Source organism: Oryzias latipes, chromosome 18, assembly GCF_053564925.1.
Source record: "Oryzias latipes strain Hd-rR chromosome 18, Olatipes_Hd-rR_3.1".
NCBI lineage: Eukaryota > Metazoa > Chordata > Actinopteri > Beloniformes > Adrianichthyidae > Oryzias > Oryzias latipes.
In genome coordinates this window covers 35,112,662-35,175,000 of record NC_136254.1, presented here as the reverse complement: position 1 = coordinate 35,175,000, position 62,339 = coordinate 35,112,662, and the positions used below count along the sequence as shown (strand labels likewise).

At 44.9% G+C, this 62,339-nt stretch overlaps 3 protein-coding genes and 1 non-coding gene across 12 annotated transcripts; 2 read left to right on the top strand and 2 right to left on the bottom strand.

Moving 5' to 3' along the window:
* Positions 1–1,723: 1,723 nt before the first annotated feature.
* On the bottom strand, positions 1,724–9,470 carry LOC101161702 (uncharacterized). 5 transcript variants are annotated; one of them, XR_013651299.1, is made up of 4 exons: positions 9,273–9,470; positions 9,126–9,161; positions 7,723–7,987; positions 1,724–2,743 (listed from the first exon to the last, which is right to left on the bottom strand). It is a non-coding gene; the product is annotated as an uncharacterized LOC101161702 (transcript). The 5 variants fall into 5 exon arrangements; XR_013651300.1 differs by lacking the exon at positions 9,126–9,161 and adding an exon at positions 6,160–6,215; XR_013651298.1 differs by lacking the exon at positions 9,126–9,161 and having other exon boundaries at positions 1,724–2,186; positions 2,348–2,743.
* Positions 9,471–12,866: 3,396 nt separating this feature from the next.
* On the top strand, positions 12,867–14,963 carry LOC111946302 (Fc receptor-like B). The gene is made up of 5 exons (XM_023965917.2): positions 12,867–13,713; positions 13,825–13,860; positions 13,960–14,223; positions 14,298–14,543; positions 14,619–14,963. Exons 1-5 carry the CDS (start codon positions 13,665–13,667, stop codon positions 14,849–14,851), a joined length of 828 nt encoding a protein of 275 aa, XP_023821685.1. The 5' UTR covers positions 12,867–13,664; the 3' UTR covers positions 14,852–14,963.
* Positions 14,964–21,750: 6,787 nt separating this feature from the next.
* On the bottom strand, positions 21,751–25,217 carry LOC144981235 (uncharacterized). 2 transcript variants are annotated; one of them, XM_004079588.5, is made up of 3 exons: positions 25,064–25,217; positions 23,265–24,104; positions 21,751–23,103 (listed from the first exon to the last, which is right to left on the bottom strand). In XM_004079588.5, the coding sequence occupies exons 1-3, from the start codon at positions 25,197–25,199 to the stop codon at positions 22,853–22,855; spliced, it is 1,227 nt and encodes a 408-aa protein (XP_004079636.1). In that variant the 5' UTR covers positions 25,200–25,217; the 3' UTR covers positions 21,751–22,852. The 2 variants fall into 2 exon arrangements, with proteins under 2 accessions (XP_004079636.1, XP_020567091.3); XM_020711432.3 differs by having other exon boundaries at positions 23,505–24,104.
* Positions 25,218–26,366: 1,149 nt separating this feature from the next.
* On the top strand, positions 26,367–34,648 carry LOC101162247 (uncharacterized). Of its 4 annotated transcripts, none has more exons than XR_002875254.2 (7): positions 26,367–26,879; positions 27,169–27,271; positions 27,356–27,486; positions 27,869–28,092; positions 28,156–28,250; positions 29,537–30,901; positions 32,947–34,648. XR_002875254.2 is itself a non-coding variant. In XM_020711430.3 (6 exons), the coding sequence occupies exons 1-6, from the start codon at positions 26,642–26,644 to the stop codon at positions 30,516–30,518; spliced, it is 1,773 nt and encodes a 590-aa protein (XP_020567089.1). In that variant the 5' UTR covers positions 26,367–26,641; the 3' UTR covers positions 30,519–32,166. The 4 variants fall into 4 exon arrangements, 2 of the variants coding, with proteins under 2 accessions (XP_020567089.1, XP_078792918.1); XR_002875253.2 differs by having other exon boundaries at positions 29,537–31,105; XM_020711430.3 differs by lacking the exon at positions 32,947–34,648 and having other exon boundaries at positions 29,537–32,166.
* The last annotated feature ends 27,691 nt before the right edge of the window (positions 34,649–62,339 follow it).

Sequence of the window (62,339 nt, the reverse complement as noted above, 5' to 3'; positions counted from 1 at the left end):
GTTTATTTTTAACTTGAACCACGTCTTGCTGACATAGTTGCAGAATCAGCAAACATGAAGGTACACAATGAGGCAGAAGAGGAAGTGGTTTGTTCGTCCACTTCACAGAAGCCGCCTTACGGAGAAACACTGCAGTCTCCAGGAAAAGATGCAGTACATCTCTGAGACACAGAAGAAATATATATTTCCAGGGCTATTCAATGACCTAAAGTCTGAATTTGGTTGAAAGTTTGTTCCAATGTATTCAGAGTTCATTCCTGTCAGAAATATGTTTCACATCAAAACACTAAAGGCTCAAACTCTACTGTGACAAAGACGTAAAAAGGAGGTTTTTCCCTCCAGGCTGCAGCAGTAGAATGTGTCAGCAGAGAAGAGATGATTGTTTTCTCCCTGGAGCTTTGTAGAAGCTGCTGTCTGTTCTCTGGTCCCTAAAGATATTTAGATACTTTTTTCATTAAGAAAGAAAAAAACTAACGAGGGAGGAACAACTGCAGGATGTAGGGGACGAGCCCAGACCGCTGACCAATATCAGCACTTTTATCATAAAATGTTCAGATCAAGATGACTTTAAAACGTTTTCTGTTCATGATTGTTACATCCAGGCTGGCTGCAACGTCAAAGACTCAACCAAGTGCTTGGGGGACAAAACAAACACAGTTTTATTCCCACTAACGTGGAACCGCTGCTGGTGTGGCTGTCAGCCATGGAGAAGGGAGGGGAGGAGCCTAAAAGGCTCTTTTAAACCCTCCCCAATCAGGTGCTTCTGGGGCAGGCTGGGACACCCGGAGATGGAAAAAAACTCTGAAAAGACAAGAAAGATCCCCACATAAGGTGATCAAAAAATCTGGTTCCTGTTTGTGGGCGGAGCCTATCTTTGGTGTTGGGGAGGGACACTCCAGTTGGATCTCTGTCTGCTCCGTCACTGAGCTGCTTTAACAGCAGAGGCTCCTCTTCCTGTTTCAGTCCTGATGGCAGCAGAATTCTGCTCTGGTTCTGCTTCTTCTATTCTATTCTATTTTATTTCTATTGCCCAATATTACAACAAAAGTGGTCTGGATGAGCTTCACAGCAGCAGTTGTGGAATAAACATGAAATCCTAGAATTCAATCAGTAAATTCTAAACAGTCTAAGGTGAAGTGGGCATCCCTGCTCTAAGACCCTCCTTTGGGTTAAAAAAAACAGATTCTGGAGAGAAAGAAAGAAAAAGAGTCTGGATTTCTCCATGTTTGTGGTTCTGGTTCTGTTCACATGTTGAAGGTAAGTTCATGAATGTTCTGTTCTGTAGTTCAACTCTGGAGAAAAGTTTCTGTATTTCCTAAAAAGAGCGGGAAGAAGTGAGCTTATATAACGCCCCCCCCCCACTGAGTTCATTCATTTTATCTGGATTTGAACCCACAACCTGTCAGTCTTGGAGACTATTCACAGGAAGCAGCTGCTCCTCCAGGAAGCTCCTCCTCCTGGAGGCGGAGCCTCAGATGTTCCTCCCAGAAATGCAGACAGAGCTCCTGAGGTTCTCCTCCTCCTGGAGGTTCTAATGTTAGTGTTTGTTCTCTGTCTGCATGGAGAACCTCAGGTCTGACCAACAGAACTCTGAGAGAACATTCTTCTGTCTGGAGAGAACAGCCTTTTTCTAGAAGGTTCTAGACTGAAGAGTCTCTGGATCGTCTGTTAGAACCACATTTCCTGGAAATGTTCTGTGTGTTCTGACTGAGGAGAACAGAGGAACTCTTTAGAACTTTTTATTCAGATGAACAGAAACACTTTACAGACACTTTTCCAGAACATGAAGATCTGCTGCAGTCATGGAACAGTCCCAGCTTCTTCACCAACGGGGATCCTGTTGGAGCAGAACCTCTGCAGAACCCACTAGAACCCCAGCAGGAAGAACGTTCTGAGTCAGGAGGGAAATATTCAGCTTGATGTTCTTAGGTGGTAGAGCGGGTCGTCCAATGATTGAAGGTTGGAGGTTCGATCCCTTCAGACCTTCAAGGATCTGTGTTTGTTGTTGTTTCTCTCCACTTTAAGAATCTGAGTTTAGACGACCAAGTTCAAACTCCTGCTGGTTGTTGGAACCACTGGAACTTTGGTTTGGACCTTTTTCTTCTTGGAGATCCAGAGAACAACAACAAGAAGAACTGACAGAACAATCCTAATGAGAACTCCTGGACTCAGTCCTCCTTCATCTCCTGCAGGAGAGAGAGAGGATGATGAGTGCAGAACAGAATCCTCTCCTCTTCCTCATCAGAGCAGCTGCTTCCTGCAGAGTCTCATCAACAACATCTTCAGAAAACACGTCTGATCTGAGACCTTTACTCTGACATCAAGCAGGAACACAAACACTGCTCACCTGGAGACGGATCACCTGGAGACGGGTCACCTGGAGACGGATCACCTGGAGACGGGTCACCTGGAGGAACCACGGACAGATGGATTGTGGAGATCAGGACCAAAGAATAAAAACTTTCATGTATAAATCTACACTTGTATGTTCCAGTGTCATTCATGGTCAGGTTCTTCAGAACCACAGACAGATCTCCATCCTTCATCTGACTGTCATTCAGAAACACTCGGTTCCTGAAAGATTCATGCTGAGCTGCTGGAGACGGTCGTCCATCTCTGAACACAAACAGAATCTCAGAATCTTCTCTGCTCCACTCTAGAATTGTGGTGTCCTTCTTGTATTCAGGATCTCTACACATCAGAGTGACGTCAACTCCAGGTGTAGCAGTGATGTTCTGTATTCCTGCAGGAGAAGAACACAGAGAACATTCAGCTCCTCTCAGCATCTCAGAGGACTTTGTCTCTATAGTGGATGTGAGGAGATCCAGAACTTTCTGGATCCACAGAACAAAGCTCCAGTCAGACAAACATCTCAGTGATCCATTTTCACAGAACTTCAAACCAAAGAGTCCAGAAGTCTAAAGAATATAGTTCAGACTCTCAGACAATTCCAGGAAAGTCCTCCAGAGTTTCAGATGGAAGATCTAGAAAAGTGGGAGGAGCAGAAACATGAAAGCCCAGAAATTCTGTCCATAGATCTATGAACAGAACCGTTGATGAAGAGCAGCCCTGATGGAGTCCAGCATGGACCAGGAACAGGTCTGACTTACTGCCGTCTATGAGAACCAAGCTCCAGTTCTGGACCCCCCCATTCAGGCAAAGAGGAGAGAACATGATGTCATCGTATTGACAGTAGTCACTCATGATCATAAATAGTTCTATCAGCACACACAGGGGCACAACTACCCAGTTTCATAGGGGTATGCAGCCACGTAACCCCCCCCCCCCCCCCCCCCCACACACACACACACATACACACAAACACATTAAACGCCCCTCCCACCCCTCGTCCAGCTAAAGAAACACCAACACAACACTGGTTTGTGTATGAATGTATGAATCTATTTTAGTCTCATTTGGTTATGGATTTGATCCAGCAGAACATTTTTGTGAACATTTTCAACAATTTTTGCCTCAATGATTCTCCCAAGTTTGTGTTTTTATGGCCATTCAGAAGAATCTTCTGAGTAATGCTCCAGCTCTCTCCTCTGTTCCTCTCTGTTCTTCTCCCTCTTCATCATCAGCTGATCATCTCTCTTTCTCTCTATCATCATCGTCATCATCATCCTCATCTGAACCTCTCTCCTCCTTCTTCTCTGTTGGACTCGTCATGTTTGTCTCCACTTGTTTTTCCAGAATAAGTAAAAAGGTGTTCAGCAGACGTTTGAACCAGAATGAGCATCTAGATTTTCACCTCCAGTCTGAGTTCTTCTCCACTAAATCATACGGCCAAACAACAATTATTTACTCTTTAAGATACATTAAACATCTTGATAATGCATGTTTTTAAATGAAGAATACTATTTAAATGACTGACTTGAACTGTCTTTGTCCTGAACGTCACCATCAGACCAGCATGTTTCTGTCCTGATGCTTTTCTCCATCCTCACGGCTGTTTGATGTTAACTTTGTGTTAGGAAGATGTTCAAAGAATACAGAGACTAAACTATCTGTAAAAATAGACACATTTTTAATTTTAACTTAAATTTGGGATGGATATAAGTTAGTGATGGAATAGAATAGATTTCTTTATTGTTGTCAAAAATCTCTAAATGTTCAACTTAAATCCAAAATGTCGATCAGCCAAAGTGATATGAAAAGCAACAGGCTGTGAACGAAATAGTCACTCAATAAAATAATAATAATAATTCTCCAAACTTTTAACATAAAAAGAACCAAAACACCATCTATCCACCATCACACACACTTCTCCTTTCTGCCCATAGCAGCAGCTTTTATCATCATTTGGTTCTGTTTCAAAGGATAAAAACATTTTCAGTTAAATAAATTATTAACTTCTGTCAGAAACAGAATCTGCACAAAGAAGCTGCTTTCTTTTTCTCATTAAACCTCAGCTGGAAGACACCAGCCTGTTTTAACACGGCTATAACCCGTCTGCTGTGTCTCAACCATTACAGAAACTTTTCTTCATTCCTCTGCATCAGTGCTTCTCAATTCTAGTTTGCAAAGCCCCCCCCAGGAAAAAGAAAATGTTTACAGCCCCCCCCCCCACTCGCCGCAGTGACGATAAATAAGATCATTATCAATAAAAATTGTATAAGTATAACTAAAATTGTATCTATTAACATTAACAGAAAACAGCAAAATAAATCCACTTTCAACAAATATTTATCTTTTTTTAGCCACAGAAACTGTTCTAGTCTGAAACAGAAGAGAAGCTTGTTCTGCCCGCACATTCGTGGGTTCTCTCCATGACCCACCGTCCAAAAACATGCTTCATAGGTAATTGGCAACTCTAAATTGTCCATTGAGTGTGAATGGGTGTGTGATTGTGGCCCTGTGACAGAGTGGTGACCTGTCCAGGGTTTCCCCTGCCTTCACCAACAAGTGGCCAGGATAGGCTCCAGCAGCACTGTGACCCCAAAAGGGAAGGATGAATGAATGAAAAAAATATGAAATTTCAATTGATCTGAAACATTACCCCTGAGTAAAAAATGTATTTAACATTTTAAGTGTGAGGAAAAAGGTGAAATCATTGAGCTGATTGTTTTCTAAATCACATTCATGAATAAAAACAGACAGGAATATTAATCCACAGTGAATCAAGGTAAACATTAAATAACGTATAATATTTTGCTCTCTGCAAAAGTATGTTCTATCAAAATTATACAAATATGAACAAAACAAAGCCTGGAAATAATAATAATAATAATAAATAAATCAAACCATCACATCTATGGCGCGCTCCAGCTCGTCTCCGTGAGAGCGCACTCAAGACCTGAGTGAAGGGGGGGAGGGGGGGCCCAATCAGTTACGATTAGGGATGGGTATCGTTACTACTCTTATCGATACTGCTTATCTATCCGGTATTTTAACGGTACTCTTATCGATACTTTTTTGGGACGAAAAATAAATAAATAACAAATTGAGAACATATAGTGTTTTATTTCCTCATTATGCAACAACATTGTTTTTTCAACAAAACATTTTACTTTATACATGAGAATGTTCCAGATGGGATATTTATTTAATTATTTAATTTCATTATTTTTATTCTTTATAAGTGTGATGTTTCCTTTGATCTTTTGTCCATTTTCCACAACCTTGAACAGACTTTTCTGTCTGTCAAACACCAGAGTTAAGTTAAGTTAAGTGAAATGATGGAAACAAATTCACTTTGATGCAGATTAGTTTCTATTTATTTATCTTTCTTTAAATGCAGTAAACCCAACAAATTGTATTAACTTTGCATATGACGAATATCACTAGCTATTAATTATTATTAAGTTTTAGGAAGCAGCTGTTAGTTTGTTGCGGGTCTGGAAGATAAGCGGTGGGTCTGAGCCTCTCTACCTGTTCTTGTTTGCTCCGCGTGCAGCGCCCCCCCTAGAATTATAGTATTTTGTGACACCTCAAATCAAAAGCAAACAACTAGAAACCCCTCAGTCTTGTTGGAGACAATGTGGGAGTCAGGAAGGGAATCACACACACACTCATATGTTGGTCTTGTCCCAGAATACAATCTTATGGGAAGGCTGTAACAACTGTTCTAAAGAGTGTTCTGGGATATCATCTGCCAAACGAGTTTACAATTCTGTAAGAAATATTGAAGACTGTGTATTGAATGAAGATCTTTACCTGGGAAGGATATTACTCTTGGCAAGCAAGAAAGCAGTGACAAAAGGTGGACCTTCCTGGAAAAGATGACTGGGTGAAAATCATACGGATCATTTACTCCATGGAAAAGTTGACGTTTCAACTAAAACTAAAGTTAGACATTTCCAAGAAAAACGGGGAAAATGGTGCCAATATGTGGAAAAAAAACTAAAATTCTAAGAGGATTGTGGTAAAAAAAAAAAAGAAAAGAAAACAGCCCAATTAATGTGTATAATCTTTGTTTTCTTGTTTATGTTGTAGTTGCTCACCCATGTCTGTAAACAACTGAAAAAACAATCAATAAAAAAATAAAGTTAAAAAAGAAAAAAAATGTGCACAAACAGCTGAGAAATAAAAAAATAAAAAATAGGGACTATAAATAATTTCTATATCGGTTTGGCGCCCCCTATAGGCCGGCGCCCCTATGCGACACATATGCTGCAGACCCACTTTCTGCACCCCTGAATACACACATGACACATTGGTGTCATTAAGTGTAATGTTGTCAAACAGAATCACATAGAGTTGTGTTTGTGCTCATAGAGGCTGGATGACTGAGTTGGCTGGATGCAGGTCCTGCGCAGGAGACCAGGGTTCGATTCCGAGGGACGTGATGATCTTCTTCCAGTGTGGGTCCCTCAACAAAGACCCTTCAGTCTGTCTGACACAGAATCAAATCACCTCTACCATTATAAAATCATTTAAACATGAACTACATTATATTAATGTCAGAAAATACCATCTGGAACGGTGGGTTTATTCTACTGGAACGTAAAAACGAACAAGTGCATCACAAGAGTAAGGATTCATTTTAACAACATGTTGATTCGTATCTCAGTCTTTGGTTGGTGATTCCATTCACCTTCAAGTTTGTTTCACATTGAATGATCCGGATGTCCTTCCTGACACAACCATTTTATCCAGGCTGGGGACGGGTACAGGGAGACCCAGGCTTGGGCTCCGTTGTGGTTACATAGTCAGTAGTAGTGCACAGGATCTTGACCAAGGACCCACCCTGGATGAAGCTCATCGTACCCCTAGAAGCTAACCCTGATCTCCATTGTTCCAGTCCAACAGACAACAGAGCACAAACAAAACTCTAACACAACTCCAGCCACTGATCCACCTCAATGCTGAGTCCTTCTAGAGCCTACAGGTCCAGACATGAGAATAAAGTCCAGAAACACCCAGGATAAACCGCCGTTCTACAGTCTATCACAGCTGCTTTCTGGATCATTCATTCATGCTCATTTATTCTTTACTTTGTTTTTAAACCATCAAGCTTTTACAGACACACATATGAGCCCCAAAGAACCGACCATTCAGGTTTTTCTTTAGCTTCATTTTCATTTCTGACATTTACTTTTGTTTTCAGAAATTGTTTCAATTGTCGCTGAGATCTTTATTTTCCATTGAGTGGTTTGTTGGTGTGATTGGACCTTCAGGGCCACCATACGATTCAAACAGTGATGCCTGCTATACATTTACTTCTATATTCTCACTCTTGACACGTGAAACATGAAAACAAGTTTAATAAAATCTTACCTGGTGTCATGGACCCAGCAGAACCAAACAGAAGGAAGAGAAGAACAGAACAGAGGAACCACATTGTTGGAGATCCAGCTGTGTTTTCCAGGAGAAGGAGCCCGGTCTACTTCGTACTTGGACCACAAATGTTTTCTTCTTCTTCTGTTTCCTCTTGAGGACAATGTTTATCTCCAGTCTCATAGGAAACAGCACCACCTACTGACACTTTATCAACTCCGTATGTTATTAGCAGCTGCAGCAGTCCGTCACTTCTCCTCTTTTCCTGTTGACAACATATGAAAAATAAAATGGATCAAACAGAGAAAACGACTCTAAGCCACGAATCTGTCATTCTATCATCATGTCCCACTGAATAGGGGCTAGGATCATGAAGAGGGGACGATAGATTCTGGTGTGATGGATCCTTCTGCTGTGGTGTCAGAAAGACCAGACAGTGCATCAGACTTTCCCTTCTTGGAGTCTGGGTGATATGTGATCTGACACTACAAGCGTGAGAAGAACATAGAACGACTTGCCCGTCGTGGGTTCAACTTGGCGGATTTAATGTACTTCTGGTTCTTTGGTGGGTTAGGACCAGGAAGGGTTGAGCAGACCCTTTGAGCAAATGCCTCCACACAGCAAAGGCCTTCTTACAGCAGTTCCTGGTCGCCTGGGTGAGTTTTCTGGAGTCGTAGCACACAGCAACACCTTGGCTGGCTGACCATGGAGTTGAGAGAGTACAGCTCCGACCCTGTGATAGAGGCGTCCACCTCCATGAAGAGTTGACTGGCGTTTGGTTTAAGTTGGTGTTTGAATTAGACATAATAAAAATAACAATTTGTTGCTAGAAGGCTGCTCCAGATCCTGCCTCCATGTTCGACCTGACCCGACCCAACCGGGTCCAGAAATTGTTGCTGGAGGGTTTGTCTGGCTAGGAACTCTTGCTGCTATGTATGGCAAAGTATTCTATCACAACAACAGACAGACGGCTGGATCCAAATGCAGAGGGTTTAGTAGCTCAGCTAAAAGTCCACAAAGCTAAATCAGGGTCAGGCAGGCAGGAGTCAATAACAGGCCTGAGATCATCAGAGGACAGACAGGTATTCACGATTCAGGCGAGAGTCGGGGCAGGTGGCAGACAAAAAGAGTCAGAAACAGAAAATCAGATCCAGATACAACGCTCGGTAAGGAAGGCAGAGTGGCACAAACAATACTTTGCAAGTAGACTGACTGATTTGGCAAATGAGAGAACAGCACTCAGAAACTGCTGCACGCTGGGGTTGCTGGGAGATGAAGTACATTTTGTACTCTAGAGACTGTTCCTGCTAGTGACAAGAGGGAGACGGAGCTCTAACTTCTGACACAGACGCTTTCTTGGACACAAAGACAGAGAGTGGGACTGACTGAGGAAGTGGACTAACTTTGGTTGGTTGTGCAGCACAGCAGGGAGCTCAGAGCTGCAGAGAAATGACACTCAGCTTAGTTGGAGCTTTGATGAAGGCTCTGCTGTGGGAAGCAGCATCTGTCAACGTTTCCACACCAACACACATCCAGCAGACGGGACTCACCCAGCAGCATCTGGACAGATGTTCCCTCCATTCTGCAGCTGCAGGACATCAGACCAACAGCAGTTGGACAGACACCAAAGTCTGATTCTTCTGTTAGGATGATCGTCTGTGTGACGGTTCACTTTTCTCTGAAGCATCAACCAGGAAACTCAGACAGGAAGAGACGTGACAAACCACAAGCACAGAGGTCACAGGAGAAAAAAACTTTCAGTGTTCCATCCCCTTTGGTCACTTCCCCTCTTCTGCTTTTTTAAATATAACACCAACACCCTTTCAGCTGTCCTAATAGTAGACAGATCACCACCTCTCTGCTAGAAAATTATTAGCGTTTTTGTCAGATCTGCAGCTTGTTCTCGGGCAACTTGGTCCTAATCCTGATCTTGATTCTGTCCAGACCAGTCCCTGTCAGTTCTCTGAGGAATGTTTCCAGAACCTTGCTGAATTGATGCCACCATGGATTAGGCAGTTCTTTAGGCTAAAGTGGTCCAAACCGGTACTAGCAAGGTGGACCTGATGAAGTGACAGGTGAGTTCATATACAAATGCACAGAGGTCAGGAGTGTGTAGGGAAGAGGCTGTTCTAGAACCTGCTGGTTTTTGTTTGGAGGCTCTTTTAACCCATCCTATCAATCAATCAATTTATTATTTGTATAGCACTTATAAAAGCCAAGGCAACCAAAGTGCTTAACATAAAATCAACTAAAATCACAAACAATACGATGCAATAAAGAAACAATAGGAATAAAACAATAAAATCAATTGAACAATAAAAGCAATAAAACAATAAAAGAATAAGATTAATAGTTATGCTCACTGGAGTTAAAAGCCTGAGTAAAAAGATGTGTTTTTAAAAGAGTCTTAAAATTACTGACAGTTCTGGCAGACCTCACAGAAAAAGGGAGAGCATTCCAGAGTTTAGGACCTGCAACTGAAAAGGCTCTGTCTCCCCGAGTCACAAGCCGAGTCCTGGGAACCGCTAAAAGCATTTGATCTTCAGACCTAAGGACTCGACATGGACGATAGACATGCAAAAGCTCAGAAAGATACTGAGGTGCCAGACCATTCAGACATTTAAAAACCAAAAGCAAAATCTTAAAAGTAATTCTAAAAGACACAGGCAGCCAATGAAGTGAGCGTAATATCGGTGTTATATGCTCACACCGTCTGGTCCCCGTTAACAGGCGGGCCGCTGAATTTTGAACCAGCTGGAGGCGGCGGAGCAGAGACTGATCTATACCACTGTAGAGAGAGTTACAGTAGTCCAGTCTGGAAAAGATCAAAGCATGCATCACTTGTTGCAAAGCGTGAGGAGGAAGATATGGCTTGACTTTGCTAATTAGCCTCAAGTGATAAAAACTAGACTGGACTACAACACTGACCTGCCTGTCAAATTTAAAATGCCTGTCAAGGTTTACCCCAAGATCTCTAATGAATGGAGTATCTGAGGGGTCCAGGGGGCCAACAGCACTACAGCAGCCTGTCAGCAGGTCAGTCTTTCCAAAGACAAACACCTCTGTCTTGTTTTCATTTAGACAGAGGAAGTTAAGCTCCATCCAAGACTTGATGTCTGCTAAGCAGTTCTGCAATCTGTCGAGAACATCCGCTCCTCCAGATTTTAGGGGAATATAGATCTGGATGTCATCTGCGTAGCAGTGGAATGACACGTTATATTTCCTAAAAATGGACCCCAGTGGCAGCAGATAAAGTGAGAATAAAAGTGGGCCTAAAACTGAGCCCTGGGGTACACCATATTTGAGCGGAGCCTCTGAAGAAGAGCACTGTCCTAGTTGGACAGAAAAACTCCTGCCACATAAATATGAACTGAACCAACTGAGTGCTGTGCCCTTCACACCGACAGACTGCTCCAGTCGGGATAATATAAAACACTGTGATCCACTGTGTCGAAGGCTGCAGAGAGATCTAAAAGAATTAAAACACTGGAGGCCCCAGAATCAGCAGCTAGAACCAGGTCGTTACACACCCTGAGGAGAGCCGTTTCAGTGCTGTGGCAGGATTTAAAACCTGACTGAAACTTCTCGAAGATATCATAATTTGTTAGATGGTCCTGCAGTTGTAGATAAACCACCTTCTCTAAAATTTTTGAAAGAATAGATAACCTGGAGATCGGCCTAAAGTTTGATAGAACATTGGGATCCAAGTTGTGCTTTTTCAAAAGGGGGTGTACAACAGCATTTTTAAAAGCAGCTGGCACACAACAAGAGACAAGAGAGGAGTTAAGGAGACCAACTATCCAGGGGCCAATGGTATCAAAGACCTCCTTCAGGAGTCTGGGGGGAATACAGTCACCTGGGCAGGAGGAAGGCCTCAGGTGTTGAACTATCTCAGAAATCTGAGAGACAGTGACAGGCTCAAACTGGTCAAAAATAGCAGGTGGGGGCGTTAAAACAGAGGGGTCAGGGGTACATGGAGAAGGTAAAAACCTGACAGCACTGACTTTGTCAATAAAAAATGTTAAGAACTGTTCACAAAGTAAAACAGAAGGAGTCAGGCAGGATAAATTACCAGGACTTAAAAGAGACTTTAAAGAGTTAAAAAGGACCTTAGGCTTGCTGATGTTCTCAGACACAACATTTGACATAAACTGGGTCTTGGAATTTTTTACAGCAGCCTGATACTCAGTCAAGGAGTTTCTAAAAATCTGTAATGAAACATGAAGCCCGTCTTTTTTCCATTTACGCTCCGCGCGACGGCATGAGCGTCTGAGCGCGCGAGTATGGTCATTAATCCAAGGCTCCGGGGCCGGTTTACTGCGTTTAACCTTATATGGAGCAATGACATCTAAAATGCCCATGCAAACAGAGCTAAAATCCCCCAGGAGTTTATCAACATCTCCATCCTGAACATCCAAGGAGCAAAGCTCAGAGGCTGAGAAAGCCGCTGAAAACTGCAGCGCTGTCTGCGCGTTCATCAGGCGGCGGGGGCGCGCGGGGGCGCGTTCATCAGGCGGCAGCGTTAAGAGATCAAAGTCAAATAAAACGGGCAGATGGTCAGAAAAACGGGCATCAATAATCTCCTTGACATCTCCATGTAGTCCCAGAGTTAAAACCAGATCCAGGATGTGTCCTTTCTCGTGCGTGGAGCTCTTCACTAACTGCTGCAGGTTAAAAGAGCTGATCAAGTCCAGAAAATCTTTTGTTAGTGGCTTGCTCTAGAGGGTAGTGTGGTGAAGAGTCCATGTGCTGGGTGATTGGAGTATCCAGTTGTCCAGAACTTAAGCTGTCCACATGTTCCACCACTGTCCCATTAATGAGGTTGGGTGTGTGTGGGTCAGCGTTTCTCCTGAAGTCCACAATGAGTTCCTTGGTTTTTCTTGGTGTTGAGCAACCAGCAGGTTATTGGGGTCACACACTCAGCCAGACGATCCACCTCCTCCTTGTTGTCTTTGATGAGGCCGGTCACCGTGGTGTCAACTAAGCTTAATGATGTTGGAACCATTAACCGGTTTGCAGTCATGGGTGAGGAGTGAGTACAGGAAGGGACTTGTGGTACGCCGGTGATTGTGGTGATGGTTGATGAACAGTGGTTATCCAGCCGGACATGTTATGGGGAGCTGGTCAGGAAGTCCAGTAACCAGTTGCACATGAGAGAACTAATGCCTAATTCTGACTGTGTTGAATGTTGAACTGAAGTCCAAGAACAGGATTCTGGAAGTTTCTGTTGTCCAGGTGTGAGAGGACAACACCATAGAGACCGCATCCTCTGTGATCCTTTTCTGGAATGTGTAAATTGGTGGGGGTCCCGGGTGGAGGGAAGACAAGACTAGAGGTGTGCTGAGACCAGCATCCTGAAGCACTTTGGGATGTTTGGAATGAGGACTACCAGGAGGTGATCATTGAGACTCGACACATGCTTTCCTCTTTCAGTGTTGATTTTATTTCCTTACATGAACTCTTTTCTTTCTATTTTCTTAAACTATTGTTGCTTTTTTCTTGCATTCCATTCCTTTTTCTTATTCATTTTCTCATTCATTTCATCCTACCAGCAACACTTGTAAACCCAAAACTCTTCAAGGGAAAACTCGTCCCTCTCTGTCCAGTCCAGTCAGTCCAACAGTCTAAACATTGGGACTCATGTTTCTCTTTCAGTTCAGTTCACAAAAGTCTAATGTCTGCACAGAGGACCAATGGGAGCACCAAGAACAGGGACAAGAAGAGACTGAAGATGAGTTTCAAACTCAGTAGAAAAGGAGACGGTCATTTCTGCTTCAACGCCTCTGACAGTATTTTAATAAACACTTGTTGTTTGTGGTTTGTCAGGTCTCTTCCTGTCTGAGTTTCCTGGTTGATGCTTCAGAGAAAAGTGAACCGTCACACAGACGATCATCCTAACAGAAGAATCAGACTTTGGTGTCTGTCCAACTGCTGTTGGTCTGATGTCCTGCAGCTGCAGAATGGAGGGAACATCTGTCCAGATGCTGCTGGGTGAGTCCCGTATGCTGGATGTGTGTTGGTGTGGAAACGTTGACAGATGCTGCTTCCCACAGCAGAGCCTTCATCAAAGCTCCAACTAAGCTGAGTGTCATTTCTCTGCAGCTCTGAGCTCCCTGCTGTGCTGCACAACCAACCAAAGTTAGTCCACTTCCTCAGTCAGTCCCACTCTCTGTCTTTGTGTCCAAGAAAGCCTCTGACAGCAGCAACACTCTGTGTGTCTTTACTTTGTTGTTGCAGTTGGTCTGACTGTGAGTCCCAGCAGATCTCAGTTCTTCAGAGGAGAATCAGTGACTCTGAAGTGTGAGGACCACAGCTCTGCAGGATGGACTCTGAGGAGAAACACCAGCAGAGGAACCAGGACTCAGTGTGGATCTGAGTGGGGATCAGCAGATGGTTTGTCCTGCAGGATCAGCTACATCTATCCATCAGACAGTGGTGTGTACTGGTGTGAGTCCAGAGGGGGAGGAGCCTCCAGCATCAGCGTGAACATCAGTGTCTCTGGTAAGATCAGACTGTGGAGTTAGTGTTGCTGCAGCTGTGTGCAGATGGATGAAATGCTTTGTCTCTGTGTTGAGGTGGATCAGTGATCCTGCAGAGTCCTGTCCTCCCTGTGATGGAGGGTCATGACCTCACTCTGAGCTGTCAATCACAGACCCCTCCCTCCAAGCCCTCAGCTGCTTTCTATAAAGATGGCTCCCTCATCAGGACTGAGCCTACAGGTCACATGACCCTCCAGCATGTTTCCAGGTCTGATGAAGGTCTCTACAAGTGTCACATCAGCGCTCATGGAGAGTCTCCATCCAGCTGGATCTCTGTCTCAGGTGAGGAGCTTCACTGTCATCTCACCATGGATTTCCTCCATGCAGTCACCTGACCAGGTGGGATTCTGTCTGCAGAGAAACCCAGGACCAGAGGAGTCCCGCCCACTAAAGATGTCCCGCCCACCACAGAAACCCCACCCACTGCTGCAGGTTCCCCTTGTCTTGAATTGAGAGTCCTGCTCCACCTGCTGGTGATCAGTCCGTTCTTCATCTCCACTCTCCTTCTGGTGTCTTTATGTCCACAAAGAGCCTCAGGTAACAGAAATCAATCAATCAATATACTTCCACCATCCAGGGAGACTATCTGAGCAGACAGAGCATCTCTGAGGATTTTAGGACCAAGTATAATGACCTCAGTCTTCTCTGGGTTCAGGAGGAGGTCATTAATCATCATCCAGGTCACCAACTACCACAGTACAGAAACACAACTGTACTCTGATCATCTTCTGATCTGTTGTCAAAGTGGTCTTTGAGTCATGGAAACAGAATTCCTGGTTCTAGGACAGAGAACATGCAGAACAGCAGCAGTTCATCAGAAATTCACCTCTGGGATGTGGGCGGGACAGCTGGTGCAGAACTACCCTCCCCTCACTTCCCATCATCAATCTGTTTACTCTCTCTCCCACTAGCTTACAGCCCCCCACGCCCCCCACCCTAACATTAGTGGTGATCAATATAGTAGCCGTCCATCAATACAGTTTAGATCCAGATTCCAGCTCAGACCAGGAAAACAAAGACGTATTTTTCTGACAGCGGATGCATTAGAACGGGGCGGAGCACAAAGACTTTGGCTCCGCCCACTCTAGATTTTATGTATTTATTTATTTTTTGTCTCCTTTTGCTTCGTAACAGTTTGAATAAAGAAATTAATGACATTTTGAGCTCTAGTTTTTATTTATGTCCATGAGAAAAATTGCCTCATGAAGACGTTAAACAGCATTTTCATCAGAGGGTCTTTATGCAGGAAAGGCTCTCTTGTCTCCAGAGGGGGGGGGTCTCCACCATGAACGGTCACCTTATCATGGTGGAGGTGGGTGACAGCTTGAGTGATTCCAGGAGTTAAGGTAAGCTGTCCAGGGCAGGGTCTCCCATGACTGACAGGTCCCAGGTGAAGAGCCAAACAGCGGTTCAGGACCCCTCCCAAAATGACTAACCATAAATACTCAGTGACGTCACCCACATGGCGTCACCAGGGGCCCCACCCTGGAGCCAGGACTGGGGTTGGGGCTTGCAGGTGAGCACCTGGTCCAGCCCTAATAGACGATGTGTGACCCCACCTGCGGGAAAGTCAGAGGGGGGCCGCTGGAATGTGGTCTGGGTGTAAACTGAAGGTAAATGCCCCCAGAGGCCCAAACCCCAGTCATGGAACTCCCTCTCTATGGGGGGAGGAGCCTGATCCGCTGCTGTTCTCAGTAAAAAGAAACTAAAGTCTGATGTTTTATCAGTTAAAATACTTTTCAGTCAGACAACTCATGCAGTACAATGTTTATTTAACATCTTTTAGTTTGATTACATTCTTAGATTGCATTTCTCAATCCTTAAGTTAGCATTTCACATTCCAGAATTAGCATTTCACATTCCTTGAATTTGCCATTTCACAATGCATTTCACATTCCTTTGGCATAAACTCCGTGCAATTCCATGAAGCACATATTTTAAGATATATAAGCTTTAGGGTAAACTACCCACTAATGGAGCTCACAGGTGGAAGCCGGGGAGGAGGGTGGGGCGAAAAACGCGGTGCTGCAGTAAGAGGATGAACAGTATACACACCTGGACTTAAATAGGACGCTGAACAGGTGAGTTAGATTTTGAACCGCCCTAGGGGAGTGGCCTAAGTAATAGCCCGCATGAGAAATACTCTCAGGGTCGCCCATTTGTCAATCGTTGTTTGCATGAAGACAAACCAATAAAGGTTTATTCAGTTATTGAGATGGAATCAGCAAAGTGTTGCTAACTTTACAGAACTGTTTCTGTTGCAGATTTACAGCAACAAAATGCTGAGATCTGTTCATGAAATGGAGATTTAGAGTTTCATCTGTTTTTTTTCATGTTCTCTCTTCTCCTTCTTCTTTTCTTTTCTTCTCTATTGTTTTTTGGCCCGCTCTACGGCTTTTCCTTTACGTGGTCAATGCCTTTTGCAAGTCTGCACATAGGGAGACCAGTTTTATTATTTTAGCGTTCTGTTTTTCATTGTTTTTTAGTTTGTTTGGGAGTGTGTGTTGTTTACTGCAGGGATCAGCTGTTGGCTATGCGCGGCCCTGCACCTTTCTACACCGACAGACCTGAAGTTCCACCTGAAATACGGAGGAAACGGAGAGGCTGCAGAGCAGGACGTAGGCTTCAGGAGAGGAGATGGGGGTACAAATGGGAAAGGTCCGTTCTCTCTCTGACAAAATGGACGAGCTAACAGTGCTGCCCGGTTACAGCAGGAATACAGGGAGTGTAGCCTCATGTGTTTCACTGAGACTCCGTGGTCGGCCTGGATGGATTCAAACTGGTTCGGGCGGACAGGAGTTTGAGAGACAGTGGTAAGAAGAAGGGATGAGGACTGGCGGTGTTTATTAACGAGAGATGGTGGTGCAACCCGGAACACGTCTCTGTGAAGGAACAGCTTAGCTCCTGGTGACAGAGCCAGTCCATGCAGACCCGGCACCCGCAACAGCTGCTTCTCATCAGCGGGGACTTCAACCATGCCTCGCTCTCCTCCATTCTCCCCACTTTCACTCAGTATGTTAAGTGCCACACTAGGGAGAACAAGACGCTGGACTTTATGTATGCTAACGTTAAGGACGCATATGACTCCAACCCCCTCCCCCCACTCGACCGCTCTGATCATAACTTGGTGCATCTGGTTCCTGAATACAAACCCAGAGCAAAAAGAGAGCCACCCCAGAAGAGGAAGTCAGTGAGAGCGTGGACTGATGAGGCCAGGGAGAGACTGAGAGACTGTTTCCAGACCACGGACTGGGAGAAACTCTGCAGCTCTCATGGAGATGACATCACCAGCCTGACCCACTGCATCACCGACTACATCAGCTTCTGTGTGGAGAACACAGAACTGTTTCTCCATCAGCAAGCCCTGGGTGACCCCTGAGCTGAGAGCCCTACTGAAGGAGAAGAGGAGGGCTTTTATTTCAGGGGACAGAGAGGAGCAGAGGAGAGTTCAGCATGAACTCAAATACAAGATCAGACAGGCCAAGAACAGCTACAGGAGGAAGCTGGAGGAGCTGGAGAACAACAACGTTTGAGGAGTGTGGAGAGGACTAAAGGCCATCAGTGGTCACAGTTCCTAAGATGGCGCATGCTAAGGAATAGGGGTGTCACGATTTCGACTTTACATCGAAATCGATCGAAATTAAGTCACAATCTCGAACTTTGAATGAACAAATGGAATCGTCGAGGCTGCCACGCCCCATGTTGCGTCTGGTTACTTGCCAAACGGGAAAAGTGCTGCAAGTCTATTTGTTAATAAAGTTTTTTTTTAAAGTTCTGCGAGTCAACCTCATCTCACAGCCACTCAAAAGATAGCATGAAGCTGCAGATGCAGGAGACCCATGGACAGAACTTTAATCCCCTCCTCTTTCACTGAAGTCGCTGGTGTGGAAGTATTTTGGATTTTCAGTGAGTTTTTAAAAATAAAACAGATTGCAAGCTGCGCTATGTATGTATGTGCGTGTGCCGTATTCTCTCACGGGCAGCACGACTAACATTCAGGGCATCACGCAGGCACAACAAAAACATAGATTTGTCTGTAAACCAACAACTACACACACTACTCTTCCGTCTTCGTTTGGAATTAAACCTCCAAGCAACTCAACTCGTGCAAATGCGATTCCGCGTGCGGTGGGAGTATTCCTAGCCGCGGACACGCGACCTTATTCGTTGGAAAACTCCGGTTTTAGGCATTTAATTAGCGTGTTAGAGCCTCGGTACGCAATCCCCAGTGGAAGGCATCTCTCAGCTACGGTGATTCCCTCCAAGTACAATAATGTAAAAGAGAAAGTTATTGAAGGTCTGAGCAGATGGTAAAAATACATTACAAAAAAATACAATACATCAGTGTGTTACATGTTCATCTGTTCAGAAATAGTTTAAGACAATTGTTCAGAGACTATGGACATGTCTCTGTTTTATTGTTTTTTGTTGTTTTGTTGTGAACTTGAATTTCCTCTTTTGTGAAGAAGACTGCACTTACAAAAGACAAACTGGAAGCCAGTTTATTTTAAAAAAATTAATTGACTAAAGATATAAGTTATTGTTCCATTATGTTGTTAATAAAAGTTTTAAATTTGACAGTGTAGTGTGGTACATTGGAAACACAGGTCAGATATTCTATTGCAGTAAAGTATAGTTTAAAAAATGACAATCTGTGCTTTAAAAAGAATAAATGTAAAAATCGAGAATCGAATCGAATCAAGGATTTGGAGAATCGTGACACCCCCACTAAGGAACCAAACCACTACAGACCAGTAGCCCTGACCTCCCCTTTGATGAAGACCATGGAGAGGTTCATCCTCAGCCACCTCCGCTCAGTGGTCAGCACCGCGGTGGACCCGCTGCAGTTTGCCTACAGGCCGAACATCGGGGTGGATGACGCTGTCATCTACCTGCTGCAGCGGGCGCTGACTCACCTGGAGGACGCCGGAACCGCTGTGAGGGTCATGCTCTTTGACTTCTCCAGCGACTTCAACACCATCCGGCCAGCTCTGCTGAGAGAGAAGCTGGAAGGGGCTGGAGCGGACAGACAACTGACCGCATGGACGACCGACTACCTCACCATCAGACCACAGTATGTGAGGCTACACCACTGTGTGTCGGAGGTGGTGGTCTCCAGCACTGCTGTTCCTGATGGACGGTGCTCTCACCGTTCCTCTTCACCCTTTATACCTCGGACTTTACCTACAACACTGGAAGTTGTCACCTCCAGAAGTTCTCTGACGACTCGGCCAGTAGCCGTGGTTACATGGGCAAAATATCTTGATGGGATCAATGGTCGCGTTAAAATTCACCCGTGCACATGGGCACAGAAAACCTTTTTCTGATTAGAACAAACGTTCACATGGTCACACTTTCGGTCGGAATAAATCATTTGGGCATGCACAGTAGTGTCGAAAAACCAGAAGGAAAGTGTGTCCCGTTATAAACAAACCTGTGCTATCACATATATTTATGCAGCAGCTCTGTAATATACGAGGCGATCTTCCAAACGGGCTTTTATTAATGTTATGAATATTATGAAGTGCCTGTTCGCTCATCATTTTATATTTAATCTGTGTGGTCAGTGCTGTTTTGTGGAAGAACGGAGCTGGAAGAAGAACCCAGTTTTAGGAGAGGCTAACAACACGCGCTACCAAGATTAGCCTTTTGATGGACAAAAATCCAGGACCATGCGGGAAACGCTGCAATCTGCAGCTTGGCTGCACGTAGATGTGTGGGAATGACATCAACCTTTATTTTGTCGGGGCACAACTGGAAACACAATTCCATGTGATTGTTTGAACAGTTTCTAAGGACTGAGAGACATTTCTGCTCTGGAAAGCTCACACACTGCCCCAAAGCCGCTGTAAGCTGGCGGCTCGAGCTCTGCTCGGTTCTCGTGAGTCCGGCAGCTGCTAACCCAGAGCGGCGGTTCGACTCGCAGTTCAAATTCTCACACATAACAAAACAACAAAACGCACATGTAACAAAGCACCCTCCCCTCAAACACATTAATAAATCCAGCTGCTCTGCTCAGAGAGGGTCACTCGGTCCACTGGCACCAGAGCCTGAACGCTGAGCTCGGGTACCGGGTCCAGACGTCAGTGGACACGCATCCCCCCCGCATCTCCCCCGTGAGGGGTGAAAGAGAGGGGCGAGAGCGGAGCAGCGCTTTCACGGGGCGTCTGCAGAGCAGCTGGTCGGTCCCGTATGAGCTCACAAGCTTTCTCTCAGTGAAACACCGTCTATGCATGACGTAACCCAGAGCAGCAGTGGCGGTATAACCGATCGGTATAACCCACCTATCTCCATCGGAAAGAAATTTTGATCCGAATGAGTGATCGGGGCAGAGTATTCCGAACGGCGCGTTTACATGACGCATTTTCTTTCCGATCAGGCGTTCATTCCGATTACTTTTGCCAATGTAAACGCGGCTACTGTTGGCTGTGTGTCGGGGGGGACGAGCTGGAGTACAGGTCAGTCATCAAGGACTTTGTGGACTGGTGTGAGCGTAATCACCTGTGCTTGAACACCAGTAAAACAAAGGAGATGGTGATTGATTTCTGGAGGAGAAAACCACAATACGCACCGGTGAGCCTCCAGGACATTGAGGTAGTGGACAGTTTTAAGTACCTGGGTGTTCACCTCAACCAGAAACTGGACTGGACTCACAACACCGATGCCCTGTATGAGAAGGGCCAAAGTGGCCTCCACCTTCTGAGGAGACTGAGGTCCTTTGGAGTGTGCAGGCCTCTCTTAAAGACTTTCTATGACTCTGTGGTGGCCTCTGTTATCCACTACGCCGTGTTGGGGAGCAGGCAGCACAGACCGGGACAGGAAGAGACTCAACAAGCTGGTCAGGAGGGCCAGTTCTTTCCTGGGGTGTCCACTGGACTCTGTGGAGGAAGTGGGTGAAAGGAGGATGTTGGCCAAGCTAACATCCATCATGGACAACACCTCTCACCCACTACATCAGACAGTGGAGGCACTGAACAGCTCCTTCAGTGGCAGACTGTTACACCCCCCATGCAGGAAGGAACGGTTCTGCAGGTCATTCATCCCAACAGCTGTGAGATTGAACAATGCCACAGTTTAAATATGCATGTACAAACCAGTTATCATACATCCATAGCTCATCTGTATATTCTGTGTTTTTACTTTAATTTTATTACTACGCATAACATACATTATATTGTTATAGTGTACATAAGTATTACTTTTTCTTTTTTTGCACATTGCTGTTGTTCTTCTCTTCTTTTTTTCACTGAACTGCTGTAGCAACTGAATTTCCCCAACGTGGGATCAATAAAGAATATCTCCATCTCTATTATCTGTAATAACCTTGAAATTTATAGTGGTGATCAAATTAATAAAATAAATCTCCATGATCTGGACATCCGTACTGGAACTCCATGACTCAGTGGATCCTGAAAAGATTAGTTTGTGAAAAACACGACTTTAAAGCTGCTCCTTTAGATCTTCAACCCGGTCAAAAAAAACATCCAACTTCTGATCTTCTGGCAGTTTTATTTCCACAAAATAAATATTTCAGTGTGAAAAACAATTTGCACCTTTCAGAAAATACATTTGCATTATGATTTAAATCTTCACAATGGCTTCTGATCACATTTAAGGAGTATGTTCTGTTTCAAAGTCTAATCATTGATGCTCCTCATGATCAATACATGAACAGTAAAAGTGCAGAAACTTCCATGAACCGTTTCTTCTTGTGTTTCCTTTAAACACTTTATATCACAGTAAATAAGGAAACACTTTCCTCACATTTAATGGAACAAACAATCATTTCAGGAACAAAGAAAAAGGCCTTCACAGTGTGAAAAACAGGAAAAACAGAAAGACTGAATCAAAGCTTAGAGTTAAAAAAACAGTTCATTACAGAGATGGGGGGGGGTCTGTGCTACAGAGACGCCATGATTAACTTTAGTTAAAAGTCTGCATCAATAAATCAACAGCTGTGTGCAGTTAACCATGGCGCCGTCTGGGGGCGGAGCTTATCTGGATGATTGGCATCCCTTAATGCTGGCATGTTTCAGTCAAAGAGGAGACTTGGTTTAGAGAGAAGGTTCTGTTGGTTTAGAGAGAAGGTTCTGCTGGTTTGGACCAAAGCACCAATGGAGTCTGTAGGATCCAGAGATTCCTGCAGAGCTTATAGACAGATCTACAACCGTCCAGACTGGAATGGAACAGTTTCAGTCTCCTGTGAGACATTTGTTCTTCCAGAGTCCAGCTGCAGAACCAGCTGGACTCTGGAACCTCTGGGTGGTTCAGACCCAAACCCAGCTGGAAGGCTTTTGGTTCTGGTTTCAGTCTCTGGTGTTCTACCATGAGGAAGACACTGAGGAACATTTTCACACCTTTCTCTCTGGTTTAAACTCTCAACGTTCAAACCTTTGTAGAAAAATACGTCCAGGATCAGAGAATGAAAACAAAGATCTGATCACCATCAAAGATTTACCCACATTTGGCAAAACTGAACTGAAAAAAGGCACCAGACTGCAGAAGTGAACAGAAATATAGACAGACCAGCATCTTCATCCTCGTCTTCTTCATCTTTTCTCAGAGAAGAACCTCTGAACATCCGTCCCACTTCATCCAGATGAGGCTGATCTGTGTTTGTTGTTTCTCTCTGCATCAGAATCTGAGTTTAGACGACCAAATTCAATGTCCTGCTGGTTGTTGGAACCACTGGAACTTTGGTTTGGACCTTTTTTCTTCTTGGAGATCCAGAGAACAACAACAAGAACGACAGCAGCAGCAAGAATGATCAGGCCAAGACGACCACGACTGCCTCCTTTCTTGTCTCCTCCCTCCTCTCTTCCTTCCAGTCCTCCTTGTTCTCCTGCAGGTGAGAGAGAGGATGATGAGTGCAGAACAGAATCCTCTCCTCTTCCTCATCAGAGCAGCTGCTTCCTGCAGAGTCTCATCAACAACATCTGCAGAAAACACGTCTGATCTGAGACCTTTACTCTGACATCAAGCAGGAACACAAACACTGCTCACCTGGAGACGGGCCACCTGGAGACGGGTCACCTGGAGACGGGTCACCCTGAGACGGATCACCTGGAGACGGGTCACCTGGAGACGGGTCACCTGGAGACGGGTCACCTGGAGACGGGTCACCTGGAGACGGGTCACCCTGAGACGGGTCACCTAGAGACGGGTCACTTGGAGACGGGTCACCCTGAGACGGGTCACCTAGAGACGGGTCACCTGGAGACGGATCACCTGGAGACGGGTGACCTGGAGACGGGCCACCTGGAGACGGGCCACCTGGAGACGGATCACCTGGAGACGGGTGACCTGGAGACGGGTGACCTGGAGACGGGCCACCTGGAGACGGGCCACCTGGAGACGGGCCACCTGGAGACGGATCACCTGGAGACGGGTGACCTGGAGACGGGCCACCTGGAGACGGGCCACCTGGAGACGGGCCACCTGGAGACGGGCCACCTGGAGACGGGCCACCTGGAGACGGATCACCTGGAGACGGGCCACCTGGAGGATCCACGGACAGATGGATGATGCAGATCGTCTTCATTTCTCTGTGTGAACCATTGTGTTGTAGAACTCTACACTCATATGTTCCAGTGTCATTCATGGTCACGTTCTTCAGAACCACAGACAGATCTCCATCCTTCATCTGACGGTCCTTCAGAAACACTCGGTTCTTGAAAGATTCATGCTGACCGTCTAGATCAACACCACCACTCCTGTATGTTATCACACGTTCTTCCTCCTCCAGGTCAATTCTGTTCCACTCAAAGGTTGGATTCTTCATGATGTCCGTGTCTCCACATGTCAGAGTGACGTCATCTCCAGGTCCAGCAGTGATGTTCAGACCTGCATCAGAAGAACCAGAGATCAGAGAATTCCAGAGGACTGGTTCTGTCAACTGGACAGGAACTAGAAAACTAGCATTAGCTGCAATAATGCAGCAGTGCATTCTGGGTAGTGAAGCTGTTTGCTGAAGGTCAGAATAGATGAAGATGTTCATCCAGACATGAGGAGAAAATGAGAACACCAACAAAGATGCAGAAAGCTCCAACTGATGGATGAGCAGCTCAGTTCCTGTTCAGACTGCAGTGGATCCTGGGAGATCTGCTCTGGATTTAATCTATTGCTGCGTTTCATACATTAAACAATGGAATAAAACAATAAAAAATGTCCTTTAAGGAAAAGTCACTAAGACTGAGTTTGTGGTTAGTCAGTGGTTTATTATTAGAATGACCTTAAAGGTCAGATTCTGATCTTCAGAGGCACAATTTGCTGTTCAGACTCAAAGTTCTTAAAGTACAGATTTGTTTAAATCTGACAGTAAAATGACCAAATGAGTCTCTGTTCAGCTAAATCTGCTTCAGCAGGAGGATCTATGTAACTCAATGGGGATTTTATTTTGAAATAACTTGGAGGAGCTGCAGTTTAAATTATAATTACATTACTGTAAACATTTAAAAGCTGCATAAATTAATGGATATATGGACTAAAGAGTTTATCATTGTCAACATAGTCCTACTGAACCGACCATTGCAGGGTTTTATTTTGCTTCATTTTCATTTCTGAAAATGACTTTTGTTTGCAGAATTTTTTTTTGTACGATTTGGTTTTGGGAATTTTGTTGTGAATTCTAAAATGTAATGTTTTATTTTGTTAGTATTTCTTACTCAATTGTGATCTTTATTTTGCATTGAGTGATTTGTTGGTGTGATTGGACCTTCGAGGCCACCGTAGGAGTCAGACGTTGATGCTCGACATACATGCTCGACACGTGAAACAACAAAACTAGTAAAGAAAACTCTCACCTGGTGTCATGGACCCAGCAGAACCGAACCGAAGCAGGAAAATAGCAACACCGAGCAGCCACATCGTTGGAAATCCAGCTGCGTTCCCCGGGTGGAGCCGGTCTGGAACGTGTCTGCTCTCACATAGACCACGCATGCGCAGGTTACGTCATTTCCGCTAAATTGGGGTTAGGGCGGTAATTCGGACCCAGAGTAACAAGTGTTCAGATGTTTATAACAAAATAACCTCTTATAATGTTTATATTTAGAAAATATCTATTGTATGCTAAGTTTTATTTTTATATGAAAAACGAAAAAAAGGAAGTGTTGAGAATCAGGACAGACCTGCTAAAGACTACAAAGGACTACAAACTAAAATTCCATCAGATGCCATGCCTTTCCTTTTTTCTGTTGGGAAAACCAAACACCATTATAAGTCCAGTTTTTATCCTCCATAGTTTTTAAATTTCTTTCTGTAAACATGAAATATTTCTTCAGTTTTTCTACGAGGCGTCAGCAAAGACGGTGAGGTGAAACCGTGGGGGGACGACCATTGAACTATTTTAATACGATTAACTGCAAATCAACATTTTTATTGCAGCGGTATTTTCTTTGCTTCACACAAACACATGTAAATACATTTGAACCAAAATGGCCGTGAAGTCCACATTTGAAGAAGTTAAATGAAGAAAAAGTGTCTGAAAAAGAAAAAAATGACTAATGTGAGCTCTGGGTTTATGTGAAATGGTACATTTAATTCACTATGAAAAGCTCACTGAGAACCTCTAAATGTAAATGCTTTGAAAACGAAACACAATCTGTTGTTTTCAGTACAAAATACTCACACACAAACACACACACACACACACATTAAAGGAAATTTCTCTGCTGATCCTGAGTCTTCTGGCTCAAGTATGGAGCCAAAGCAGCTCAGCATCTTCACAGTGAATGTTTGCATCTGTTCAAAGCTGCGGAGGGACCGGAGGGAGCCGTTGGTGTCGACCGGCTGGTCACCCTGCAGGTCACTGAGCTGCAGGCTCGAACCGTGAGTCACATGGTTCTTCTCGGGCGGTCTGATGTCAGACGTGTCCGTGTTTTCACCGCAGGCTAATGAAAAAAAAAAACTGTGTGTGTGCGTGTGTGTTTGTAGGATGGTGTGTCTATAGGTCTTTCCAGGGATCTGTTGTAGCCACTCCTCCAGTTTGGGGGTAACCTCTCCTAGTGCCCCAATTACCACAGGCACCTTTACTTCACTTCCATTCTTTATCCAGTTTCTCATCCTTCCTTCTTCTTTGACGTTGAAAACTTAACTTTGGGTGAGAAAACCACCTGCAGAGTGTTAGAAATGTATCTATTTACTTATTTGTTTGCTGGTTCTTGCTTGTTTACAAGGAAAACAATTATAATGTAAGCAGAGCATATACAACAATTGTTTGATGAATTTTTAACCTGGGAAAACAAAGGAAAGTAAAAAAAAAATAAAGTAAAAAAAGTAAAAATCGAATAGTGTGAATTAGTAGGAACCTTGGATGAGTTTGTGTTTCCACACGGGGACATTTAAAGGTGCACCATGTAAACAAAGCAGATGCTCCGGAGAAGATGCGGTCTGCAGCAGCAGCTCCAGCGGCGGTCGGCGCTGAGGCCTCGGGGAAAGGCTCCAGGGCCGCGGCGCTGCGGGGCTTCGTGGCGGAGAGACTCTCCGCCGCCTCCCGGGAGATCCTAGCGGTCCTGGACGCGGCGGTGGCGGCGTACGAGGAGGAGGCCTCGGGCTTCAGGGAGCAGCTCCGCCGGCAGAGGGAGCAGCTGCTGGAGCTTCAGCTGACGACGAGGCTCTCCGGTCAGTCCGCAGCCCGCTAAATGTCCCGGATGTTCGAGCCGAAGTCCGTAGAAATATACGCCACTTTTTCGTTTATACATCATTATTAAAATATCTGCTTGACCTGTTATTATATTAATATCATTTCATGAATGAAATCTCATCGCTCCTAAGTTCGGCTGAATTAAATCTCACTTAAAGCTTTCTATTACAGTTTAATCAACATTTTATGTCGTTTATTATTACATTTCCGGTTAGAATTTCAAAAATAAAAGCCGTCAAACATATTCTGATAGGCATGTCTCTGCAGATGCGCAGTACAGCCAACAGCGGGGCTCCCCCGAGGAAGAGGAGGGTGAGGATGAAGAGACATCTGAGCATGCGAAGAGCCCGGACTTTCCTGGGCCCTTAAGGTTTTGAATACTTTAACGTTATTAATACACATAAAGGAAACCCCTATTTGATTGATTTCTGTTTGAATAAAGTCAATCTCCCAGCTCCTCAGGTGAGAGGAGGAGGAAGAGGAGGAAGAGGCCCGGCAGACCTCGGCTCTGCAGACATGACAGCAGCATAGACCTCAGCATCAGAGTCCTGGAGGACTCCAGCATCCAGCAGCTCTCCAAACACGGTAAAGACACCATTACACAGGATTTAATAGCTGCCAAAGCCACATAAACTCAACCATAAGTCATCAAAAGAACCACAGAGCAGTGAAATGACCACATATGAAACGGAAACACTTTAAATTTAGAGGAGAATAAATGTTTTGATTTGTGGAGCAGATTTTTGAAAAGAAGCCTCTCAAAGTGGGTCTGAAAGCAGAAATCTGTCATTTATATTTACTAAAATAAACTGAAAGCTTCAGAGATTTCAAAAGAAAAAAATCACGATTCTCCCAGAAGCACTTTAACAAAATAAAAGCCTCAGGTTTGGAACTCCTAAATAAATGATCACAGATAGACATTGTGCTGGTTTTATTTTGAAAGGACAAACGTTTTTCTCCTCCTCAGTAATGAAGAAAAGCCCGGTGGTCCCGCTGAGGTGTCCCCGGACCCTGCAGGAGCAGGACTTCCTGAACCTGCTGCGCTCCTCGGTTCCTCAGCTTTCTGACAAACCTTTTGACCTCCTGACGTCAGACAGGAGGCGGAGACTGAGGCGGCGGACGCCAGCGGACATCCAGCGAGTCTTCAGCTGCGCGGGTCTCAGAGCGTCCACCCTCTACGTCAGACTGAAGGTCCGCCCCTTTTCCTGGTTTCATTTCCCTTTCCTGCTGATGGTAACTTCAGCGTTTTTCCAGACACAGGAGGATCCTCTGCAGCTCCTCCAGGCTCCTCAGACGGAAGTCAGACTTCCTGCCGTTCACGCCGTCCAGGAGGCCGGACGGCACAGCAGGTACGTCTCCGTCCAACCCAGAGCCAAGCTCAGGTCTGCAGACCTCCTGCGGTTCTTCCAGACGTTTGGTGACCCTCCTCTGAAGCTGTGGATCAGTGTCCTGTTTGGGAAATGTTCTGACGGCCCCCAAACAATCCGTCTCAGACCAGGATCCCCAAGCTTTATGGGTGGGGGCTATTTGATGGGGTCTGAGGAGAATGAGGGGCTCCACAGGAGCTGCTTAACCGCAGACTAGTAGAGTAGCAGTAATGATGATTAGCAGCAGGTATTTTAACACTGTGAATTGATTGATCACATATCAATAGTAATTATTTTCTACATTGATTGACAGAACAGTAACAACAAGAAAAAGATTTCTAAACATGAAAGTCTGATTTATTTCTGTTTGTCTTGGAGTCAGGAGGGACACAGGTGATTTAGTGATACAAAAGATCATTTCTAACATTTGTTAAGCCAAAAAAACAGAATCTAAAGTTTGTGAGTTTGTTGAATACTTTTTATCTTAATCTTGTTACGTGTAACAGTAGTCTCTGATCTGTCTGATCTGTTTCTATGTGGGTGGGGCCATACAGAGGCCTGACCGGCTCTTCTGTTCTTCATCAAGATGTGCAGCTTTGGTTGCTTTCTGGGATTTTTCCTGAAAAAGTCTGCCGTGCCATGAGACACTGCAGCTTAAAAAACACAATTATATTAAAAAAAACAAGGTAATGAGGGGGTGTCAGAACTACATTCATTCACAGTGTCCCCTGCTGCAATAAGCCCCGCCCCCTGGTTACAGAGGAGCAGCGGGTCTCGCGTCCTCCGTGATGAAGACGAGAAAAGCCTTTAACAGAAGCTCCTCCCACATGCAGCAGGAGCTGCTGTTAACGTGTTAAAACAAACACGCTGAATTCTGATGATGCACACGCCAAGTGTGCACGAGGAGGGGGAGGGGCTAATCCACCGTACACGTGTGCGTGTGGATCCGTGGTTTGTGGTCCGTTGCTCCTCTAATTTGTTCAAACATGAATGAAACTTCAAAATGATGTCAAATTCCGTTATGATCTGTGATTTGTGAAAGCTCGCATGGCGGGGGCTTTAGGAGATCCTCTGGGCGACCACGCCCCCCCGGCACTGGGTCAGTGACCCCTGGTCCAGACGGATGGAGAGAGGTTAGGAGGTCAAAGGTCAACAAATGTTTGAAGTCAGCTCTATTTAAATGAACACTGCTGTCATTTCCTGAAGTGGTGGTTGATGCTTTTTTCTCTGTTTTTATGACTTTCTTTGTCTTTTTTTCTTTGCACCAGGGATGAAGATGAAGATGAAGATGAAGAGGAGTCCTGTAGGACAGAATCTCAACAGGAAAACATGGTGGAAGCTGGAGGAGGAAATGAGGCAGCAGCTGGAGGACCTGCAGCTGATGATGAAGACCAAGATGATGAAGACGGCCGTTCACAATCAGCTGAGAGCGAAGGTCAGAAGACCGTGATCCAAGCAGGTCTTCAGGATGGACACGAAAGGGGCATCAGCACGGAGTCCTCACCGTCTGATGGAAGCCGCGGCGAGCACGCAGCGTCACGCCCTGAGGAGACTCCTCCCACTTCTGCCTCCGCCGACCTGGAGCTCCATGAGTGTTTCCTCTGCCACCAGCGGTTCCAGCTGGACGAGGAGCTGAAGGCTCACAGCAGGACGCACGCCAAAGGCAAGACCCACATGTGCGGCGTGTGCGGCAAAGTCCTCAGCAACAGCCGCTCCCTGTCCCGCCACAAGAAGACCCACTCCACGGAGAGACCCCACGCCTGCCGGGTCTGTGGGAGGGGCTTCAAACTCCCCACCACGCTGAAGCAGCACGAGAAGATCCACACCCACCGGGAGAGGTCGTTCCTGTGCGACGTCTGCTGCAAGATGTTCCTGACCGGCAAGCAGCTGCAGGTCCACATGAGGACGCACACCAACGAGAAGCCGTACCGCTGCGACCAGTGTGGGAGGGGCTTCACCACCAGGGGGCCCCTGACGGTGCACATGCGCGTCCACACGGGGGAGACGCCGTACCGCTGCCCCTACTGCGGCTGGTCCTTCAAGAGGAAAACCCACCTGGACAACCACCTGGCCGTCCACACGGGCGCCAAGCCGTTCGTCTGCGGGATCTGCGGGAAGACCTGCGCCCGCAAAACCTACCTGACCGTCCACATGAGGACGCACAACGGCGAGAGGCCGTACAAGTGCGGCGCCTGCGGGAAGGGCTTCACGCAGAGCCACAGCCTGAAAACGCACCTGAAGAGTCACTAGGGCGCCGGCCAGACCCGACGGTGTTGATCCGGACAGAGTCGTCTGGAGAAATGTGTCATTTAGAAGGATCTGTACATAAACTCAACTGAAACTGAATTCTGGTTGGACATGTGACATCTGTGTGACTCCGCCCCCTCAAGCACCTGGACAGACCAGGCTTTGACGGACGGCGGTTCAGAAATCTCTGAATCCCATGGATTTGACGTTACTGTAGCGTTAAAGGAATTCTCTGGAAGAAGTGTCCAAGTCTAAACTGTTATCAGGAAGTCCTTTCATTTCTGATAACGGACACCTCAACAGTGATAAATATGCTAAATGTCCTGTTCCTGATCCAAAGCACCATTCCAGAGAAAGGTCACCTCTTCCCGCTTGTTTTTGTCCAGGTGATGAAGCAAAGTTTGTTTCAAAGAAACAAAAGTCCACAAGTCGTTTCCTGGATCACTTTGATTGCAATGAACCCAGAGGTGGATCCAACGTTTAGGGACCCCGGGTCCAAATTTATGTCAGAAAAAGCCAAGAACAGATGGAAAAGTCTCCAAAAGGCATCAGATGACAGACGAGACAGTCTTGTAAAATGTCAAGATCAAGTAAGCTCCATCATTTAGACTTTAAAACTAACAGGAAACGAGAAAATGGCCTGTGGTAACGTTGGTTAATCCTGGTGATATGGACTTCATGGAAGAGTCATGAAACACCGGCGTGTGACGCACAAACACACGGCTAGGCCATGGCGTTCACTGCAGAGAGGGACTCCTACTGTGTACTAGCTTAGTCTGCCACCTGACTCTGGCTCCAGGCTTCTTCTTCCTCAGCTCTATTCCCATGAAAGAATGTCACAGAATTCCAGCCGGGAACTAACTGGAATTCTTCATTTCTCCTTCATGATACATTTTTAAACGTTTGGTATTTCTGTGAATTCACTATGAAATCTGAGACCCTGATTGGTCAAACGTTTGACGTGCGTTCAGTGGCCGCGCGTTTTGTACTTAGAGCTCAGAAAGGGACTCAAAAACGTGCAAAGCGACGCGTGAACATAACCGTTTGGAACATGGAAACACGCATCAACACTTTTCTAAATAGACTTTTACGTTTACCGCGTGTTTCTGAGCCTGAATGTGAACGCAGCGTAAGGCTTTTGTGAGGAAGAAGAACCAAAAGAGTCTTAGCTACAAGAAGTCTTTACAAGCTGTGATACTTGGAAACACGGCAGCTTGAGGTACAGACTCTGCAGGGTGTCCAAACTTTGACACATTCCATCATCTTGTTTTCTTTTATTCTGAACGCCATCATAATGGAAAGGAAGCATTACAGTTTTTTTGACATATTACAAAAATGTCTCCTGTAATCTGATTCCTTTTGGGGATTCTTCCATCTTTCCTTGGCTTCTTCATCCACATTAATCCAACTTTCAACCTTGGGCGCCCAAAACCTTTGATCCTCACTGGATCCACCATAAAGTGGTTCATTATGATGATAAACCTGTGGAATAAAGTTTCTGTTGCTCTGGTTACCAACTGGCTTTTAGGCCAGTTTAATAATCTAGAACAGTCTATGTGACCAACTTCTTCTTTAGGTGTCTGTTATCACTTTTTACATCCTGACATTCACTCAGACTGTGGTAAACACATGAATAAATGGATAGTAAAGAGCTTCATAGAGTCAGTGGGGAGGAGGAGCCTTCAGAGATCCACAGAACCACTGAGAGGAAACAAGTTTAATATGCGACATCCATCATGACTGCAGTGACTTATGGAAACAGTCTGACAGCATGCAAAAACAGTCAAACATTCAAATCATCCAAAGGCGTCACAGTAAATCAAAATGCAACAGCTCCAAGCAAGCAGAGGCTTTCGGAGGCAGTGGGAGTCGGTGCGTCTGATGAGGTAACCACATTTACCGTCTTTGGTGGAAACCAGCCGGTCTGTAGATGGATTTGATGCCTTAGAACTTTGTTCTCCACTTTAGGGGTTCAGTCTTCAGTCGGTCTGGGTTAGAGGTTCTACAGGGATGTAGCTTGGTGGTGTTTGAGCGGGCAGTTGTTCATCGGTTTAAGGGTCTTGGTGGGCATGGTGCCATTGACATACATAAAGATTTTCTGAAGACAAGACGCAGTTGGTGGTACATCTGTTTTTTAATTTTAAAAGTCTTAATATGATAAACTACTATACTTGTAAAAGATTTAGAATGATTATACTATGGGTGTAAAATATAAAAATAGCAGATGATGTCATCAGCTTGTGTCACATGTCAGCAATGGGGGAGTTTCCCTTTGATGGCCCTCGTGACCTGAGTGATTACAAATCGTTCTCAGATGTCAGAGTACTGGATATCAACCATGAATCTACTCCAGTCAAAGTACTTTGCAGTGAAAGTACTTGTAGTCATACAGGTGTAACGCTGTAAATCTCGTTTCTCCTTCTTTCCTTAGACAGAATGTCGGTCTCCGTCAACTCCTCCTCGGACCCTGGAACCGGTCACTGCGTCATCCCTGAAACCCTGTGGATCATGACGAGCCTGGTGGTCATGAACGCCATCCTGACACCTCTGCTGGTTCTCGTCCTCGTCATGGGTTACCGGCGCTGGAGGAAGCGCGCCTCCGCTGGCACTGTCACAGCTTCCAGCCACACCGATGTCCTAACCTACAATGTGGTTTCCATGGACCTTCTCGGGGTCTTTGGATACGTCGTGTACTTTAGTGGGACCTTGACGAAGCAACATGATCTGATAGAAGTGGGGAGAATGGTATTTTGGGTAATCCTACCCGGGCAAACCATGACTCACTTCCTCACCTGTGTGGAACGATACCTGGCGGCGGTCCATCCCATCACCTACATGCACCTGAGGGGGCAGCGTGGCGTCAGAATCAGGAACTGTACCTTGGCTGGCGTCTGGCTGATTTCTCTCACAGTGATGGTTTTGATGAAGAGCTTCGACCTTAGTCTCTACGCCATCAATCTGTTCCTGTTGTCCATCTCCTCTGTGTCTTTCTGTTTCTGCACTGTCTCGGTCCTCTGGGTTCTGATCCGTTCGGGGCCGGGGTTCCATGGCGGGAGCGCCAAGCGCATTGACCAATCGAAGCGGAAGGCCTTCCACACCATGATGGTCATAACAGGAGCTCTGGGATTCAGGTTCCTGGTTGGTCTGATAAGCGCGTTGATTCAAAGGTTCTCGGAGCGGCTCAGTCACCGTTACTGCGTGGTGGCGTGGGTGACCATGTGGTTTTCGGTGCCCAGCAGCCTGCTGCTGCCCCTGCTCTTCCTGCAGAGGGCAGGAGTGCTCCCTGCCTGCAAACTCAAGACAGACGGATCCACAAAAACGTGAAATGACGTGACGTCTGACCGCACGTTCAATCAGAGATCAGGGTTTGATGATTGTAGTGAAAACTCACCGGTATCCATTGAAACACAAACAAAATAAATATCCTTTAAATGCCACAGTTACAGTAAGGTTTAGTGTTTTTTGTGCTTTAATGTCGTCTGGTTGTCTACTGATGAGCTCTTCTATAAGTCAGTTAGACACAGTTACTTATGAAATCTTTTGTCCAACATATCAGTTTGACTGACCCGTCAGAGAAGATTTCTGTTTCGGATCAGAAGAACTGGATCAGAATAGAACAGATTCATATGTCATGATGCAGATGTTTTCAATTATTCTGCTTCATCTGAATAAACTTTGGACAGTTTGAGAATGAAAACTGCATTTCAGCGTTTATTTATTTGACAAATGTCTGTTTGAGCAGAAAACTTTGTTCCACTGCTGGTTCTGACATTGACAGTCTTACAGAACCCACCATCTTAACTGGAGTCTCTGGTTTGGTCATATCTTTGTCCGTAACCCTTGTTCTATCCTAGGCACTTTAACATTGGGAGTTGGGTCATCTAGACCCACTAGACAGTGCTCTGAACCTTTTTTCTTCAATGATTTGTGATCTTCACTGGTGTCCATGGATTACATGAAATCTTTCCACCTTTATCCACCTTTGTCATGGTAGGGAGAACACGACAATGTAAAGGGGGGTCATTGTGACCCCACAAGATGACACAAGGGTTTAAGGGCCTAACAGGGATGTGTGATGCTGTACAGGTAAACATGACAAAGATGGATGAAATAAAACAACATTTTATTAAAAAGTTTTCGTTTTTCTGCCGTTTGTTCTGCATTTAAATAAAACACTATATTCACTCATCTCACACTATTATGAGCTATTGCAGCTCAACTGTGTTCAATAAACTTTGTTCTGCCTTCCTTCTATAATGAATAATAAAGCTTGATGATGATTTTGTTCCCTTCCATCCTGCTTGTTGTGTTTTTGGTCTTTCTTCCAGTGTTCAGTGTTTTTTTAATCTGGATGCAGACCGTCTCTGTTGTTGTCCTGTATTCTTTGGTTCTCCCATGACTTTAGTCACGATCGACACTTGTTTTCTCTTTCAGCCTCACTCAGCACATCTGCAGCTGCTTCCTTTTCTCAAACGTTCATTCTGCTCTATATCACCTTTTCCCAAATCCATTTGATGAGTTTAGCTGCTGCTTGCTTACCAGCAGACAACCTCAAGGTCATTTGAAACCAAAGACCCGGTTCTGAACCAAGCTCGGTTCTGATTGAGTCCTGGAGCTGGGCCTGCAAGATAGTGTCATGTTCCCAGAGTGTAGGAGGTGGAGCCTCATGATGATGATGATGTGCCCCCACAGGTGAATACGGGCTGAGAAAAGGTCAAACCTTTACGGGACATGCAGGCTGACGTGTACAAAGCATCAAGGTGGTAGACCGTCCAGTGAACCTGTAGAGAGAAAATGTTCAGATACATTTTCTCTAAAGGTCATGCTGTGGGTGACAGGTCAGAGTGAACACTTCAACGGCATCTAAGGGCATACAGGGTTGAAGTAGGTAAGACAGACATGTTGCACAGATTTATTTTTTTAAACGTCCAAATCCTGTTTCCTGTACAGGGTGCGGGTTCGTGCAGCGAGCTGTTCTTGCCTTAGTCAAGTGTCTGCATTGACGTACTTGAGCGTTTTTTTAGCAGAGTCAAGTATTTGGATCGACTTACCTGAGCCACTCTTGCCTGATTCAAGAGTCTGCCTTGGCTTACCTGAGCTGTTCTTGCTAGAGTGAATTATCTGCATCGACATACCCGAGTCTTGGCCAAGTGTCTCTACCAACTAACTAGAGCCGATCTTGCCAGAGTCATGTGTTTGCATGGACATAGTCATCCGGAAAGGGTGACGTCAACTGTCCTAAATTGCCTTCTTGACCAAGTTTTTCTTTGTTCCTTGTTTTTTAATGCACTACTGGATCTTTCACAATTAAATAATTTGGGACATTCAGCCCAATTTCTGATAAACTAATTCTGTGTGGCTCTGTGATGGACTGACCAACTGTTCAGAGTGAGTCTCACCTTCTTCCAACAGTACCTGGGATAGGCTCCAGCATCCCTGACACTCCTAAAAGAAATAAAATGGTTTGGAAAAAGGAAGGATGGATGAATAAATGAATTGATGAACTGATAGTAAAATGAGACTAAAATTGGTTTTACAGACAGCCTTTGCCCTCAAGACCAACAACTGGTTCCAATTTAGCAGCAGCCTTCAGGTTGGCAAAGGTATTTCTTCTAGTAAGCCTTTAGGAAATTCCTTCCTTATATGAATTTTATTCATATTCCTCAAATATGTATATGATATGTTTAGTGCAACTGCTTTCCCTTCCAAAGTTTATAGTTATTTATTATAATGAGACATCTGAGGTGCAGTGAGCTTGACATTTCAAACAGAATCTAGTCAAAACATTTCTGTGCTTTGCATCATGCAAACATAAAGGGAATCAATCATTTTGATGGAACACATAAGTCACTGAACAGGCGCACGTTTGAGTTAGACTCCCTCAAACAGATAGTCATGGTTTCCAGAGCGTGAAGAACCACCTGGAGCTAGAACTGACCCGGTGAGTGTCCATGATTCCTGATAAAAGACGTGTTCTAGCTGCTTCAACTGAAAGATATCTCTTACCTGGAGGCGTGGTCTTCAGGGGGATTTGGAAGGTATCTCCAGGTTTGAACATCAAATCATTTTATTTCTGCTATGTTCATCTGTCTGCACATGTTGAACCTTTACTGTCATCATCTCATCTCTGTTTTCTCCTCAGTCATCAATCTAAACCAAGATGTTCTCCAACTCCTCCCTCAACGCTCATGTGGAGCCCTGTTCCTCTCCTGGAATGTTTTATGTCTTTCTGAGTTTTTTGGTTCCATGGCTGCTCCTGGCGCCTCTCTTCATCTTCATCCTCGTCGTGGGTTTCCAGCGATGGAGGAAAGAACGCATGAAATCTTCCTCGGCCTCATGGAGCCACATGGACGTCTTCACCTACAACATAGCTGTTCTTGAGCTTTTTTGGGTTCTGGCCAGTTGTTTGGCTTTTCTTGGCTTTTGCACCAATCAGGGCGGTTTCTTTAGTGCCGCATATGTGGCATTCTATTTTGCTTTACCCGGAGAAACTATATTTCACTTCCTGACGTGTTTTGAACGTTACCTGGCTGTGGTCCATCCCGTCACATACATGCACCTGAGGCAGGCGCGTGGCGTCCGCATCAGAAACATCACCGTCGCTTGTGTTTGGCTGCTTTGCTGCCTCATGTTTTGCACTGTGTGGACTGGGGTCTATGAGGTGATCAACACCTTGTTGGTGTTCCTCACCTGTGTGACCTTCTGCTTCTGCAGCGTCTCCATTCTCTGGATACTCATCCGTCCAGGACCGGGTAGGATTGGGAGGAGTTCAGATCCATCCAAGCAGAGGGCCTTCCACACCATGATGGTGGTAACAGGAGCTCTGTCAGTGAAGTTCCTTTCCACTGTTGTAGTCTTCATAATGCAAAGGTTTGCAGAGAAAAACCTCTTTCACTGTCTGTCTGGTTGGGCTTTGCTGTGGTTGTCTCTGCCCAGCAGTCTGGTGTTGCCTCTGCTCTTCCTGAAGAAAGCAGGAAAGCTACGATTCTGTTCTCTGAAGACGCACAGAGCTGACATGAGGTGAGGTGACATGAGAGATTTTTTCCAATATACAAAAGACTCGGTTTCATAGAACTCCAGACGTTGTGACACAGGCACATAAAGGTCCTAACTGTAGAGTGTTACAACGTCACTACTAAATCCAAGCCCCCGATTGGTCAAAGTTTAACCCGGTTTAACTCTCAATGCGTTCTCAATGGCCACGTGTTTTGTACGTAAAGGCCAAAAATAGACTTAAAAACGCGTGTATCAGTGCGTGAATGAAAGTTTTAAACACAGAAGCTTGAAATGTGCACGTGTGCGTGTTCACATGGTGGTCGCTTGAATGTGGCGAGGCTGGTGTTTACGTAACATTGCAGTTCCCTTGAGGTTCAAATGGCCACTTCAAAGGCTGTCGTGAAAATGGAACGTACCAATGTCGTGTGTCTGCTGAGTGTATCATAAAGCATTCGTAAGATAATAGAAGTACAGGTGAAGCTGCTGGACTGCGCCTTTTGCCACCCTCCATAAGGGCGCAGTCATCAGTAAGGTGCGAGTACCAGACCCTTAAGCCTCATTTTCACCAAGCGCTATCTTCCAGTCCGGTCCGGCTTGGAATGCTCCAGACAATTCAGATGACCTTTTCTACTCACAGTTGGACCGTCACGGCGCATGCCGGGTAAAGGAAACAACAATGGAGGTCATCCAACAGCTCACTGTTCTCCATTTGGCTTTCGGTTCTTCATAGACACAAAGCATTCAATGATGTTTGACAGAAGATAGCAGGCAGCGAAGAGGAATGCAACCGCTTTCTTGGAGCTTTCTTTTGTCTTAATGACCGTCTGCCAATCAATGGGTTTTCACAGTGGTTCCCCTCTAACCGGTCTGTTCCATTTTTCAATGCACCTACAACCAATGGAGGCCCAAAAATGGTACAGTTTGGTCTGGCTTAATGAGTCTGTTTTATAATGCAAATGCTCAAAATACTGGCACCAAATACCGTTCCGCTCAGTGGAAAAGTGGCATTACTGACCCTTTGCCTTAATGGACCACGGTCCATTACCAGCTCAGCTCCCACTGATGGGTTTCATGCTGGTTCAATAAAAAAATAAAAAAATAAGGGTTTATGGTACAAAAAATTTTAAAATGTGTATTTTTTTCTGTCTGTTGATTGTCAAAAAAACTTAAATTTAGTTTGTTTCCAGGGGAAAGAAGGTAAAAAAAGAAATCCATCCTACTCTTTTCCTTCTGCTGCTGTTGTTTGTTTTGAGTTTGAGGTGGAGATTTGACTGGATTCAGATAGATAGACCTTTAATTGTCATTGTCATGCATAAAAATTACAAGTGCCTTCTGGGCAGTGCATTCATTCATACGATACAAATGTAAACAACCTAATAAAATAATAAATAATACATAAACAACATAAAAAGTGCTTCAATATGTGTTTAAACAGGAGAAATAATAATAATAAAAAATAATTCACATAAGAAAGCTCCCAAACTAACATGATTGATAAGATGAGATCCAGGTTTAACATGTTTATAAACCCTGAAGGACAGAAGCCTGTGAGTCCGATGATTTAGAACCTCCAACTGCAGGAAATCAGGCCGGACAGCAGGAGCTAAATCTTTATTGAAACTGAGCCACAACAAAACCTTGTCCTGCTTTAAACAAAGACAGAAACACAAAAGTGACAGAAGCAGAGGAGGATGATTATAGAAGTGTGTGTGTGTGTGGGGGGGGGGGGGGGGGGTAAAACCATGAAGCAGCATAAACAACACGTTTCTGGATGGTTAAACTCATTACAGTGAGGTTCAGACGTAATACAAATCTCAAAGGGCGGGGCCTGTCCACACACACACTCAAATGTTATAAACACACCTGTTGGCTCCAAAAATGTTCTCATGTCAACATGTAAACAATTCAGATAGTGTTCACACATGCATACTTATGCCTTCAAACCAACTAGTGTGAGATATTTCATTCAATCATGCAAAATATTAGTGCAAGGGGTGCAGTTAAAATTGGCGGGTACCATAAATGACCATAAAGTTTCACCTCATGTCAGCTCTGTCTGTCTTCAGAGAACAGAATCGTAGCTTTCCTGCTTTCTTCAGGAAGAGCAGAGGCAACACCAGACTGCTGGGCAGAGACAACCACAGCAAAGCCCAACCAGACAGACAGTGAAAGAGGTTTTTCTCTGCAAACCTTTGCATTATGAAGACTACAACAGTGGAAAGGAACTTCACTGACAGAGCTCCTGTTACCACCATCATGGTGTGGAAGGCCCTCTGCTTGGATGGATCTGAACTCCTCCCAATCCTACCCGGTCCTGGACGGATGAGTATCCAGAGAATGGAGACGCTGCAGAAGCAGAAGGTCACACAGGTGAGGAACACCAACAGGGTGTTGATCACCTCATAGACCCCAGTCCACACAGTGCAAAACATGAGGCAGCAAAGCAGCCAAACACAAGCGACGGTGATGTTTCTGATGCGGACGCCACGCGCCTGCCTCAGGTGCATGTATGTGACGGGATGGACCACGGCCAGGTAACGTTCAAAACACGTCAGGAAATGAAATATAGTTTCTCCGGGTAAGGCAAAATAGAATATCATGAATGATGCTCTGAACAAATCTACCTGATTGGTGCAAAAGCCAAGAAAAGCCAAACAACTGGCCAGAACCCAAAAAAGCTCAAGAACAGCTATGTTGTAGGTGAAGACGTCCATGTGGCTCCATGAGGCCGAGGAAGACTTCATGCGTTCGTTCCTCCATCGCTGGAAACCCACGACGAGGATGAAGATGAAAAGAGGCGCCAGGAGCAGCCATGGAACCAAAAAACTCAAAAAGACATAAAACATTCCAGGAGAGGAACAGGGCTCCACATGAGCGTTGAGGGAGGAGTTGGAGAACATCTTGGTTTAGATTGATGACTGAGGAGAAAACAGAGATGAGATGATGACAGTAAAGGTTCAACATGTGCAGACAGATGAACATAGCAGAAATAAAATGATTTGATGTTCAAACCTGGAGATACTTTCCAAATCCCCCTGAAGACCACGCCTCCAGGTAAGAGATATCTTTCAGTTGAAGCAGCTAGAACACGTCTTTTATCAGGAACCATGGACACTCACCGGGTCAGTTCTAGCTCCAGGTGGTTCTTCACGCTCTGGAAACCATGACTATCTGTTTGAGGGAGTCTAACTTACTGACTTCCATGTTCTATCAAAAAGATTGATTCCTTTATGTTTGCATGATGCAAAGCATGGAAATGTTATGAAAGGTCATAGTGAGTGACCACTGTATTCTGCTAATTTGCTGTGCAACAAATGTAGGATTTTGCCTGTTTTGTGTCTGCGTTTTGAATAGAGAAGCTTGAAATGCACACATGCACACGTTTACACAGACCTTTTATCGGAATCGGTTCCTTAAGCACCACAGTTCTCTTGAGGCTCATACGGCCAACTCAAGGCACCTGATGACAATCTTGTGTGTGTGGTAAGTATTTGTAAGGATAATGGTAGTAGTATGCTTGAGACGTTCAGGTGATGCTTTCATACGGCTGTCTTATGCCACTCTATCATTAGTAAGGTACTGGCTCCTTACTGACGCTTGGCTTCAAGCAGCACGGTCCATTAACGACTCAACTCCCACTGATGGGTTTCGTGCTGAAAGCCCAGAAAAGTCCCGCTCATGTCGAAAGAAATGTTCAACTTCAACACAAAAGAGTTCAATCATAGTTTGTTTTCCCTTGGTTTCCTGTACGCCGTCAAACTTCAGAGACCAGAAATTTGCCTTCTTTGATAAATTATTCAGGGTCCAGACATGCAAACACACCGTCAGCATCCATCAGCCGGACCGACGAGATTCATCCATCACACGTTTGAGTCCCGTCGGAGTGAACATGAGCAGAGATGGCAGACGCTGATCTCAGAGGCGATCCGAAGCAGGAGGTGGGTGATCACGCAGGAATTAAGACCATTGACAGTAAAAAAAAGAGTTTTGAAAGGTTTGTAGGGATTGATGAATTTGATTGGAGCTTCAGGCCTGTTTTTGTTCATTTGCTTTTCTTAATCATCATCTTAAATGAAGGATTCAACCAACATTTCAATTTCAATAGTTCATTTTCTTGAGGGTTCATTTATTATGTTTGTTACTTAAATTATTTCAGATCTTTGGGATCTTTGGATTGATGAGCAAAGAGGCGCCAACAATTTTGCACACATGTATAAAGTATATGTTTACGGAGGATATCGTGAAAAATTCACGCTACCCAAATGTTTTTAAAAATTTAGTAAATGGAACTGAAAAGTCAGAACAAGGAGGCCACTAAAGTAATCTGTAGGAAAAATAGCTTGCAGTGATGGATGTACGAAGGAGGACGATGCATGACGTTATGGCTTGTGATACATCAACCAGTAGCAAAATAAATTGACCAATACTAAGGTGAGCTACTGGCGGGTATGCAGAGAAACGTCCTTGCAAGCTTGCCAGTAAGTGAGGATGTCCTTTGGTGGAGTGTCCATCATGCCAAGGGGGTCTTCCTCACCGTCTATGACCATAGACAGCACAGCTGTTAATCCCAACCTCCACGGTTTATGACCGATGCATAACTGAGGAGGTAGGGAGTGGGGCTGTTACCCCGTGACTTTTTTTGCATTCTCCAGCGGAGCACTGAGTGTTACGGGAACCTTTTATCACAGTTTGTGCTGTTTATGCAAAAGAACACACAGGCTGATGTTGCACTGAGGATTAATTTTTTGATTTACTGTGCAGCATACGCAAAGCTGTTCAGTGCCGAGGTCTGATTGGATGTTTATACTGTCTACACTCATCCTCTGAATGATCGTCAAAAAGTACAGCTGTGAGGGGGGTTGCATGGCCCGCTCTGCTACCCGCCATAGCTGGCTGGCTTTTACACGAAGACTTAACCTGGTGGTTTGTGTGGGACGTTCTGAGCCTCATGGGGGAATAAAACGCCCAAATGGTCAGAGAACGTGAATCGCTTATTGGTGAAAGGATCTCCAGTAGGACATGGATAGGGATGGGTATCGTTAAGGTTTTAACGGTACTACTACTCTTATCGATACTGCTCATCGATCCGGTATTTTAACGGTACTCTTATCGATACTTTTTGAGGACGAAAAATAAACAAATAAATAAATAAATAACATATTAAGAACATAAAGTGTTTTATTTCCTCATTATGCAACAGCATTGTTTTATTTAAGAAAACATTTTACTTTATACATGATACTGTTACAGTACAAACCTGGAATGCACGTGGATGTTTTAGACCAGGGGTCTAACCTGAACCTCTCAAAGAGACATTTGGATCAGTTTAGCAATGAGATGAAAGAACAGGGAGCCACAACACTAGATGTGTTAGAAAAAAGGTTTTTGCCGATATATCACGATAGTACATTTGGCCATACTTGTATTGATTCAAAATGATGTCAGGATATTTATTTCAGTATGTAATTATCTGTATTCTTTATGAGAGTGATGTTTCCTTTGATCTTTTGTCCATTTTCCACAACCTTGAATAGACTTTTCTGTCTGTCAAACACCCAGAGTTAAGATAAGTGAGATGATGGAAACAAATTCACTCTTATGCAGACTCCTGTCTGTTTATTTATTTTTGTTTAAATCCAGGAAACCCAATAGATTATATTAATTTTATAGATGACAACTATTTTTATTAGGAAGCAGCTGTTAGTTTGTTGCGGGGCTGGAATCATAAGCGGTGAGTCTAAGCCCCGCCCCTGCATCATATGGTCATCGTAGCAGCAAGGTGACAGGATAGTGGGGGCGCCCTGGCGCAAATGTAACTCATTTTATGCGGAAATGGGTGGTCTTAGTCCAGGGGATAAAAGGAATTGCGTTCACTTGTGCCCTACGACTCTGCCAGCGTTCACACCTGTAGACACCTGCAGACTCTTCCTTCTACCTGCTCGGTACTACCTGTTAAAGGCACCACGACACTCTGAGAACATGGTAGTTATTTTACAAAAACACAGACAGCCGCAGCATTTTGGACCATTAACTGAAGCTCTTTCCGCCCTCGTATAACTTTGGTAGCGTTCCTGAGCGCGCGCCCCGCATGCTCTCTAAACAACAGACCCCCCCCCGTGCACACAAATAGACAGTAGGACCTATAATATATATATAATCATTAATTAAAAGAAAATTGACTGACTTGTAGAGTTAAATATGGCAGATAAAGTTTATATCTTGTGGGACACAAAAAAAGCGACTTCTCCAGTACCGATTGCAGAACCGGTGAGGTCAGAGGTCAGAGGTCTTGAAGAATGTCGCCCCGGGGCTCATTCAATACCGGGGCACGGTACCCATCTCTAGACATGCATGAAGCCATATGGACAGATCCTCAAAGTTCAGAGGAGATGGTTAACTGCCCTGTGGAACCCCTTCACCAGCCATGAATGCTTTTGACCCACAATATTTCACGACCCGGTAGTTTGACGGAGTCTTTCTGCTCTAAAATGTGAGGGACGTTTTCTGAAACAAACCATAACTCTACCCTTCTCTGTCCGCAGGTCTCCGTCCAAACAGCCAGCATGGCGGCAAACTCCTCAGTTGATTTATCTAATCACTACTGTGTCAACTCCATTGCTGCTTGGTCGTTCAACATGTCATTTCAGGTTCTGAGGTTTCTCCTGTTCCCCGCTCTTTCCATGGTCATTCTCCGGATGAGCTTCCTTCAGTGGCAGCAGCAGCGCTCCTTCAAGTCAGCGAGCCACTCGGATGTCTTCACGTACCACCAGTGCGTCCTGCAGCTGGTCTGGAGTTTGGGAACCGTCTTCTTCTTTGGAGGACTTTTCCTTGAGCTCCCAGATTTAGTGAAATGCGGATATTTCTTGTCCAACTTCGTTGTCATTGGGGAGACCTCCTTCCATGTCCTCACCTGTGTGGATCGCTACCTGGCCGTTGTTCACCCAGCCTCCTACCGGCAGCTGCGACTCACAGACTCCATCAGAAACATCAGCATTCTGTGTGTTTGGTTTCTGTGTCTTCTGTGGAGCTTTCATTTGTTGAGAACTTACCCCCATGTGTCACAAATCCCCTATTTCTGCTTGTTGGGTTCGTCCCTGCTCATCGTCTCCTTCTGCAGTCTGTCTGTACTTCATTCTCTGATGCGTTCAGGGCCAGGGAGCGGGCTGAACACCAAGAGGAGGAGGGGCCAAACAAAGCAAAGGGCGTTCTTCACCATCATGATCATCATGGGGGTGTTGTTCTTCTGGTTTTCAGGGTTCCTCGTTGCCACTGCTCTCAACCAGTCAGTGCTGTATGGTACCATTGCCAGCTGTCTGCTGCACAACTCCGTGCTTTGGTTCAGCTTCCCCAGCAGTCTGGTCCTTCCACTGCTGTATTTGCACAAGAAGGGAAAGCTACCATGTGGGAAACATGGGCGACCATGACAGGCTCCCATTGGCTACAAGCAGGTTGGAGTTCTCTGCTGCTTCTGCCTCCACATCTCCACCTGCATCAGTCCCAAAGGCTCAACGGTGGTGATGAAACAGTCTCATGAGAAAATTGAATATTGAACCAGCTAAACAAAAGTAGTAAAGTAACAGCCTAAAATCTATATCTAAGAACATCTATTAATGAATCCACTGTTCTGGTGATGAAAACATTGATGGTTTATTAAAAATAGACATTTAAGCACAATACCCTAGTGCACTGTAGTGCACTAGGGTATTGTGTCGTAGTATAGTCTATAGCAGTACCGCGGCACACCAGCATCCAAAAATTAAAAAAAAAGGAGAAACTCAGAGTCTGTTTTGATCTACAGCCCCTCCTTCCACAATCTCACATGCATTTTTGAGATAATTGTTACAGAAAAAGCTGGAAACTGCAGCTGTTTTTTTCTAAAAGATTCAATAAAAGTTAAGTTAGAAGATTTAAAAACAGTTTGATGTGTGTTCGTTAGTTTGAAGACGTTTAACAACAGATCTCCTTGTGCCCTGTCACTCTCACAACCCAATGCATCATGGGAGATGTAGTGCATAAAACGGCCGAAGATCGGTTTTCGGAGCTTGATTGTTTTGTTCACTTGTTCCACGGTCTGATACCGGATTCTGTGGATAGCTACACCGCTAAAGACGAGCTTTAGCTGGTATTTCTGTTAGAACTGAGCCACTTTACGAGCTAAATCGGGACAAGGAAGTGAAGACTTTAACCACTTCTGATTGGTCAGACCGATGACATGTGATTAAGCTCCCCAAGAATGATTGGTGGAGACAGTTAAAGGGACGGGACTTTTCCAAAATACTGCCAAAGCTGCAGCTGAATTGCGGTACTGTACCGTCATTCTTATCAAAATGTCTTTAATAAAATAAAATAAACGCAAAGAAAAAGTATTTTTAGAAAAAAGTCAGTGTTTTATCAGGGCCTGTTTGGATGAACACAGAGCTGAAATCCTGCAGATGGGAAATGTTTTTAGATCAGTGAATGAGGGCAATTTCCCACGGCACACTTGACCATCTCCCACGGCACACTAGTGTGCCACGGCACACTGGTTGAAAAACACTGATCTATAGGGCACTATGTTGTGAGTAGTGAAGGAATTCAATAAAGTTCATTGTGTCTACAAAATTAATGTGATTTGTTACATACCTATGTAGGTATGTGACAAAAAACAAACCGTGTCTGAGAAAAAAATAACTTCTATTCCGACATGTGAAAAACTTTGTGTCATAGAATCCCGGCCGAGCACAAATCCCAATGATTAATTTCTCCTTCATGATCAGTTTTCAAATGGTTGGTACTTCTCTGTTTTGAAACGGACGCTTCCCATACGTTACTAACCAATCAGAGTTCCTGATTGGTCAAAGTTTGACTGGTTTAACTCTCAACGTGTGTTCAATGGCCGCACATTTTGTACGTTAAGCCAGAAAATGGACTTAAAAAACATACATAGCGACATGTGAATGCAAGAGATTGAAATGCAGAAGGCCTAAATACAAAAACAAGCACGTTTAGATAGACTTTTCATTGACAGTAGGAACTCAGACTGGTTGGTCGGTTTGAAGGAAGATGAGGTCGTATAGTCTGTAGGTTGAACCTGTGGGGGGCCTGTGGGAAGTGGTCTGGGCAGGAGATGCCCCCAGGGGGGACATACTGGACAACAAACTGGACATTGTGTTTGATGTTATGTCAGGAGGGGCATTTGAACCAACACACACAAACAACAAAGCCCCCAGGATCGTCAAAGGAAGTTCTCAATTCATCTAAAGAAACCTGTCCTTGTTGGAAATAACTGGACTGAACTGGATTATACCTGTTGTAATTATTGAAACTGGTTGTGGCGTTTTTGCTTTTTGTGTGGCACTTAGAGAACACCTCAGTGGTGAAGTAGAGTTTTATAATGTGATGTGATGCCACACCTGTCTGCATGGCTAACCACGGAGGGAAGGGGGGTCCCAATTATTAGCATCTTCATCAACAAACTTTCTCAGAGCTCAGCCTGTTTTCTAACGTTTATCTGCATCTGTTAAGGGGGTGGGAGAGTGAGAGGGGTTAAAGGTTGTGTGTGTGTGTGTTTTTAGTATTGTGATCCTTTTATTATAGTACATTTATTGTGGACATCATTTGGCTTAACATTATGTATAAAACGTACTGTATAAATAAAGATTGAGTTGATTTGAAATAAATCAATTAAAATGATTGGGAAAAACTGAAGCTTGGAGGAAACCACTTTACTGTTTTTGTCTTTGCTTTCATTTCATCATTTCTACATTGATACAAATTTCTCAGATGGTTTTACTTGATTCTTTACTTCCAAATAATTTGATTTCAAACATGTTCACACATGTAACCCTTGTGCTATCTTAGATGACCCCCCCCCCCCCCACCCTTCCATTGACGTGTTCTCCCTACCATGACAAAGGTGGATAAAGGTGGAAAGATTTCATGTAATCCATGGACACCAGTGAAGATCATAAATCATTGAAGAAAGAAAGTTCAGAGCTCTGTCTAGTGGGTCTAGATGACCCAACTCCCAATGTCAAAGTGCCTAGGATAGAACAAGGGTTAAAGATAAAACCATTTCTCTCTACGGGTTCACTGAGCGGTGAGCCTCACAGCAAGAAGGCCCCTGGTCCGAGTCCTGGCTGGGGGAGCTGAACCAGAACTCCAATGGGGGGGGGACCTTTCTGTGTGGAGGTTGCATGTTCTCCCCATCCATGCGTGGGTTTTCTCCGGGGACTCCGGCTTCCTCCAACCGTCCAAAAACATGCTTCATAGGTTCATTGGTTGATCTAAATCAGGAGTGTCAAACTAATTTTCACTGGGGGCCACACCAGTATAGTGTCTGTCCTCAAAGGGCCAGATATAACTTATACATGTAACTAAATGTAATGAAAAATAAATGTAACAACTCCTTAATGTTAAATAACTAATTGTTTATTTATTATAACTTTTTAAAGTGACAATTCCAGTTGCATAGAAAACATGTTTGCTTGTTACTTTAGCATAAATCCTTTTAAGTTTGATTCTGTAAGGTCAGGTTATATGAACAGTGTTTATCTCCTAATGTATAGTTGACCAATCTGGTATTTCAATTCCAATTCCCCCTAGATATGAATAAATACACAACAATTTTTATTTTAAGAAATTAAAAACCGTTATATATCGCAGGTAGAGCTGTGACGATGTCGGATTTTTTATCACCGCGGTGATGAACCACCAGGGGGCGTGGTGTCGCGGATAACCGCAGCCCCCCCCCCCCCCCCCCCCCCCCAAAAAAAAATGAAAACCACAAAATCACGCAGCGGCCGCATCAGAAATAAAAACAATTACAACGTAGTATTCTTTATTAACAAATAACAGTAACTACTAACTACTACCTATCTAACTAAAGAACTAACTATATAGGTGATGTAGATTGACTGTGTGAGCGCGCTGCGTCGTGTGTAGGACTGGGAGGAGGGAGCGCGCACACGTATGTTGGGGGTGCGTGTTGATTCCTCTGCAGTGGACGCTCTCTAGCTGCAGGTGAGCCTTCACCTGTGCTCTCTGGTACAGACATCTTCTCAGAATATTCTATATTGCCCAGAAATAAACAGACTGCAGACACTTTGTCACCTTTCTGGTAGCTGTGAGCCTGACACCCATGAAGAACGCGGGGCAGGAGGCTCCGCCTTTGTTTATACAGACACGTAACTTTGCGCTGCACAAAATAGTTCCCAAACAAAACATGTAGTGATATTCATGGAAATCTAACAGTTCATGTTTGGTGTTACAGAGTGACTGAGAACTGTAATAAACCCCCCCAACACAAAATCCTCTGGCGGGCGGCCGTGTCGCGCACTCAAGAACGCACACAGCTAGTAACGGAAATGAATACAAATGGAAATTAACAATTAGAAAGAAGTAAATTTGTCGTATTTCCTCACAAGACCAAACTTCTGTTGTAGAATGAGGATGTGTGCTTCTGAAAGCGGCGCCCGTGTGTGTAAAGGGAGCCGCGTGGAGCAGAGGCAGTGAGAGCGCGGCGAGGAGAGAGAGTGACAGGCGCGGTGGGAGAGAAGGAGAGAACGGTCTGAAAGAAAGAAGGAAAGTCTGAACACAGGACTAGCAGAAAGAGGAAATAATCAGCAAAGATGAATGTGTTTAATGTGTTTATTATAGCTCCAATCATGCACCATATGCAGAACTTTAAAAAAAAAACACTGCGGGGATGTGGTGATGAGGTCATCATCACAGCCCTACCTGCGAAATGAAATGACATGGCGTGCTACATTTGGCCGGGGGCCTTGAGTTTGACACATGTGCTCTAAATTGTCCACAGGTGTGAATGTGACTGTGCATGGGTGTGTGATTGTGGACACTCTGTCCTGTGACAGACTGGCGACCTGTCCAGGGTGTCCCCCACCTTCTCCCACAAGTGGCTAGGATAGGTTCCAGCAACCCCGTGGACCCGAAAGGGATACAACGGATTAGAAGATGAATGATGACCACCTGTGTGACCCGTACAGGTTTGACTACTGTTCCCCGCAGACAGCCATTATCCTCCTGTAGGGACAGTTGGTGGTAAGACTTTAACCACTAAATGTCCACATTTTCTGAGTCAAAACACGCAGACATGCAGATGGATGAAGTCGACAGCTGAGAAGTCACCGGAAAATGTTTGGAAAAGGTCACGAATAAAATATAATGAAGGTTAAAGCTTGAATCTGATTTGACTAAAAGCCCAAAAGTTCAGTCTGATATTATCAACGTCATTCAAAAAGGTCAAAGTCCCCAAATCTGTGGCTGCATTTCCAGTTTTTGGAAGGTCTGTCAGAGAAGAATTGTTCTTGGATCTTGATTTGGATCTTTGATATTTTAACAAATGTGAAGCTGCAGGATTTTCAGGTTTGAGTCTGATTGATTCAAATATTAAAATCTGTTTTTTGAATTCTATCATCCATCAGCTGTAGAAACAACACTTCCCCTCCATGTCTATCCTGGCTTGACCTTACTCAGGTTGGGGGATGGGCGCTCGCGTGCGGCGTGATGTCGTTCTGAGGACGTCCCGCTCCGTCAGGCGTGTTCACAGAACCTCAAAGTCCTCCGAAGATCCCGTTGTTGACTGTTCTTCTGTCATGATCAGGCATGAACTCAACCGCCGGCACAGAGTCTGGTGTCAGTCCACCTCTAGTGGTGACAAATCACCAAAACAACATTTAGTTTGTTTTTGGTTCATTCTGGATCTGCTGAAGGCTCATTCTTCTTGAAGGTACGTCTCCTTTCCATAGTTGCTTGGTTTTAATTTGAAAAGTAAGATTATGGCAAATATTCTCAATTGTAATCTGTTACAGAGCATATAAGATTACAGGTATAACCCCTTACTGGAAGAATATGGAGCTATGTCATTTTTGTTTATTGTATCATTTTGAGACTTTAGATGAAAGTTTTGACCCAAAGCAGCTTTTTTAATCGTGTGACTGCTGGGATTTATTGCAAAACACCTTCAGCGTTTGTCCACCTGACATGGATGAAGATCCGACAGGAAGGTCAAACCAGATAGAAGAAAGACAGGAGTCCCGGTTGACCACACGGGTCTGGATCTTCTGAGGATCCAAGGGACACTTGGGTTAGCCGAGGGTTTCTCAAAATAACATTTGGGATTTTCTAGTTTTTATGTAATAAAACTAAAGTATCAGATACAGGGAAACGTTTCACAGTAAAAGGTTGAGTAAAATTCTGTTTAAATTAATGAAGTACAGAGCTATATTGTTCATTTACTAAAAATGAAATTATGAAAATAATATTGTTTGTAGGTTTTATCATTTTTTGGACACTAAAACTTTTAGTGATGACATTTTCCTAAAGCAACCCATGATGTTTTGATCTAAACTTACTCTACATGATATAAAAAAGAGGTTTTTAACGAAGCAACGAGGTCATCAGCTGGTCTATTAGTTTATAAAAACCAAAGTTTTTAAATGTATGTAACTCGAATGAAAACTTTTACAAACTAAAGGAACTTTATTTCTACAGTTTTTCCCTCAAATCGATGAAGGGACCAGAATCAGGCGTCATATTTCTGTTCATCTCTCTAAAGGCTCAACAGCGCCATCTGCTGCTCAACAATCATGGATTCTAACTTGGAGGTAAATCGTGTCACATGACCTTTGCTGTGATCACTGACTGCAGATGCTTCCAGTCTCTGTTCTTCATCTCAGGTGGGAACAAACTCCTCGGTGGACGGCCCTGCCTCGTTTAACGTCTCTCTTTGCAGAAGCTCCCTCGCCATCCCCTTCATCTTCGAAGGCTTCCTGTTCACCAACGCAGTGCTCTTCCTCCCTCTGTGCACCCTCGTCATCTTCGTGGGCTGCTTGCGGTGGAGGAAGCGGCGCCGTGCCTCAGTGGAAGCCACACATCCCTCGGATATCTTTACCTACCACATGGTTGCCATGGACACCATGGGGATCCTGGCTGGTGCCTGCTTGTGCATTGACGTAAACGTTGGTGACCTCCTGAACGACATGGTTGTCTTCTGGGTTTTGTTTTACATCATTTCCTACGTTAAGATTCAGTTCCTCATGTTTACCTGTGTTGAGTTCTACCTGGCTGTGGTCCACCCGATCCTCTACCTGAGTCTGAAGAGTCCGTCTGGGGTCAGGATCAGGAACGCCGGTGTGGCCTGGGTTTGGTTCCTGTGTGCTTTATGTGGAATCATCAGTTTGTGTAGCCTGCCCGTGATCCAGAATCTGTTCTTCTTCCTGGTTGGGTTTGTTTTAGCTGTTGTGCTGTTTTGCTGCATTTCCGTTCTCTGGACCCTTAGGCGCCTGGCTCCAGGCCAGAAGGTCAAAGACAGGGCGGACCCTTCAAAGAGGAGGGCGTTCCTCAACATTGTCACCATACTGGTGGTGATCTGGTTGTGCCTGGTTGGACTGTTGATTTTTCAGGTTCTTGATGCTTCCTTCAACGTGTACAGTCTGTGCGTGTCAACGGGGTTCATGTACTGGTTCACGCTGCCCAGCGGTTTGGTGCTGCCGCTGCTCTTCTTGCAGCGAGCCAAAGAGTTGCCGACTCTGAGTTTTGGGAGGAGGTGGGTCCGGTTCGCTGGCGCCAAAGAGTGAAGCTGTGTTTGTGTCATGGATTCTCTTCTCTTCTAAATGACCTTTCAACTGTTGTACAATGGTTGATTGGACCTCTGGATCGGCCCTCAGCCAGATCCATAATCCAGAGTCCTGGAAATTTCCCAGAAGTCCCTGCTAAAAATCAGTGTGCGATGATGCATACTTGATTTACAAATATAAACCGTATTGTATTGTTTTGTGTTTTTACTTCGGCAAATGAGTGATACCATATTAAGCACAAAAAAAGTAGAAACCATGTGTAATAGAATTACGTTGAACTTCAGGGCACTAAAGTGAGCCTGCCACTACTTCCCATTATCCCTTTGCTTATGTGCTCTCCTGCTAGCTTACAGCCCCTCATATCCCCAACCTAACATCACCAAAGACACAAAAATGGCGGGTAACATCGAAGGCATCCAGCCGTGCAGTCCAGGTTTTCCAAACCTGTTTTGTTTTCCTGGTTGTCAATCATTATTTGTTTGTTTGGATCGAGCCTGAATGCGGTCGCTGCAACAAACCAATTTCCCAAGCTGGGATCAATGAAGTATATTTATCTTTAGATCCAGATTTCAGCTCACACGAGGAAAACTAAGTCTGAAACCCGATAGAAGCCACAAAGTTCTACTTGCAACTTTAGAAAAATAAGACACTTATTTTTCCACAAGAAGATTTGTATTTCTGATCCAGTTACTGTTATAATGACTGCAAATAAATTGTGTTTTTGGCATAGAGAAAGCATATAAGCAAAGAGAAAACAGTTTTTTTTAAATATAAGACAGCTTATAACGTTTGACAGAGGTTCCTAATTTCAAAATAAAAGACACTTTGTACTGCATAGGGTCGTCTAAAAGCAGCAAGTATAGTAGTAGAAACCTAAGCAACAGACAGGTGAGCCTGTAAAGCTCACTATATCAAAGACTTGACCAAAATGTAAGTTTTTTGGAATTAAGATGTATTTTAAAGCCTTTGATGAAATCTACAATAAAGATTTTCGCATTATCATGTTTTATAATGAGAGACAGTATTAGCTATCATACGTTGGGTTATTTGGTAGGTTTTCCTCTGCCGGCCATCAAATATGACACTAATGATTCTACAGAGTTACAGTCCAACAGGAGACAAAAGAAATATTGCCTTATGAATAAAAAAACATTGGACTGATTTTACTTCATAAAAACGCAGTTCAAACAACTAATCAGGGAATCTAAATGGAGGAGTTGACCTCACTAAAATGTTCAAGACAAAAACAAAAGTCCATCTTGGCTCATTAGAATGTGTCTGGTTCCTGTTCAATCCTGGGTCAACGACAGCAGACAGCTTCAGAACCCTCAGCAGGTTCTGTTTGCTGATGATTGTGTGAGGAAGCTGCAGCTTGACTAGAACTTCAGGTTTAGGTTTTTTCTTTTTTTTTTTCTTTTTGTTTTAACTTGTCCTGTCCAACAGCTGGGCAGACAGATGAGAGCTGAGGGCCTCTTGTGTTGGACATGTTTTACTTTAACAACAGGGGTTATTAATCTTCATACAAACCAAAGGTATGTCTGAATAAACCCCTTTTGTAATTGAGGCCAAACTTTATTCATTTCAATCATGTTTGAAAATCTTTGGTGTTGGACCGGACGGAAAAGGAAAGAAGAGAAGAAGAGAGAGGGACGTTAGAGAGAGGGGGGGTAGGAGGGTGATAATAGGATGGGGGGATAAGACCATGAAGCAGCATAAAGCAGCAACTTTACTGGTTGTTTATCATTAAGGTAAGGTTCAAATGTAGTACAAAAGGGGCGGGGCCTGTCCACACACACTCAAATGTCATCAACACACCTGCTAGCTGCAAAAGTGTCCACATGTCGACATGTACACAAAACAGATAGTGTTCACACGCATACTTATGCCTTAAAACCAACTAGTGTGAAATATTTCAGTCATTCAGTCATGCAAACTGTTAGTGCAAAGGTGAGCTAACACCTGTGCTCAGGTGAGTGTTTATGTTCTTCTAAAATGGATGGTGGAATGTGAAAAGAAGGAGGAGGAGCGCCCAGCCACCCCCACACCCATACCCCCGCCGCAGCAGCAGCGGCAGCCGGAACCCCCCAATGCCACACGGCAGCAGGCAGGGAACAACCGCCCCCCGGGCGACCCAATCCGCCACCCAGGCCAGGGCCGGCAGGACCGCCGCGAGGCCCCCAGAGCCAGAGAGCAGGGAGGCACGGGGGGAAAAAGAGCGCCGCCCCAGCCCAGCCAGGAAAGCAGCCCCCCGCCGCCCCGGAAGAGCCCAACGCAGGGCCCCACCCGAGAAGGATACCCACAGCCCCAGACGAGCACCCCATCACCACCCAGGAGTTCTGGGCATCCCCCCGCCCCCACCCCAGGTACGAGCCAGGACCCCCCAAGGGAGACCCGCTCCACACTCCAGGCAGCCACCCACCCGGCCCACGGTTGGTCCAGGGAGGAGCAAGGCAGGGGCCAGCCGCCCCCGGCCAGGAGGGGGACACCCCGGGGAAAAAAGGGGGCCCACAAGGGGTGTTGTAAACATGGCCCGACCAGGCTCGGCCACTGTTGGAAATTTGGCGAGGCCCAGCACCCAGGGGCCAGGACCAGAACCCACCCCCCAGGGACACAGACACCCCCCCCCCTGTGCGGAGAGAGGACCGCCGGGCCCAGGAAATAGGCACCCAGGGGACACGGTCGCCGCGCCAAGGGCCCCGTACCTCCCACCAGGGAAGGGGTAGGGGACAGATGGTCCTAGGTCCCACCTTCCTTGCAAAATGTGTGTGCGTGTATGTGTGTTTGAGAGGGTGTGTGTGTGCATGTGTGTGTGTTTTATGTTGGAATGTATATTTTGAGGGGGGAAGGGTGTGTGTACTAAGGGGGGTGCAGTTAAAATTGTCGGGTAGGGCGCTGAGGGGACATCTGATTACTCACAGTGATGTCCCCTCACCCTCCCCACCAAGGGGCCCTAAATGTCTGAGGTGCGGTTACAATTGGCGGGTAGGGTGCTAGGAGCACATCTGCTGCTTGCTGGCAGTGATGTCCAAGCACCCCCCCTACCAAGGGCCCTACATGTCTAAGGTGCAAATAAAACCGAAAGAGGGGGGGCCCACTCCATACGGCAAGCGGAGCAAGTCCAGGCCCCCACCCCCAAGCGCCAGCCCTAGAAGGTTCAGGTTCAGGTTTGAGTAGATGAAGACATTTTTACAAAACCAGTCAGAGCAGGAAGAACAGCAGACAAATGTCTCAGCTTAAAAAGAACAATAACGTATAAGAAAATATTACTTTATGTAGAATGAACATTATTATTTTTATACAGGCACCTATGAGCTGCAACCAAACAGAGAAGTAAAAACTCTGTTATAAATCAATTTGCACCTTCAATCTGCCGCATTTAAGACTAAACTAAATGTGTAAAGGTCAAATAGCCTTTTTCTTTTCAGTGTTTTAGCAAGATTTGGCTTTGGTGAAACATTTCGCAAATGGGTTCAGTTTAAAAAAGTCTCTGCAGAAAGTATTTCAAGGTTTTGTGTTCAAGTGTTTAAACTCATGTTGAGTATTTTATAAGACAAACAACTTACGGTGAAAAGATTTATACATATATGTTTTTACATTTTTATTTTTAAATGCTTGTTTGAGAGTGTGTTGTAATGCAAAAAAACAAAAACACTAAACATATTGTTGGAAAAAAAAGGTGGCTTTATGGTTTCCCCAGTTGCTGCCGCCACCAGAAAACTGAAATCAAACAAGTGCAGGACTCTCAGTTGTGTCCCGAAAAAATAAAGGCTGATGTTATTGACACATATTTACGTGCAGCCAGCCGAGTCACTATGACTCAGAGGTAAATACAATTCTGAGCATGCGCTGTTCTCTCCGTCACGCAGCTGACCAGCTTTTCCAAACCCGATGGTGATGGTGGATTTTTTTCACGCTGCTTTTAACGATTGCTTTTAACTTGAAAGCTTCATCATATTGTAGCGGCGATCACGTGCACGTTGGGTCTAATGGCACCAAAGGATTCTGGGATGCGGCCGGGCATGCGTGTTTCGTTTTGTTGAACCATGACTGAAGTGTCTTAGACCTGAAGTGAGGTCCATGCTGTTTGGCTGCTTAAAAGTGTGTTAAAAAAATTAATGACTCGTGCTTGGTGTTTGAGAATTCAAACCATTCACCGAGTCCGAAAGTACGAACATGGCGGCCACCATTTAAATGCATAAATTAGCTGCGTCACTGAATAAGCCGCAGGGCTGTAAGCGCAGGAAAAAAGCGGGAAAAATAGCGGCTTATAGTCCAGAAATTACGGTACACCATGAATAATGGATAGGTCATATCACTCCTGCAGCTGTAGTGCACATTCCTAGGCTCTGCACAAAGTCCTGATGCCTGTGGGCTGCACCCAACATCATGCACAGGTGGTGGCTGACGCCTCTCCGTCATGGGATAAACTAGACTCTGGTGGCATCTGGCGAGTCAGGGAGACACGATGAGGTGGCTCCAAAGTCCAACTGCACCAAATCCCCAACACCCAACTAACGGTACCTACAAATACAAGTAGATTAACCACACACATTACCAAAGTAAACATGACAAAAACAATCATATCTACCCCCGCAGCCAATCAACAGGAATCACACGAGCAGCAAAAAAAACGCCTGTGATCCAGTTACGGTGAGAGCCAAAACACAGCCAATCAGAGCCTGATGCTGCAATCAGGGCACTCATTACCATTGCTGAGGAGCGTTTGAAGCTACTCTCAGTAATAAAGCCCTGCATTGGGGAGGCTGGGGCTGGGGCTGGGGCTGGGGCTGGGGCTGGGGCTGGGGCTGGGGCTGAGGCTGAGGCTGAGGCTGAGGCTGGAGCAGCAGCCTGACTAAACTCTCAGGCTGATTCTAAGCTCTGACAGTGAGGGGAAGGGCTTTTAACAGCCATCCACTGATGAAGCAGCTGGTGTGGACAGGTGAAGTCAAGTAGTGGCCCTCTGCCTGCCATATAAATGTACAACACATTGTGTGTGTGTGTGGGGGGGGGTTGAATGAGTCAGTGGACTCTGGGTAAAAGTTGTCATTGAGATCTTTTCACATGTCAGCGTGTAAATGAAGAACAGTTATCAGGGGGTTGAAGGCTCCTTTTGAATAAAGTTACTCCAACTGTTCTCCATCTGAGGAGTGAGAACGCCGCCTGGAACCAAGAACACGATGAAGACAAACCTGAGCAGATCAAACACCTGCTTCACTCCAGGAAACTGACAAGAAACCTCCGTTTTATGATAAATAGCTAAATGCAAACGAGCAATTCTCTGAATAAAGCAGCAGCAGCAGCAGCATGTTGATGTTTGTTTGTTCAAGTTGTTCAGGACGAAACTCTTTGTATTCTTGTTCCTGGAAGTACTGAGGACTGTCAGGTTTCTATTAATCATAGCAGCAAAGCAAACATTTTCATATTCATTCTGAGAAATGTTTCAGCATTTTGCATCATGATGGGTTGCTGGTTTACATAATCGCAATTTATTTGACTGTTCACGTCTTCAGTTTGTCTGAGAGCTGAAAAAACAAACTCCAGCTAGTGCCCAAACAGAAAACTACAAGATCTTCACCAAATAGAATGACAGCAACTGGTAGTGGAGAACCCAAAAAGCAGGAGAACAAACACAGAGATAAGAGAAAGGGGAGACCTGACCGAACTGACCTGATGGTTTACTGAAAGGTTTACCTGCAACAGGGGAGAGCACAAAACGAGAACTTACACCAACAGACTTCAAACCAAAATTCTCCAAACTGAAGTTAAAACTGGTCCAAGTTCAGATATAAACAATAAAACAATGAATTCAACTTTCCAGCCGCTTCTGAAGAGAAGACGGGATCACACCAGCATACATGACTTTACTATGATCATCTGAAATCGGCGAAGGTAGAACATCCTTTGAGCAATTCCTTTGAGACTCTAAAGAAATAGAAATCTATAGAAAGTTTGCTTCCATCAGTTTACAGAGTAAAGTCAGACATCCAGGATCAGGCTAAACATTTTTAGCTGAACTACCGTGTGTGCTGATCTTTGCTGTCGTTCATGTGGAGAAATTTATCAGAGCTCCACATCACTTAAAGGAAGATCGATGCGTTTAGAAACACTGGCAGACAAAACAATGTCATCTGCAAAGAGGTCAACAGGGAAGCAGTATGGACCAAGAATGGAGCCTTAAAAGCCTCCAGCAGTCTCTGTGGATTCCATCCATTCACAAAACGTTGATGTTCTTTGAGGTTCTGGGGTTCTAAGGACGTCTAAACTAAGTATCTAGAAACTAAAAACAACATGACTGTATGTAGGAACTGTGTGATGTCACCCAAAGAAAGCGGCTTACTTTTGGCTCCAACCAAATGAGGCAAATAGTCACTATGTTTTCGCGATGGTCATAGAATTCAATAGCTGATTGCTAAACTAAACTAAACAGACTAAACTCAACTGGGCATCCCTGCCCTTTGACCCTCCTTCCATTTGCCTGCAATGATCCAGGAAACCTTCATGCAAAAATGTTCTAACCTCTGAATAAAACCTATTACCATCATGGCCCACTAACTAAGCAGATTCCTGTGAGCAACATGTTCTGCATTTGAGACCAAATCAAAGTCTTTACCGCAAACTACAGATTAGAAAGGATTCAAGACACTGAGACTTCTGTTTTTTGACACCAGACTAAAGGAAATACAAACCTCTAAATGTGTTTGGACAACTGTTTTCTTCACCTGATTTCATTGTGGTTTGTTTTTGTAACCGATAAGGAAAAGCAGCTTTTTAAAAACCAATGTTGAGTTTCTCTGTAGCAGCAGATTCACCAGGTCAGCCGTTTTGTTTATTCATTAAACACCAAATGTTCTGGAAATGAATTCGTAATAATCTTTTGTCACCAGCTCTGGTACATTTCCATGATGTCTTTGAAACTTTCTATTAGAAAGCTCAGATTCTAAATGAGCCATAAAAACACATTAGTTTGCTCTAATTGACCGTAAAAATGCAAACGACCCAGAAGACCCATGAACCTGTACCTGCTGGCCGTCGGGCACAGATGTCATCGCTACTGCCAACACGGCAACTCTAGTCTGGAGAGACTGGTGGGTAAGTGATCTCAAAATTGTTTTATCCTGTTGTTTATGTCAAACATTGAGTCTGAGTTTAAGGCCTTGGTCACAGCACCTGTACCAGGGTTGACCCTTAAGGGTGGAGGGTCGTGGAGAGGAGCAGCTCCAAACACAGTTCCAGCTGAGGGATACTGGACGGGAAGATTTCCCACAACTCAAGAAAAGTCTTCAAGTTGCAGCCAGAAACCTGTTTCTTAAAGGGTCGTGAACATTGAGGTAGACTTTTTCATGGATTTCTCTTTCATATTTTCGTTGAATGAATGCTCTTTCTTTTTTCCAGCGTGTTCAAAGCTCTTCCTTTGATGATTCCCAGACCTCAGCACCCATGAAAACAGAGAACTTGACTTTGGAGGCTCCGCCCTCTCCAAACTCGTCTCGGTGCAACAATGAGTTTGAAGATGATCAGATCTTCGTTGCCTTTTTGCTCAACCACATGCTCCTCTTTCTTCCTCTGTCGGCCCTCGTCTTCCTTGTTGGTTGCCAAGGACGGATGAAGCAGCGTCGGGTTCCCTCTGAAGCTCAGAACGCCAATCCCTCAGATGTCTTCACCCACCACATGGTTGCCATGGAGATGGTGGGGGTCCTGGCTGGAGCCTGCTTCTGCATTGGCGTCTACGTTGGTCACCAGCAGGTCTGCATGTACAGCTCAGAGATGTTTTACATCACTTCCTGTGTGAAAATCCTCTTTCTCATGCTGGCCTGTGTGGACCTCCACCTGGCTGTGGTCCACCCGCTCACCTACCTGCGGCTGAAGAACTCCGCGGGGGTCCGGATCAGGGCCATCAGCGTGGCTCTGGTTTGGCTGCTGTTTGCTCTGTGGGCATCTGTGAATTATTTATGCAGTTTCACCATCAATCTAATCCTGTTTTTCTGCCTGGCTGGATTGGTTCTGGCCGTCGTGTCGTTTTGCTGCATCTCTGTGCTCTGGACGCTGAAGCGTCCGGCACCGGGACAGAAGGTTCGAGAGCAGGCCGACCGTTCAAAGAGGAGGGCCTTCTGCACCATCGTGCAGATCATGGCGGCCATTTGGGGGGGGCTGGTTGGGATGGTCATTTTGTATGTACTCGACGCCTCGTTCGTGTTGGAGAACAACCTGTGCGTCATGTCGGCGTTTGCGTTCTGGTTCACTCTGCCCAGCAGTTTGGTGCTGCCTCTGCTGCTCCTGCAGCGAGCCGCCAAACAGCTGTGCTGCAAACACCGAGCCCCGAGACGGCGCTGAGACGGCGCTCTGTGAAACGTCTGTGCAAGGACGATTCTGCCATCAGCTGCTACCGTCAAAGCGTTCAGTCATGACGGAGCAGAAGATCCACAACCGTCTGTGTCTGCAGCTCTGAGTAGATCATGACGGACAGCACCGATGCTGCTTTCAGAGGAGAAGAGACCAGCTCCTCCCCAGCTCCACCATAAGGAGGTGGACTATGAACTATGACACTGTTGGGACACCTGAATGATAAACATCAGAGATAAAAACAGACCAGGTTTTTCGTAACCCTTTAACACCTGAGACGTCACCGACGACGCCAAAACAGCACACAATTTGACATTCCGTAACTCTTCAACTGTTTACACCGTCAACATAATCCCACTGGATTCTGATGCTGTTCCTCTGCGTCAGAAACCAGTGGGACTATGTTGACGTGTCGACGGTTGAGGAGTTACGGTAGCCAAAAAAATGGTGTTCAAGTTTCACTCTGATCATCTTTTAAGCTGTTTTCAAAGCGCTCACAGGGGTCTTTTCATCATGATCATGACGTTTTTAGCTGAAAGCTTTTACTGTCGCTTTCTGGGACAGTTTCTGCAGAGTGGCAGGAGTTCAATAGAAATTCACCTCTGAGTTGTGGGCGGGACTGTTGGGGCAGAGCAACCCCACCAACCCCTTCCCCTCCCTGTTGCTGAGAGTTCTCTGTTTACATGCTCTACCACTAGCTGACAGCTCTTCAAAACCCCAACCTAACATTGGCGGTGCAACAAAAATGGCGGCAACATCGTAGCTATCCAACCGCTCAGACGATGAAAACACGGACGTTCATGGATCTATTTGTCTGACAGTGAATGCATCAGAATGACGTCAAGATGTGACACGCCCTGCGTATTTTCTACCTCACAAATACGATCTTTTTCCAACTGCGTTTTGTCGTCTGCTCCTGATTCAGAAGAAATAAAGGAAGAAAAAAAGAAAGGACTTTTTAGTTTAATTTTCCTTCAGAAATGCCACAAAGAATGTGTTAAAAATGCTAAAACACCATTTTCATTGGAGTGGGTCTTTACAGAGTAAAGCACAACCCACTCCTCATTGAGACTTCAGAGGACTTTAGGCTTCTGGACTAAAACTGTTGATTGTAACAGGAATCTAAGCAAACAGTCGATTGATGAAAGACTCAAAATCTGTGGGTTTCTGGGAGCTGCAGCTGATATTTGTTTCCTCTATTCTTCACTCAGCTGATGCTTGACAAGATTCAAATGTGAGCTGCAGCTCAGAAAGCTCCAGCATGAGTCTGACCGCCGCTAAAGTCACCTCCCGTCATGAAGGGGAGCTCTGCTGGGCTCCAGGAGACCGCAGAGACAGAGGTGGGTTGACGTCCAACCTCGCTCAGATGTTGGGGCACATTTGCCTGCCGTCATTTTTCTTCACGGATTCATGCAAAACTCCCCAAAGCACATCAGGGAACAGTGGGAGAAGAGTGGGAGAACAGTCCACACGTCTGCAGGTGGAGGAGACGCTCGTGAGGAGGTGGGTGTTCCATCCAAACTCAGCCACAACTTGAGGTTCTTGCAGGAGTTTGTGTCCTTGTTTTCTTTTTCTGCATGTTTGGTTCTGTTTGAAGGATTTATTGTCCCATCAACCAAAACATTTGATTATTGCAAATAAATGAATTTTCCATGGTGTATGAGAATAAATGAAGTTCCTTTGTTGGTTTTTCCTGAATCATTGTGATTTAGTACAGACACACTCAGTTGACTGGAATGGCTTCGTCTTATCAGGTCTGATTGTGCAGAAATGTATTTCAGTTCTGAAGCTGCTTTCTAATCAGCACAGACGAATTCTGAATCTGTAATCTCAAGGAAAAAAAAAGCAAATGTATTTTATGTACAGAATTACAAAAGGTTGTTTTAAATAAAAAAAGACCAGAACCAAAAAA

Coding starts and splice junctions, on each gene's coding strand:
- LOC111946302 (XM_023965917.2), top strand. CDS start 13,665: ATGTCCTGCAGCTGCAGAATGGAGGGAACATCTGTCCAGATGCTGCTG. Junction 13,714..13,824: donor ATCTGTCCAGATGCTGCTGG/GTGAGTCCCGTA, acceptor ATTTCTCTGCAG/CTCTGAGCTCCCTGCTGTGC. Junction 14,224..14,297: donor CGTGAACATCAGTGTCTCTG/GTAAGATCAGAC, acceptor CTCTGTGTTGAG/GTGGATCAGTGATCCTGCAG.
- LOC144981235 (XM_004079588.5), bottom strand. CDS start 25,199: ATGCGTGGTCTATGTGAGAGCAGACACGTTCCAGACCGGCTCCACCCG. Junction 24,105..25,063: donor TGCTGGGTCCATGACACCAG/GTGAGAGTTTTC, acceptor CTTCTGATGCAG/GTCTGAACATCACTGCTGGA. Junction 23,104..23,264: donor TCCAGGTGGCCCGTCTCCAG/GTGAGCAGTGTT, acceptor TCTCACCTGCAG/GAGAACAAGGAGGACTGGAA.
- LOC101162247 (XM_020711430.3), top strand. CDS start 26,642: ATGCGGTCTGCAGCAGCAGCTCCAGCGGCGGTCGGCGCTGAGGCCTCG. Junction 27,272..27,355: donor GACTTTCCTGGGCCCTTAAG/GTTTTGAATACT, acceptor TCAATCTCCCAG/CTCCTCAGGTGAGAGGAGGA. Junction 28,093..28,155: donor CCCTCTACGTCAGACTGAAG/GTCCGCCCCTTT, acceptor GCGTTTTTCCAG/ACACAGGAGGATCCTCTGCA.